Source organism: Tauraco erythrolophus, chromosome 20, assembly GCF_009769465.1.
Source record: "Tauraco erythrolophus isolate bTauEry1 chromosome 20, bTauEry1.pri, whole genome shotgun sequence".
Classification (NCBI taxonomy): domain Eukaryota; kingdom Metazoa; phylum Chordata; class Aves; order Musophagiformes; family Musophagidae; genus Tauraco; species Tauraco erythrolophus.
This window is the reverse complement of record NC_141484.1, coordinates 8472881-8531033: the sequence shown is the minus strand read 5'-3', so window position 1 is coordinate 8531033 and position 58153 is coordinate 8472881. Positions and strand designations below refer to the sequence as shown.

Sequence of the window (58153 nt, the reverse complement as noted above, 5' to 3'; positions counted from 1 at the left end):
TTATCTGGTCACTGTTTCCCACTACAGTATATCCTATAACACCGTACTAATTGACTTTTAAGAATCATTTTCTCTTCTAATTGTTTTCACTTAGGTGAAAGCATATTTATCAAGCTGCTTTTACTACCAGCCATGACTTAATCTAAATTTGATGTCTGAAAATTACCTCTTCTTATTCAACATGAAGGAATTAAGTAGGAAAAGGAGTCTCATTATGTGAAACATCCTGCTAGCTTGCTGTGTCCCTAGGCCGCAATTTCCTTTGCCAAGCTGTGCGAAATGTAGGAAATTTCTATATGGGACTTCTCCCTAGTTCAAAACTGAAAGCAGGATCTTCTCCAAAGCTCTTATTGAAAGCAAGCAAAGGAGAGTTAAGGTTTAGCTGATTCTTAGTCTTTATCTTGTAGACTTTACAGTTTATTTCCAAAATATTTTTATGTTTCTTCTTTTACATTTGGGCCTTATCCAAATAGGAACATTTCTGGGAAAAAAAATAAAAATAAAAATTCCTCAAACTCCTCAGCTTCACATCATGCCAGAAATGATACGGCTGAATAAGGCCGAGCAGCCAGCGTTAAACCTGTCCTGCCCACACCAACGCTGAACAGGGTCACCAAAACGTTAAGATGCTGTTGATGACAGAACAGCGGTAGATCTGTCATTTGCCAGCCCCAAATTTCAGAAAGAAGTGAAGCTAAGGAAAAAAGCCTCTGCCCAAGACATGAAATAAAGGGATGTCTAGACATAAAACCTGTGGGCTTTAAATGGTTTTCCCTGTGTGCGGAGCAAGGCTGTAATAAAGAGGAGCCACTGGACGTGTCTGCGAGTCCGTGGGCAGCAGTGGGAGGTGGTGTCCGGGAGCCGCCTTCAAGGCCGCGGGCTGCTGCTGGGACCTGCAGCAGTGGGGTGCGTCCCCACTTCACCGGCCAGCTTCTAATGTCCTTTTCCCACTGAGATCATTGATACTCATATGCTCCAGCGGGATCTTCCCTTCTGGGTGTTGTCCTTTAGCTAGCCCTGGCTGCTCTCCCTCAGCCCGGCGCGGGACACAAAGCGGCCGCACGTACGCCCCGGGGTGCAGGGCAGGGGGGCACACTGAGGGCCACCGGGGAAACCCTTCTGCGCTTTGACAGGCTCTGGGGCTGCGAGCACGGGCGGGAAGATCCCGAATCACGCTGAGGGGCTTCTCATGGCCCTTCACAACATGGAGGCCCCGTCAGCTGTGCGCCCCGCTCTCCCCGCCTGCCCGCGGCTGGTGCGGACGCTTCGGGAAGGCGACCAGGGGAAGAGCGGCCCGCGAACCCGGGGGCGGCGGGTCGCTGCGGCGGCGAGGGCCGGGGCCACGGCGGAGCCTGGGCCGGGCGAGGGGCCCGTTGCTATGGCAACCAGGCCGCCTCGGGCCGCTCGCGATTGGAAGCACGTGTCCCCAAGGGGCGGGGCAGAGCGGGACGCCGCCGAAACCGCCGTTACCACGCAGTGCGCGCGCGCATTGCGTGGGCGTCGTGACGTAGCGCCGCCGCCCGCCCGAGGCGGTGTCAGGCCGCGCAGTAAGATGGCGGCGGGCCAGTGCGTGTGTCAGCGCTGCCGGAGCGGGCCTGGCCGAGCGTCTGGGCTCCGTCTCAGCGGCCGGCGGGCTTTTCGTGAGCGGCTGGCGGGAGGCCGCGTGGCAGCGTTCCCGGCTGCTCGGAAGGGCCGTTCGGCGGCCGCCGGTGCCGGTGCGGCGGGGTTAGGCCTTGCCTGCCGCTCCTCGCCGGTTGGGGGGGCACTCGCGTTAACCCGCCCGTGCGCTGGTAGTTTCACCGGGTGTTTGGCCTGGCCTAGAGTCCGTTGAAGGCGTCAGGATGTTCATTCCGGTGGGTTCGGGGTGGGAGCGCAGTGAAGTAAGTTGAGGTGACCGTGGTTTAAGGTGTTCTTTAGCAAATCCACGGCCAGGGATGGTCCTGGGATCTGCCTGTGCTGGCACCTAGGGAAGTGACTCTCCCGTCCCTCTGGAAGTGCCCACAGCGATGTGAAGTGTGTGCTGCTGCCCCCAGTGACATGCGGTTCATCCTGCGTCTTTGCCAAGATGTTTCCTAGCCACCTTTTTTGCTGATGCTCTTACGTGTGTTCCTGGCATCCCACTAAGTGTGCTTTAGTGTGATCCAGTACGGCTCTTGATCTTGCAGATAAGGAATAGATTGTGTTGTCTTGGTCTAATCTTGGGTAGGTCAGAGGATGAGTGAGTTTTCTTCATGCCATCAGTGTTCTTGGACATGTATCGTCTCTTATTCAAGCTCGGGCAGTATTGCAGCACAAAACGGGCTTAAAAAAAAAGTCTGGAATGATTTAGTTAAGGAGCTGTAGTAGGTGGGAGAGGTGAGGAAAGAGAAAGTAGAATTCCCTTCCTCTGGCTCTGGAGGTAGCCAAATAGGGATTTCAGGTTTGGAAACTTTCTCTACAGAGCTTTTAAATGAGCTTTTTTGCATAGGTTGCCTCTGGGATTGGTAAACCTTATGCTGTGTGATGTAGTACCATCTGCTTTGCACTCTAGAGCTGGTATAAGTTTTGTAAATTGGGTTTAGCCTAGTGCATTGGCGGTGCAGGCGAAGCGGATGGCAGTGCCAACAGTATGAGGAGTTGTGCCAGTGAACTTGTCAAGTGTGTCTGATAGTGAAGAAGTGGGTTTCCACTGTCCTTAATGGGAATAGTTCTAGATGGGAAACAGTGTGGCCCCATACCCAGCATGAACTCTCTGTGTTTTGCACCTGTGAGGTTATTTTCCATCTGCGCTGTTAAGGGGAGTTATGGGATTTTTGTAAACTATGTCAAATATTTTGAATAAATTCCTCTGGGGCATTTATCAGAATGAATCAAAAGCAAAAGACCTCATTAATACCCACCAGAGGAGAACAAGTAGGAGTTTCCAGACCAGCTTTGGAGTTATCATAACACTGAAAAAACCACAATAGTATTTTGTTTTGTTGTTTGACTTTTTTCCCCCGGTTCCTCATGTCTCTTAATCAGTGTATCCAGGCTACATGCATTTAACAGGGAATTAAATCCACAGGCTCTGGGTTTACAATAGACTGTGTTTATTCCCATAAGAATGATGGGAACAAAGTTTAAAAATCATATTGTAGATAACAGTCCATTTTGGAGAATATAATTTCCTCTGGGGAGTGAAATAACCAGTTCTGAAACTTGCAGTAACTGGTGCCTATGGCGAATTTGTCTAGTAATCAAGCGGTGTGGCATAAGCATCTCATTTTAAGAAGACAGCTTCAACTGTATTACCACCCACAGTTTTGTTGGTGAATTGCATTTTGATGTAACATAAGGACTGTATGAAAAGGGGCCAAAGAGACAAATCTCAATGGAACACTTGATGCTGTAGCCTTTTCTACCTGCATTTCTCTGGAAGTTGTCTCACCAACATAACCTCAGAGGTGGTGGGAAATGTATGGCGATGTCGGCTGCCTTCTTTTTGTGACAAGTGAATGGTATTTTAGTTTATTCTCCTTTCTCCATAGTATGACTAAAGCTTTGCTCACAAAGGTGATTTTTTTTTTATAGGGATTTTGACATGTTCCAAGAATATGATCTTTTCTGTGAGTCCTCTCTAAATGTCAAGTGAAGCAGCAGAGATTCTGATCTAGGAGTACGTGTTCAGACTGAGTTATGGAAGCAGCACTGGATGGTAAGAATTCCTAAAGAGAAGCTCAGGAGGTGAGGATGGAGTGCTAGGAATTTGACTTTCTGCTAGGATGGGAACAGAGCGAAACATGGAAGTCCTTTTGATTATTTTTTTTTAAAAAACTTTGAATATATCTATTCTGCATCAATCACATCGATCGCTGGATCCCAGCCGAGAACTCTCGAATACCTGTGGGATGCTTCGTTTTCTAAAGGGGAAAATACCTTGTCTGAAATGCTTTCTTAATTCCCAAAGTAGGTCAGGAATGCAGCCCTTGAGACATGTGTGTAGTGAGTGAGTCATGGTGTGATCAGCTGTTGGGAATGCAGTGTGCTGCTTGCCTTTGTTAACACTGAATTGTATTGGGAAAAATAAACTAACAAAGAGGAGGTTTTACATAGTTTGTTTCATCTTCATTTGTCTCAAAGAACAGGGATAATTGATCATGTTTCCCATGAGAGGGTAGTGCCATAGCTACTCTGGGGAATGTGACTGTTTTCGTGCATTAAACCAAAATGTTAGTGATACCACTATGCAAAGAGATGGAACAGCCAGTCGGTGTCGTTCTGGGGAGTCGTAAGGAGTCTCAACACATCTCCAAAATTGGCAGTGCAGACTGGGCCAGAGACGGCCGGGGAGGTTGCGTGCCTTCTCCCGGTGGTCACGTGTGGATTTGCTGCAGCACGTGTGGCTGCGAGGTTGTGTCCAGTGGTAAAACCCAAGGGTGAGGTATGATCAGTCCTCACCTCCATTGGCATCAGTTTTTCCACCTCTGCAGTGCTTATAACCCTGGGGCGAGGAAAGGTAACGCTTGGCAAGAGGTGGTGCTGCTGACAAGCTGCCGGGCAGTAGAAAGTATGATTTTTTTGGAGCTGTTTTTTACCACTCTCCTGAAATGTCGTGCCTTTTCTAACTCAAGGCTAAGGTAAAGGAAACCCTAAAGCGCTCAGAATGGGAAGAAAGTTTATATATTCATTTTCTGAAGATAAATGTAAGTAAATGTGAGATGGTGGGAGAGGAAAAGCGAGTGCTGTTAATCCACTGGATGGTGCTGTTGTTTTGTACAAACAGCAGAGAGGTCCTGCGCAGCTCCGACTGGAGACTTCAAGTGCTGTTTTGCTTCGGAGAGAATCAAGGATGTGCACAGCCCCTTTCCCCTTAGCAAATTTCTTAACGACTGCTGCTTGTTGTGATCTCCCAGTTATCCAGCATTTTGAGACTGGCTAAACTTAGCTAATGACTGCAGATGGGAAAACTTCATATTTTTTAGCAATTCCTCCTGCTCAGGACCAGGATTTTCCTAAAAAAAAAAAAAAAAAATCTCATTTAAAACTCCCCTCAATCCCCCCAGCCCCCAAGAGTTGAGCTTTGTTCCACCTGCGGGATGAATGTTGGCTCAGTTACGAGCAGTAAGTTAGCTAGGAGTTGCTGGAGGAAAAGCTGATTTTCAGAGTCTGTGGTTACGCTTCTGCACGAGGGAGGAGAAGACACATTCCTCTGATGAAACCACCTTTCCAGATGCCAGGACTTGAGCTTGAATTTTCTTTGCCTGCCATCGCATCAGCTCACGTAGCATCAGATGAGATCTGAAATAGGTGTTTGTGACTTACGTGACATTCTTCTAGTATCTTTGTAACTTTTTATTGTTTTGTCTTATAACTCTCAAAGATACAACTGCGATCCCTATGAAGGGGAAGACTTTGCGTATCATTGCCTCTGTAATTTGTCTTCCTTGTCAACACTGTTCCAGCCTTTTATTGGAAAGGAAACAATAGTAGCCTTGTGGTGTAAGAAATTGTTTTGCAAGCTCTGCTTCTGACTCAGTTGTTGAAATTCTGCTACTGATAACCGGTGGAAGTAGAAATTAACTCAAGACACTGGTTTTAAGAAAATGAGAGGGTGGGAAAGGAAGCAGTGAAAGTGCTTAGTTTGTAGTAAGTGAACATGGTTTCATTGGTTTCAGTAACTCTCATTCTGAAAGAGGATACTTTGAATTTTTAGTGCCTTCCAGCACTGTAGGACTGGCTATCACCTTCTTTCAGTTTCCAGATACCCTGAATTTTGTTAGCAGAGGAGAACTTTGCAGAGAAAACTGCAGCCTGCTGGCAGTAGATGTTTCTGACGACTGTTGCTAGTCTGTGGAGCGCAGGTAGAAAACCCCAGTGTGATGGCACTGGTGCAGCCCAGAGCATTGTGTTGTGTGTCACTGGTGGGGCTTTCATCGATACCCGTGTTCCTGCAGCAGCCATGTCCGAGCTAATTGAGAGCTGATCTGGTGGGCTGCATGCATGGGTGTGACTAGCCAGGGTTAACTGGTTAGTTAGACTAACTGCAATTAGTTTGCAACAGTTAGACTGCTGCAAACTAATTAATTTGCTGCAGAAAATTAATTTGCAGCAGTTAGACTGCTGCAAATGTAGGGAGAAAGCAGAAGTCAGAAGAAACAGTGTCTTACTTTGAGGATGCTGGTGGTTCATACGTGAAGCAAGTCCTGACTTCAGATGAATAACAGCATCAGATTCGTGCCTTAATTTCTCATCTTACTGTAAGCTGTTTGGACTCAGGGTAGTGGTTCCCTGTTGAAGCACAGGATCTTTCTAATCCCTCCTGTCACCCAGAATTCCCTTTAGCTGCCACTCCATTTGTGTGGAGTGTGTCCTTTCATGTCAGCAAGGACCACTTCAAAATCTAGATGTTTCATTTTGGAGGAGAGACGTTATAGCCCAGCAGCTAATAGAGATGACCGTGACCTTTTGAGGTAAGAGGGACTTACTGAAAATGTGACTGGATGGATAAACCGGGACTGCCTGGGGAAGCAGATTTGCAGGGAGGTGGAGGGACTGTCTGCCTAGGGTTGTCCCAGCATCTGACATTTGTCCTAAAAGTCAGAGCTATGTCTTTTGCAAAATGGAGGAGTTACAGTTTCTGAATACTTCTAAGATGTGGTCCATGTGTGGTCAGAGTGGCTGGGAGAGAGCTTCACACCTGTTAATCTCTGAACTTTCTGTGTGTTTTGGCTTTTTGTTAAAAGATCTGCTCTGTGTGTGTTTATGCACTTCAGTTTTGATCAGCCTGGGTAGATGTTGTCTGTTCCTCTTCCATGGTCTTTGTTTTGTTTGTTTTTCCACTGTGATGTGAAGCTATTGGATGAGTTACACAGGGTGTTAGCTGCATATTTGCAATGGAAAGACCAATGGAAACTGGATGGAGAAAATAGAAACTTCACCTTTTCTCTGTACAGACTATGCTGAAATTTTCACACCCACACACTTAAATCAACTTCCTAGTGGTGAAGTTTGATTTTTGGCATGAGGAAGAAGACTTTATTTCAGGCAGCGCTGCATGAAAATTGTAGGTTGGATATTGCCAGTTCTTTCTCCTGTACGGGCTGTGTTTTTGTCCTGCAATAAAGGGTTTCCACGTCTCATCCGCCGTCCTTGTACAACGCTGTATGATGATAGTGGAGAAGGGGAGTACCACTGATTGTGAACGCAATGACCCTGAAATAGGAGCAGAGGCATTCTGAAAACTTGTTTTTAGGGGGGAATTTTATCTTCAAGCTGCCTGTGAACACCCAAGAGCATTGGGCCTAAGTCCTGTACTCTCATTTTGTGTGTAGACCGTGACAGTTTCAACAATTGCACTGTTAACTCAGCAGTGCTGTGAGTAGGTTGATGAGATGGTTCCCTAAAACATCCTGAGGAAATTGCATGCTCTCCTACACACCTCTTTGTTTTTAAACTCCTGTCAGCACCATTGAGGTGAGAGACTTTCTGTTTGGCTGTTGGATTTAACACACCATCCAGGCAACTGGAAGATCCAACAGTCCTGTGTGCTGCCCCTGAGATCTGCAAGGGACTCTGGTCCTAAGCTTTCCCTTCTTCCCTATATCTGTTCACACATCCACATCAGAGAGGAAAACTAGGAGAGAAAATCTGATGTTAATGTAACTTACTGCAGCAGAGAGGACTTTCTGTGTGATACAAAGTCATAAAAAGAAAACCCTACACCAGCGGTTCTTGGACCTTGAGGAAATGCCTCCTGGGAAGCTTTCACCACTGAAATGTTCTGCCTGGGACACAGTGCAGTCACAGCTGGGAAGATCCTGCCAACTGTGGTGTTGCCAAGTGGTTTCCTGTTCTGAGGGCTGAGAACTTGCACAGACAAAATTTGGGATGGTCCCTCTCCTCTTGCACTTTGCTGTTTCACCTGCAGCTTAGCGGTCATCTTGGCAGAGATGCTGCAGGTTTATGAGAAGCCCCTTAATCCATCCTAGGCTGCTAGTGGAGCTGCTCCACTGCTGGTACTGGTGCGGAGTGTTATCACTGCAAAACTTTCGGTGCACAGGCAGAGAAGATGATGGACCTATATCCAGTACCTTTATACTGTTTTCCAGCAGAAGTGCTGTACTGGGAGGCTGCTCCATTCCCAGGGTTCTTCATGACAAAGGTCTGTCTTTGCAGCCAAGCGATGGTGCCTGCCTTGGTGGGATCCCATGGAGCTGTGGGAGGGTCACCCACTCTTTCTGGCTCCCACCATCCTTTTTGCCAGCTCCTCCTATAGCCTTTTGTGGCAAATGGTTTCATAGTAAAGGGTGGGTTATCCTTGTTCATTATTCCTGTACCCAGGAGTGATCTCCATTCTGCATGACAGTTTGCTAATACCTATACTGACAAGCCCGTGATGATGGTGTTGATGATCCTGCTGACCTTTCTGCAACAACAGGTGAGGCAGGCACTCTCTTGCTGATTGTATCAAAATATGGTGGGCTTCATCCTGCCCTCCGCAGTCATAGCGATTGACTCAGCTGAGAAAAAGTGACTGTTTCAGTGTCTGTGGAGGTACACTCATGCAGAGACTTGGGAGGCCAAGGCTGATCCACCACATTGTCCTAAGGTGGTGATAGTAATGGCAGAGTTCTGTCCCCTCAACCTAGGGGGTCATCAGCATGTGGTGAGATAGGAGAGCTGTGATCCAGGACCCCCTCGTATGAACCTTCTTTCTCTCCCTGAACAAAGCTACCAGAGGACAGGACACTGCATTACCTGCCTGTCTCATGTTCTTCGTTCTTTTTTGCTCTTTGTGAGCACGAAATAGCCATGTGTACAGCTAGTTTTGGAGAAAGAGGTGGTGGAGTGCTGAGAGTGTGCTCGTCGGGTCACTTAGCTGATGGTATTGACAGGTATGTTATTTAAAGTCCTGTTTCGTTGCACGTAGGAAGGGATTCATAGATTCATAGATTCATAGATTTCTAGGTTGGAAAAGACCTTAGAGATCATCGAGTCCAACCATCCCTAATCCCCATTAAACCATATCCTCAAGTAGCTCATCCACCCTATTCTTAAACACATCCAGGGATGGGGACTCAACCACTTCCCTGGGCAGCCTATTCCAGTGGCTGACAACCCTTTCAGAGAAGAAATACTTCCTAACATCCAACCTGAATCTCCCCTGACTAAGCTTATGCCCATTTCCTCTTGTTCTATCTCCCATCACTAATGTAAAGAGCCCTTCCCCTAACTCCCCACCATATTTTCTCAAGTATTTATAGGCCGTAATCAGGTCTCCCCTCAGCCTCCTCTTCTCCAGGCTAAACAGCCCCAACTCCCTCAGCCGCTCCTCATAAGTTTTATTTTCCAGCCCCTTGACCAGTTTAGTTGCCCTTCTTTGGACTCGCTCCAGGAGCTCAATATCTCTCTTAAAGCGAGGGGCCCAAAACTGGACACAATATTCCAGGTGCGGCCTCACCAGTGCCGAGTACAGGGGCAGGATCACCTCCCTGCTCCTGCTGGTCACACTATTCTTGATACATGCCAGTATCCCATTGGCCTTTTTGGCCACCTGGGCACACTGCTGGCTCATATCAAGCCGGTAGTCAACCAACACCCCCAGGTCCTTTTCCGCCAGGCAGCTCTCCAGCCACTCCTCCCCAAGCCTATAGCGATGCTTGGGGTTTTTATACCCCAAGTGAAGGACTCTGCACTTGGCCTTATTAAAGCTCATGCCATTGGCCTCAGCCCAACGATCCAGTCTGTTCAAATCCCTCTGAAGGGCCTCCCTACCCTCAAGCAGATCGACACAGCCTCCCAGCTTGGTGTCGTCCGCAAATTTACTGAGGGTACATTCAATCCCCTCATCCAGGTCATTGATAAAGATGTTAAACAGAACTGGACCCAGCACTGAGCCCTGGGGAACCCCACTGGTGACCGGCCTCCAGCCGGATTTAGCCCCATTTACCACCACTCTTTGGGCCCGGCCATCCAGCCAGTTTTTAACCCAAAGGAGGGTGTGCCTATCCAGGCCAGCAGTTACCAGTTTCTCCACCAGAACACTATGAGAAACTGTATCAAAGGCTTTACTGAGGTCCAGGAAAACTACATCCACAGCCCTTCCCTCGTCAACCAGGCGGGTCACCCTGTCATAGAAGGTGATCAGGTTTGATTGGCAAGACCTGCCTTTCATAAACCCATGTTGACTGGGCCTGATCACCCGGTTAACCTGTATGTGCTCATTAATAGCACTCAAGATAACCTGTTCCATGACTTTGCCCGTCACCGAGGTCAGACTGACAGGCCTGTAGTTCCCCGGATCCTCCTTCCGCCCTTTTTTGTAAATGGGGGTAACATCCGCCAGCCTCCAGTCCAGCGGAACTTCCCCAGTGAGCCAAGACTGCCCAAAGATAATGGACAGGGGTTTGGCAATGACATCCGCCAGCTCTCTCAGGACTCTCGGGTGGATACCATCAGGCCCCATAGACTTGTGGGCATCCAGCCGAAGGAGCAGATCCTTGACCCGTTCCTCTTGGATCACAGGAGCTTCGATCTGCTCTCCCTCCCTGCACTCAGACACCGAAGGCCAGCTCACCTGGGAACTGCTGACCTTATTATTAAAGACTGAGGCAAAGAAGGCATTAAGGATGGTGTCAGGACAGTCTGTGTTTGCCAGTTCTGCTCATCTCTTCTCTGTGCATCAATTCCACTTGCCAATTGCAGTGTTGAAACAAGATTTACCACCTGGATTCTGCTCTGAGTCAAACCAGGTTAACAAAACAAGTGGCCAAAGGTCTGCAGGCATGAGTGAGACTCGATTTGGCCTGCAGGAAAACCCTCCTACTGTTGGTGACCACCAAGCCTGTCTTGATTTTGGCATTCGGGTGCAGTTAGCAGAGCGGGCGGGTAGACCAGGTATCTGTGACTGAGCGTACCTCACCCAGAGTCCCTGGCACAAGATCAGGCAGTTACCATTTTTGTTGACTTCCCGGACTGGTGGTGCACTTCAAAGTTCGTAGCAGATAAACTCGACCTGAGGTATGTGCAGTGAACGGCGTTTTCAGTGACGCATGCACTGTTTATTTTTGGATGAATGGAGCTGCAGTCTTCTGGTTTACTTGGGGTTGTAAGGCCAGACCTTGTCAAATGCTGATACTAAGAGAAGCGGGAAGCTGGCGGAATACAGTGTTCTACAGGGAACAGTAAACAACTGAAGGAACCAGCCTTCTAGAAGAACTGTATTGCGGTTCAGCCACAATCTCCAGGCAATAAATTGTTCTATGGGATAACAGAGTATTCAAAGACTAACCACATGACAAGATGGGAATTTTTTTTTCCTAGGTAGATCAGATAGCAAACCATGTGAAATTCCACAAGTAAAATGCCACCTTTTTATCTTGAAAGAGAAAGAGACAATGTGTGTTTTGTAAATATGAGTTAAAAAGATGTTTTGTAGATGTGAGATAAAGCTAATTCTCAAATCAAATCGTATTTTAGGGAGGACCTGAACTTCCATCCATGAAACAGAGTAGTTATTTTAATGTGTTTGTGGGGCACTTGACTTATCCAAATGTTTTTAATAGATTGACCTCCTGAACAGCAGTGAAATACTTTGGCAGTGGCAAAACAAATAGCCCTCCTTAGACTTGTGAGCTGCCAGAGCATTGTGGCTTGAGCTGTTAGGGTTCTGAGGACATTGTGGTGGAGCCACCAGTGCCTAGATGGAACTGAAAACAAAGATTTCCATGTAAGCCTGGGCAAAAGCAAGACTGTTGGCACCATCCTGGTCAAATTTCTCATGTGATTAACTACCTTTTACTGCTCTGTCTCTGTTCAGTTTATTTCAGAGACCTTCTGTCTGGAGAAATGTGTGGTGCTGTAGCATGGCTCATCATGTTACTCTCAGCAGTGACTGCCTTTCACTATCAGCTAAAGGAAACACAGTAAGGTAATTTGCAATTGTTTAGGGTAAATTGTATAAGTTTTATAAACCCAAGGGCTTGTTATTTGCTCTTAGATTCTCAGAGTACTTTACCATATGGTTTCATAGAATAGCACCTGTTGTTAAACAACCGGAAAAGTCATTTTCCACAGTCCTTATTTTCTGCAGAGCAGTGTCCTCTCATTCTTGATTGCTTCCTGCAATTACTTTTAAGATACTAATTATTTTAGTTAACTGGGCTTATGTTTACTTATGGTTACAAGATCAAAGGGTAAATATGAACTCAAACATTGATCAAGCTGAAAGGTGGGGTGGAGCAAAGATGACAGTCAGTGGAGTATGACGCAGTGGTATAGATTGCTTAGGGAGCGGGAGAGAAACCTCAAGTTCTGAAAGGTAGACGAGCCCTAACTGACGTCTGCTGGGAGACACAGTGTTGGTTTGGACATCACTGAAGCTTGGAGCTGCATGAGATGACCTTTCAAGATGGCTCTTCCAGCCTTTGTGGCTGTGGCTCTGCAGTGTAACTCATTCTAGGTGAATGGGTAGTGTCTCAGTGGGTGCAAAATGCCCACTACAGAGGAGAGAGCTCTAAGGGCAGGCTCACGGAGAGTAGCACAAGGGCTGGACACCACCTGAATTTGACTTCATCCTGTTAACAACACAGCTTAGACTGTTCCTGTTGTACCTGATCATCCTCGGTTGATGTCTTAAAATGGGGACGCAAGGCTTGAGGTGCAAACGACAGAGCTGGGAACGACCACACTCAGCGTGTGTCCTGTCTGACCTCTCGTGCCCCGCTGTTCACTAGAATGGCACCCATCGTTAGGAAGTGCAGCTCACGGGAGGAGAGGAATAATGTTGTTTCCCAGCATTACTAGAAACAGACTGGCTGATCCTCTGGGCCCCAGCTGAGACTGTGTGACAGGAGTGTCTTTCCCGGAGATCTAAGGCCTGTGAGACAAACCCCAATTGAACAAATGCTAAGCAACTCCCAGGGAACAGGGAGAGAATGGCATGCCCTTCCCGAGCACAAGGATCTCACATTTCCACTACAATAGCACAGTGTGCTGCTCTCCTGCCCAGCAATTACTTTGCCTGCGGTTTTCTCAGGATGAGGTTGATAGGTGTTGCGCAACTGGGGTGGCAAAGAATTACCTTCTGTCCGTGGCTGGCAAAAGCCTCTGTCAAGTTAATAGGAGGAGGATGGAGATAAGTAGCACAGGACCCTCTAGGTATCTAAATAAAGCAGAACAACTGTTAAATAGAAGGCAACAGAAAAAAGAGAGAGAAGGGAAGACAAACGTGATTTCCGGCAGTAAATCCATCTTACTTCTCACAGGACCCTGTGACTGTGCTACTCTTGCACCTAAAAATGTGAGTGCCCTTCTCTGATGCATCTGTTGGTGAGAGGAAGGCACTGTGAGGCCACATTTTTCAAAGTGTAAGTCAGGGACACAATGATTTATACCACTTAAGAAACAAGGCTTACATCCTGCATTCCTGTAGCACTTTTCACCCCAAAGGATGCCAAATGGCACATTTGTCCTGCCAGATGCCAATAGGGATGGTTTCTGATGTTAAGTCAGTGGGAAGAGTATGGGAAGGACTTTTAGCAACATGTGTTTCATTTCTGGCTCTAAAATTAGTAGACCCTCACACAGATGTGATTCTGTAATTCACATCTGTGTAGGGCCCGATTTTTGCAGCCAGACGTGAAGTGCTGAGATAATATGCCTGCATTTTTTGCCAGGGGTATGGAGAGAGATTTGGGCTTTGTGATTCTTATGTTTCTCTCTCTTGAGCAGTGAAGGGTTCTGGAGCACTCCTGCTCCTGGCAGCTGTCAGGGACAAGGGCTGGAGAGGCTGCTTTTCTGATGGGGGGCCAGCTAGCCATGAGTTTAATAAATTACCTCCTCACCTGTCTGCAGTACTGCCCTCCTTCTTGGGAGAACAGGTCTATGAGCGATTCCTAGTCAAGGAACAGAATGTTGTCTTCCTTTCCATCAAATATTTTTAAAGGGAAAAAAACCCACAACCCAGATCAGCCATGAAGTGTTGTCAGTTTTGTTTCTGTCTCTCAGCTCTCGGATGATACGCTGGGCTTCCTGCTGGGATGGCACAGACAAAAGGCTGTTGAGGGAGGCATTTGGATAAAGGAGCCCTGGTTCTTTCCAGCCTGTATAACTCCAGCTGACGTTTCCAGCCATTGTTGCTGGGAGTGTATTTTTCTGTGGTGTTTTTTTTTTTTTTTAATTCTCTCAAATAAAGTGGCTCATCAGTCTTCTCAGCTTTGTGTATCTGAGAAAGGAATGCCAGGATCAATGTTGCAGCTTAGGCGGGATGGTGTGACCAATGAAGAGCTCAGGAAGCAGAAGAGCAGTGTGATGGAAGACTTGGTCTGCTTCACTCAGTACAGAGAAGTTAAGAGCTATAGCTGTGGCCATAGGGAATGTGCTCGATAGCCGAGTAGTCATTGTGCTTGCAGAAAGAAGTAAAACAAGTTCCAGTGACCAGAGCCTGTAATATGGCCAAAGTCAGAGCATTTATACCTCATCTCCCAGTGATTGCTTCAGGCAAGGACTTCTCCCTGATGTGTGGGAGCTGGCTAGAGGAGCCTGCCTATGTTCCCATTACCATGTGAGAGATGGGGAAATATTCCCGCTTGGGCCCGTATCATCTGCTATTACAACATAGATTCAAGGCAGTTTCTTTACTGGGGCATTAGCTGGGTAACACTGGATACCAAGCAGACAAAACAGTACTAATAAAAACCCAACAACTTCTCCATTCTCTGTGACTCTGCCTGTGTGGACACTGAGCAGGCGCTTGCTAGCGTTCCACCATGAAAGCCACTGTCTCTCTCCTGGGGCATTTCAGCCCGTGGAGAACACAGACCATTTGGCTCACTAAGCCGTTCCCCACTTCCTGACGCAGTTCTCTGAGGCTTTGCTCAGGGACAAAACTCTGGATGTTCTTCCAAGTACAGCAGTAGAAAAGGTGAGGGCTTTGCCTTGATAAATGCTGTTATCTCTGGGTGTGTGTTCAGTGTATTTGAGAGAAGTTTTGACGCAGAAGAGAAGGGACTCACTGGAAGATGGCCAGTGAGTGTGGAATTAAGGCAATCTTGGGAGTTGGACTATTGGTTTTGTTTGGTGAAAGCAAGACATATAGCTGTGCAGAGTTTGCTCATGTAGTTTCTTTCCCCCTTGGATTCCCAGCCTGAAAGCAAGTGCTTCTGAAGATGACTGCTGAACTGGGAGAGGAAAACAAGAACCTAATGTTTCCAAGCCAAACCTTTGCTACCTTAGTCTTTGCTAACCCAGAGGCATTACCACTGAGCAGTTGCATGCTGCAGGCAATGTTATTCTTTTTCTCTCCCAGTTATAACTCACTCAGTTCTTATATCATCAAGTAATACTGTGAACAGGTCCAAACATCCCCAGCATCATTAGCAAGTTGTTGTTCCACAGGCTTCCAGTCAAGTATGGGTTTTGATATGTTGTCGACATCACTGAAAGACAGGTTTATCCTACAGTGAAGTTTAGCCAATTCGTGAAACAGCTCTGTCCTTAAAACGCGTCTTGTGATGCCCTGTTCCCTAGCCCAGGGCCATGGGAAAGTGGAAAACACACAGAGCACAGGCAGGTAACCAAGATTTGATACACAGCCCTCTGGAAAACGTGCACACAGATAAATTGTTAGCATAGTTCAGACTCTAGCTGACGCACATAATGCACACAGCTGAAGATGTAATGGAGATAAAGTTTGTTTACGAAAAGATAAATTCAAATCTGCCTTTTATCTGTCCAGGATGTAGCTAAGGATGTAGTTAAATGGATGTGGAATTAAATGAACTGTTAGAGATGGAAAAGGGCTAACAGATCTTCACTTGATAATCCCAGGTGGAGTTTGCGTTAAAAAAAAATAATCTTGTTTTCACAGCACTAAAGAATAGAAGAACTTCTGTTGTGGGCATTGATGTTGGTAGCTGAACACACTGAACACAGAGCAGCAGTTCTGGGCTTGGAGTCTCTGCACCATGAGAGGAGAAGCATCTCCTGAGATTGCAGGTAGGACTGCCAGAGAAACATGCAAAACCTCTCGTTTGGGAAAAGAGACTGGCATCTGGCCTGTGGCCCTTGAGAGGTTGTCAACTGCTGTGTTAGGTTCAGTCTTCACTTATCTCCCTGTCTGTGGGCCAGGAGCCCTGTGTATCCCAGGAATCATACTTCTTACAGAGCTTTACTAGGGAGCAGCTTTGTTCTCGGCCTCAGTTTTCACCAGATGATCCCTGAGGAGTTACAATACATCCCCATTTCCCACTCTGACTTGCTATTTGAGCTAACCAGCCTGGCTGGCTGAGCTCTGACAGACTGATTTCAGCAGTGGAAGTGGAGGATGATGAAATAGTGCTCAACGGAAGTGAAAGGCAGTACTCCGATAGTGGTGGTTTTTTTAGGTTTTCTTTTCTTACACCAAGAAGGTGAAAAGCTGTGTGTTTTGCATAGCAAGCCTGCTTTTGGCTAATGTGCTTGCCAGAGATTTGGATGTTCCCCCAAGCACAGTCTTTCCTGAACATAGAGTACTACAGACGTGTTCTCCACCATTGCCAGTACAGTTCCTTAAAAGCAAAGAAAGCTGTCTTTTTCTTGTAGGAATCTTGCTATCCCTTGTGGCTCTTGGTTTTGCAGTAATGTTGCATGGAAGAGGTTGAAGGAAAATGTTTGCTGCCTCCCTTTGGGACCCTGTTAACAAAAAAAGGACTAGTAGTCGCACACAAGCAGCTTCTTCCAAGCAGTATGCCTGAAGGTGCATAGAGCTTGCAAGAGGAAGGCTGAAGTGAAGCCATTGCTGTGTCTGCTGCAGGTCAGTGCTTCAGGCCTGATACTTGGTCTTGTGAGAACGTCCTGTTGGAGATATTGTAGTCACAGAGTTACTACTTGCAGGCTGCATACCCAGACCTCTAGCCTACCTCTCTAGAATTGCCTGGAGCTTATGAGGACTGCCCAGAAATATGGCAACACCTTGACTGATCCCTTTCTCAGTGCCTGTAATTGTTCAGCGGATCTCCTTCGATGCTAGGCTCAGTTTGAGCTGTAGTGAAATGTTTTGCTGTAGATGGAGGCAGGGTTGTACCGTGGACTAACAACCTCTCGTGTTTCTTCAAGGGCTTTTCAAATCTGCATTATTGTTTCATTTTTCTCTCCTAGGTCCCCTGATAACCGATGTCTTGCACTTAAATGCAGAGAGTAACTTGTCAGGAAGTATGGAAAATAAAGAAATGCAGCTTTGTACAGTGTACAATGCTGAGCCTCATCCAGGGAATCTGTGTGGTTTTTGCTGTGATGCATGGAGGGGTACAAGGTAGGTATGAAACCTGTTGACTGGCTTTCCTGTAACTTAGAGCAAACATCTTTGGTTCTCTGTGTATTCAGTAACAGCAGGAGTGCTAGCTTCTGAGATTTATGATATTGTCAACAAAAGCTTTTTTATGACTGAGCTCAATTTTTGATAAGAGCTGTGCAAAAGCAGCGTAGGTTGTATGTAGCAGTATGGCCATCTCCTTTTGAACTGTTAGGGTTAATATTTAACAGGTCTCCATGAGTTAAAATAGTCCTTTGCCGTAGTTTGTAAAACTACATCTCTAGTACAAGTAAGCATTTCCCTGGCTGTGGTTTTCATCTCTGCTATCTTTCCCTCTGCTGGTGGGGAGATGTATTCTGGACTGCCGAAGATCGATCTCTCCACAGACCACTAATTTTCATGGAGAGGATGGGATACGTATTGTGGAACTTGGGATGGGAAGAGAGATTGTCGGATTCTACCCATCAGTGAGATCAGGTCTGAATATGCTCATGGCTCAAATCAAGTGGCTCTAGGGTTGCAGAAGGGATTCGTTACCCTTGGAGCATTTCATGTGCACGTGGCACTAGTGAAGCTTTGTTTTAACTGACACTGTTGATAGGCAAAGTGTGGTTGTACTGTACAAAGCCCAAATGACCAAGGTCCCACTAAGGGCAGTCTGTCCATGATGGCATCATTCACAGATATGAGAAACTTGAAATGTATTTTGGTGTTATGTGGAATACAAATTCAGATATATTAGATGCTCCCTTGAAACCAACTGAAATTCAAGGTGCTGTATTGTGGAGGTCACCAGGGTGATCTAATTCTTTTAAATTATACAACTAGCCACAGACTCAAGCCCATCTGTGTTCTGTTTTAGTGGTGAACTGACATACCTATCATTTCCTGGCCGCTCAGTGATCCCTGTGAAGTCATGGGGCAAGAGTTCAAAAGCCAAAAGTAAAAGACCGGTCCGAGAGTTGGTGCTGGAGGATGTTTGACTAAGAGCTTGCAAAGAAGAGCAGCTGAAGAGTGTGTATTGCTGCTGTCTGTACAAGCAGCTCAGAGCTGAGGGAGCACACTCTTGAGCCAGCTCGGGAACCTGACCTGCAGGCAGGCCTTTGTAACAAGTTTGTCAGCAATAGCAGGGTTAGATTGTGATGGAGTCATAGAATCATAGAATGGTTTGGGTTGGAAGGGACCTCAAAGATCATCTAGTTCCAACCCCCCTGCCATGGGAAGGGAAACCCTCCACTACACCAGGTTGCCCAAAGCCTCATCCAACCTGGCCTTGAACACTTCCAGGGATGGGGCATCCACAACTTCTCTGGACAACCTGTTCCAGTGCCTCACCACCCTCTGAATGAAAAATTTCTTCCTTATATCTAATCTAAATCTGCCCTCTTTCAGTTTAAAGCCATTGCCCCTTGTACTATTATTACACGCCCTTGTAAAAAGCCCCTCTCCAGCTTTCCTGTAGCCCCTTTAGGTACTGGAAAGCTGCTATAAGATCACCCTGGAGCCTTCTCTTCTCCAGGCTGAACAGCCCCAACTCTCTCAGCCTGTCTTCATAGCAGAGGTGTTCCAGCCCTTGGATCATCTTCGTGGCCCTCCTCTGGACCCGCTCCAGCAGCTCCATGTCCTTCTTGTGCTGGGGACTCCAGAGCTGAATGCAGTATTCCAGGTGGGGTCTCACAAGAGCAGAGTAGAGGGGCAGAATTACCTTCCTCGACCTGCTGGCCACTCTTCTTTTGATGCAGCCCAGAATACGGTTGGCTTTCTGGGCTGCCAGTCAACACCTTTCAGACAAGTGAAGTGCTGGATTGAAGTTTTTCCAGTGGCCCTAAAGGCCACTGGAAAAGTCAGCTTTATTAGAGAGGCAGGGGACTGTGACTCTAAGCCCTGTCCTCTAATGCTTGACCCAAGCACTACTCTGCCTTAAACACAGACTCCTCTGTTCTATGGTGGATTTGCAAGGAATCTGACTTCTTTCAGAGCAATCACGAAGTATAATGGATGTGTATCGAACTATCAGTTTTCAGGGGCAGGGCTTGCCTCTGGATTGGAGCTACAATCCAGTACTGCATGAAGAAGAAAATAAAGATCTGTTTATGGTTATGCCTAGAATCTTGCCTGAGCCCTTGGGCAGGTGGTGGTCTGACAGCTGGTTTCTTTGACTGTAACTATGGCTACTTCCATAATTCATGCAAATGTTCCCAGTGATGCTTCCACCGGATTAGAGGTAAAGGGTTTCCTTCTTATACTGGACTCTTACACTGGACTAACCTCATTAAGGAAAGTATAGGAAACTTCCGCTGCTTGCAGTAAAAGGTGTTCCTTTCCCCATTGTGTTGCAGTAAGCTTAGGGTGATAGATGGGAACAGTGCAAAGCTGCTGCCTTGCCTGAGAAATTGCATCTGTGTGCAGAGTGTCTGGGCATGTTGGGAGAGAGGGTGTGTGTGTTCTTGTAGGGAAATCCAGAGAGAAGACCAGCCCACTCATTCAACACACCCTCGGAAATCACTGCCTAGCAAGCACCTCTGGGCATCAGCAACAGAGCCTCTGTCAGTCCCAGGCATCTCACCATGCGTTTTTTCAGAAGACTTCCTAAAATTCCCAGAGCCCTCATCTGGCTCATTGTTTTAGCACACTTTTACATCTTCATTGCTAATTTTAGCTCCTTGTTTGGCTTGTTGAAGATAAGGAATTTCAGGTAAGAGACCTGCTTGTGATATGTACTATCTGGACAGAGTGCTTGTGCTCACTTTCTTTCTCTTTCTCTCTCTGTCTCTGTGTCTTTTTACCCTGAAACGTACACTTCCGATCTGAGTTAGATGACCACTTTGCTTTAGCAAACCACGTTGTGTACAATCAGAGCATTGTGTTGGAAAATCCACGGTCAAAAACTTATGTCTAGTTCTAACTTCACTAGATTCCAGTGTTTCCTTGTGTAGCTGTTTAAGAAAGCAGCTTCTGCTTTACTAATGCTGCCTCTTTTCATACTTTGGCACTACACAGTATTTGCTTTTCCTGGTAACTCCCAGAAGGACCTCATTCAGCCCTAGTCCAGATTGCATTGCTGGACGTTGAATTTGGTGGGATAACTTTGAATTTATAGCAAGTTCAGCATCTGATTCATAATACACATATGCTGCATACTGGGAGACCAATGTCATGCAGATATCATCTATCTATATATATGTATATATAATCTTGTAATATAAATGGTGAAGTAAATCCTACCAGAATGGGTGTGGAGGGAATTACAGTGTAGACTGCAGTAAAATGTCTCCAGCATCGTTGGTGGGAAGCACTATTCCTTGCATGAGTGCCGCAGATATCTGAGCCTTTCCTACTACAAGCATGGCTCACTTACATGTTGGTGCCCTGTGCTGTGTATAGGAAGCACCGCTCCCCAGCCTCCCTGCCAGCCCTCATATGGTCCCAGCTTTCCTGATGAGCTCATTTGGCTTGTCTTGGTGGGGTTCGTTTTCAGCTGGACCTCACAGGGCTGATGCTGTGGGGTTAGGCAGGAGGGGTGAGTCTGGGAACACTTACAAGTCTTCTGGAGGCGGCATGAGTTTAGCTCAGCTCCAGTGACTTGAGACCACACCTTGAGGACAACTGTCGATTTGGAGAGGGTGGAATCTGCACAAGGGAGTGGGAGGGAAGGAGAGAAGGAGGATATGTAGAAAAGTGAGTTGTCCTTGATCGCAGAGCCCATCAGTGGCAGAGCTGGGACAAGAAGTGGCTCTCCATGCCCAGCTGCTTGAAGCCATTTTACTCTGCTGTAGTCTCAGATAATGGAAACGTCCATATTTTTGCAACTGAAGTAAAACACAACTAGGCATGAGTTGTACATGTCTAGAATCTGTATGTGTGAAATATCCGTGTGTCTGTTCTATTTCTGAACCTTTATGTGCCACGTGCAATTCACAAAGCAGCGTTTTCATGGCTTTATCCTCTATTTGTCCTAGAGCTTTGTAAATGGAGAGGAAAATGACAATAAATGTCATTGAGCTTCTGCAGTTGTTTGCCAGCTGGACTCTAGAGCCTGAAATTTGATGAGCTCATTTGACCAGTTATCTGGATTTAAAATGCTGGTCAGGAGATGAGGGTCCTGTGCAGTCACAAGTGCCTGGCCATGTGAGTCTGGCTGCAGGGAGCAAGATTTTTAATGTGAAGGGCCCTTGGTTTTACGTTTTGGTCTCTGTATGTTTGGCACAATATTTGAAATTAAAGTGTAATAGAGCTGGAGTGGCATCTGTGCCCTGAGAGACTGCACGTACGGAAAGTCCGAGGGGGAAGGTGGTTTGTCATATTGTCCTGTTCCATTTGTTCTCTGCCCTTTAATTTCAAAATTTTAAATATTGTCTTAAAAATACAACAGAAAATCATCCAGGGATTTAAGATCTGCCTGAGCTACCTTACCAAATTTTTCTTTACTTAGAGCGTATATATAAAATCTTTCCTCTTATGAGGTGGTAAACAGTAACAAGTTTATATGTGAAGCACTGCGATAGAAAGCAACTGCTGCGTACTTGGTTGAAACTGGCTAATGATTATGAAGGGAGGTAGAGGTCAAGCTGATAGACCATTTACCACAACCTCTTTTTCTTAGCAATAGTGTTGGAAAGGTTCAAGTATTTATCTGATATAAAATGATTTTTAAAAGCCTCCTTAGTTGATAATTTCCTAATCACTTTAATGAACGCCGTACCACTCTGAAGCTTCAGCAGCAATTGAACTGTTATCACAGCCTGCTATCTGCAGAAGTGGTTTTTTTCCCTTGTTTATCACCTCAGAAGCAATCCACAGCTCTCTGCAACAAATCCATCATGCAGAGGATGAACGTGAGTGTGAAATCAGAATACCACAACTATGCTGATTTATCTTGAAAAGCTTTGTTGTACATAAAAGCTCAGTTTCAGGTATTTTTCACCTTCCTTGTTCCTGTTCCACCCTCCAGCCATGTGCAGATAAGAATGAATGTTTGGGACAAAACCCCACCACTTCTGCCTTGATTTTTTTTTTTGCTGAGTTTCAGCCCAGTCTTGTTGCAGGTGGCTCTTCTGCTGTTGGCTGCTATATCCTCCTATGATATCCTGGTATCTGCCTGTACCTCTGAATCAGGCAGCAGGGCAGCTGCAATATTACAGGTGATTGCTGAAATGCAGAGACTTTACATTTTTAAGCTTCAGAGTGTATTTTAGTAGCTTCAAAGTGCCTGTCTTAAGGCATGTGCCTGGTGAGTCCTGTGGGATGCCATTGCATTAGCTGGCTAAGGCAGAAGAGGAGAGGAAAAAGATCCTTGTGGCCCCAAATGCCCAAGTGATGTGCAGTAAAGGAGCATTTCACTTCTTACTAGATTTCCCTTACTGAATTCTGAAAGATCTTTGTGCTTCGTTGCTGAAGCTCTTGGCTCTGCTGGCAAAGGAGGTAGAGAGCCAGATGGCTGCCTTCATGGTGTGTGCCATGTCCTGAACTCAGGATCTCCAAAACAGTCCTGCAGTTCTCTAGGGATGTTGCCAGGGGTCCTGCCCAGTGCAGGGCAAAGCTGTTGTGTGCTGATTTGCAGATACTGCCAGAGTGGATGTTTTAAGAGCCAAGTGCTGAAGAGGAGTGTGTAGCCTCTGGGATTTGCTTGGTGGGGAGGTAAGCAGTATTCAGGCCAGAATGGTGTGGGAAGTTGAATAACACTTTGGTGGTGAAGTTGAAAATGAAATTGAATTCATACAGCATCCTGTAGAAACTCAGTGGCTGTTGCCAAGGCAAGTCCTCTGAGTGTGGTGATCGAATGCAGCAGTTGCTCTGAAGCACGGAGAGGGGTTCAGAGTCAAGAGCACTAGAAATGGGCTGGAAGGTGTTCAGCGTTAAGTGAAAAGTGTGTGTGATGTGTCTGCTTTTCCTTTGATTGCATTCAGGCAATTGAGCATTTTCCAGCGTGGCCCAGATATGCTACAAGTGGACACCCAAGAGCAACAGGGTTTAAACTATTCTGATAATGGGAACTCAACAAGCTTTTTAAATGTGACTTTGGGGAGAGACATCACAAGGCTCAAACAAGGTATGGCTGAGAGGATACCAGGATGGGAAGGAAAGAAGGAGCAGAAGAAAACAACGAAACCAGTTGCCAAGGTGGAGGAAGCCAAGGAGAACATGACTGTGAAACCACCCCCGAGGTTAGAGGGAATCAAGAAGACAACAGTGAAAACAGTCCCTAGGGTACAGGGAAATGAGGATAAAACAACAGTGAGACCAGCACCAGGAGTGGAAGAAGCCAAGGAAAAGACAACAGTGAAACCACTTCCTAGGGTGGAGGAAGCCAAGGAGAAGGCAACAGTGAAACTATCCTCTAGGGTGAAGGGAGCTCATGAAAACAACATATCTAAAGACCAAACAAAGCCAAAGGAGCCTCCTGCATCAGTGAAAACTCTAAGGCCTGTTCCTCAGACTCCCGGAGTGACAGAAAAGAAGAGACTGAGGGCTGCTGACTTCACCTCGGAGCCACGGTGGGATTTCGAGGACAAGTACCTGCTGGACAACTCAACTCCACCATCGGTAGGTGTGATGACCATGTGTGTTCACCAAGAGTGATGCTTCCCTGTTGACCTCCTTGTCTGCTGTCCCCTGGACATGTGTGCCTTTGGCAGTCAAGGATGATCTCCAAGCTGGTAGAACAACTTCCTGGTATATGCAGATGCTGCTGGGACCTAGAGAGGGAGAGCCATAGGTATGACTCAGTTAGCCTGACCAGTCCTCCACCATGCTCCAGTATGGGAACTTACTGCAATTGCACACATTTCCATGGGTTCCTTTCAAAGTCAGCCTGAGCAGCCCTTTCTGGAGCTCAGGTGCATCAGAAGCTGGGGAAAATGCCTCTCCTTATGGATGTGCTGCAAGGCAGTCCTACTCTTAGGTGCCTTCATATATTGCATAGGGGACTTAGACACACAGTGCAGTATATATGTTCGCTGTGACATGGCACCCTAAGGTAAGTTGGGTCACACCTAGTCTTGTGTTGCCTACGGGCAGGCGTTGGGTGTCTGGCACTAAATGACGGTCTTCGTACAGACATCACATCTGTCACCTGGTCTCTTGGAAAATTGAACATCTACTTTCCTCTGAAGACTCAGGTTTGCAATCCCTGGATTTGCCTTGATCTTTGTTTTATGCAGCCCAGCTAAAGAAAACAAGTGAGGCCTCATGGTGAGGGAACAGGGATAGGAATACCTCCGTGTGCTTGTTGACCCAAGGCACATATGTACCAAAGCAAGTCAACAGCTTTGGCAGCAGTGGCGCAGCAGAGACGCTTGTGCTCTGCTAGGCTGTGAAGAATGACACTGGCAGTGATGGTGAGGAGGGTCTCAGTGCACAGGAATGGAGGCTTTGCTATTTGCTTGTATTAAAGTCAAAATAAGGTCAAAGAAAAAGGGTTAGATGAGGACTGATAAGCATGTACCTGCCTGCTTTGGAGACAGTAGGGTGGGGACTGTTCCGATCTTTAAGGTTTTCTGTCAATATTGGTGAAAATTCAACTATGTGTGTCCTATTGGAGAAATTATGGTTAAAAAGTAACTTTCTTTACTGTTCTCATGGTTTATTATCAACAAGGAGAGTCCTTCCCAGATGTTGCCAGTTCACCTTTTCCACCCTATAGGTAGTCACCCATAGTGAGCAGGCAGATTCTTTACCCTTTGAGCTCCATGACTCAGGCGGACCCAGCGTGTCGGGTTGCTATCTACAATTATTTTGCTATGCATTGAGCCATCGTCACAGCAGAGCAAATAATTCATAACAGATCTGGCATTCAACAAGTCTCGCTTTGTTCCTCTTTGTTAAATAGGAACAACTGTGGGCTGGTCGGCACAAGACAAGTATCTTGGTAGAGGTGAAGATGGGCCTCTCAAATGATACAGTTTTACCTGTCAGGGCAGTAGCACTTGCACAGCTACAGCTTCAAAGTTTTCTTACAGATCCTGTTTTTTGGGAGTGTTGTTCTGTAGGTTTGTTCTCGTGATCACCTCTGCCTGTGTGGGTCGTATTACTGATGTGATCTTCCGAAACGGTAAATCTGGTGCCCGTTGTTAGGTTGTTTTAACAGCCACAGAATTGAAAGCCTGTCTTTTCTGTTTTGCACTGAACTCTTGTTCTGACCATGTTTTTGACCTTTCTTTTTTAGCTCTGAGGGTTTGGAACTAATTTAAAATGAAACTTGAGCATCTCATAATTACTTGGGTCCAAGAACAGGGCGTTTAGGAAAGTTGTAAACTATAGCGAAGTTCTCAGCAAGCGGATAAGGCAGATTGTGGTGCACAATACTGTCTCTGTCCCCCATGCTATACTAGTAACTCTTTGTAAAGCTTACCCAGAGCAGTTTTCCCCAGCACCCCTGTTGCTGGGAGGCTTGGACAGGTTGGGTAACCCTCTCTGAGGGTGAGAAAGGTCTTTAGACATGCGTGTAATTGACCCTTACACACTGCTTGTATGCTCACGGAGGAAGGAGGGTGTAGGCAGGTGAGCAGAGGACAAGAGTACCTGTTGTAGCTCGGTGATCTTAGATGAACCATTTGCCTATTTAAAGTCTCTTATGTTGTGATCTTCCACCACAGCCCTGTGTGGTTTTGGTGGTATTAGGGAGAATGTAGATGTTGCTCCAGGGGACTGTCAGGCCTGCAGGCACCATGTTGTTCTGCTCGGACCTCTCCCAGTGGAGCAGGGGTTACTATTGAAAAAAATCCCATTCCCCAACCCCAAGGTGCCCAGGATGCCCTGGGAGACATGCAGGGAGCAGAGGTAGATGAACTGGGCCGATAAAAGATCCTGGGATGAGTCCTGTTCTGATGTTTTATTTTTGAGTTCTCTCTCCCTTGCGGTGTTTTCATGTTGTTCCCCGTTATCCCTTTTGTCAGTGCAAGCCGTTCTTTGGCTGATGGGGTGTGCTCTTCGGTGTGGCATTGAGCTGTTTGAGATGAGCAGTTGGCCCCAAAGATATGTCTGTTATCCAAAGATCTGTCTATTAAATGTGGAACTTGGCTGTTGAACGCTTGAGCTCATGCACTGACCCAGCCTTACTGAGTCACAGGAGATGGGCCTAGCAGGTGATCCAGTCTGTGGTGCAGGATGTGCAATCTTCTTCCTGGGCTCCTCATGGACTCAAGGCACCCAGAATACAAATAGGAGTGGGTGAATTACATGGCTAAGAGTGCATATGCTGTATGGGACAGTACCTCACCCTTCCTGCCCAGTGTTACCGCCTGTAGACACAGCGGGGTTAAGTCACCACGATCTTGCTTGTTGGCTGCCATATACACCCATCTTGTCATCTGATGAGCTGCAGAGCAGGAGCTGGCAGAGAAATGTGAGATAATGATTCACAGTAGGAAGCTGAGAACATCCTCCACTGTAACTGGGGCTGTAGAACATCTGGGTGTGCAGAACAGCTGAGACAGGGGGGAAAACACCCTTCCTCAGTAGTGAAGAGAGGAGAAAATGCATGCAGAAGGGTCTTTAGTGAAGATGTAGATCCAGACATCACATGTTGGGTCTCACTCCCAAACCTGATCTCAAATTCTGCAGAAGGAGTGACTGGAAGCACTCCCACCTCCTTAATTTCCTACATGATCAGACTTTTCCCTAGTTCCTCTGGTATTGATCCAGTCTAGCCATGGAGGCACAAGAAGTACCAACCCTTCGACAGTACAAAGTACGGCTTGAACAGGAAGGGAATGTCCTTGTCTCCGGACATGCAATGTGCTGCAAGTGAAATGATGCCAACATAGAATCATATGATTCAGCCAACATGAAACCCTTCACAGTGTTCTCCTCGTTGCACTCCTCTTGTAACAGGCAGAATGAGGGCTGTCTCCTCAGGCTGTGACTGGGTTGTCATCCTCACGCGTAGCAGAGAGCCCAGTTCAGCTGTGGAGCACACAGCAAGGCTCTGGCAATGCAGTCTGGTCACTGTTGGGGATTTGAGCTGGGCATTGCAGGTCCACGCAGGTCCACTTGGTCTCCTGTTTTGTCTTTCAGTAGGTATTGCAGCAGGTATTTGGGAAAGATGTCTAAGGAAGTAAGAGCCCAAATTGACTCAGTGGAAAACCCAGCGCAGTGGAGCCTAACCCTTGCCAGTTGCAATGAGACCCCTCTTGTTAGAGAGGATCATCTGACCTGGATTCTCTTCTCAGCCACATGCTTCTCTGTGATTCATTTATGATGTTGAACAAGTTGTTTGCACACTTTTTCTTATCTTTAAAGGGAGTGATAACAGTGATCTGATCTCACATGTTCCTCAATGTGTTTGTTCACGTGTGGTCTGAGGCCAGGACCTTGTGAGGTGTGTCGCCAACAGGGACTGCTGGTCCCATATATTGGTATGTTTAGGTTAGACCGATTACAGATACTCATTTGCATCAGTCAATGAGGCCCAAAGCCAGTAGAACGTGTGAGCATCACAGGCCTCTTGTTCTGAAGAGGAAAGTCTCAGAGACTTGGAGTCACTCTGGCTTCCTTGATGGTGACTTTCCACCAGTTAGTTATTGATGTAGTGTTGAAATCAAGCCTCATGCTCATAGTGATGGGGGCACTGAGGGGAATGGATGATGTACCACTGGAGTTTCTGTGCTTCTTTCCGATCCTCTCACACACAGGCACGCAAGCACTGGCACTCAGGTTTATCAGCTCCCTGCTAATCAGCCCTTATTGTTTTCTTTTTGTTTTTCAAGACCTGCTCTGAATCAGTGAAGGCCAAAGCTGCCAAGTCTGACTGGCTGCGAGATCTTTTCCTGCCCAACATCGTGCTCTTCACAGACAAGAGATACTTCAGTGACAGTGAGTGGAACCGCCTGGAGCACTTTGCACCTCCGTATGGCTTCATGGAGCTGAATCATTCATGTGAGTCCCTCAGGGTATGTCAGGATGGAACCATCAATCCCGACAGGAACCTTATGCCAAGTAGCTGGAGGTTTGCAGCATCTCCCTGTCAAAGATGTCAGGCTAGGTGCATCTTATGGTGGAAACTGTGGTGCTTTCCCTGTGTCTATCCTGAAGGCCCTTGATGCTAATTCTCCACCTTGTTTGCTTCACAGTGGTGGAGGAGGTCATGTCTCTGCTGCCTCCGAATCCCTACCAGCAGCTGCTCCTGGCCAGCAGCAACAGCAGCATGCCGACATGTATCAGCTGTGCTGTTGTGGGGAATGGAGGAATACTGAATAACTCTGGGATGGGCCAGGAGATTGACTCCCATGACTACGTCTTCCGGTAAGGCAAGCTTCCTTCTTTAAAGAAAGATACACAGCTAGCCTATTCTGGCTAGCAGATAATTGTGGCTGGATATCTTCACCTTTTCTGGTTTTCCACTGACTCCCAAGAGCCAGAATGACTGATGGCAGGAGGAGGTGGAAAACCAAAAAGGAATTGAAAGGTTCTTAAACACACAGGAAGAGCCTGGGTTTGCAGATGAGCCATCTCCAAAGCAGGGGCTGTCCTGCAGATCAAGAGGTGTAGCTTAAAATGGGCCTAATCTTCCCATCCCCCAGACTAGCGCTGTCTTTTCCTGTTATAAATGTGGATGCGAGGATTTTCAATGGTCACCTGCTAACTCTGCTCCTCTGTTTGATTTCCTTGGCCAGGGTGAGTGGGGCTGTAATCAAAGGTTACGAAAAAGATGTGGGAACAAAAACCTCCTTTTATGGATTCACAGCCTACTCCCTGGTGTCCTCTCTCCAGATCTTGGGACACAGAGGGTTCAGCAACATTCCACAGGGAAAAGTAAGTCAGGTCCATGCTGTATGCATGCGCAGCTTTGACAGGATGCTGTTAGTCTGTGGCCTTCAGTTCTGGTCTTGCCGTGCATGGGGAGCAAAGAGGCTGAGCTAATATTTTAGCATTACCCAAGCACTGGCTTGGTTTGGGGTGAGTATTTGCAGTGACAAGCTGTGTCAGAGCTACCCCAGCCCTTTGGGGTAGAAGTAGCTGCACATCAGGTGTCGTCTCCGTTCTGCTTCTATTGGATAGTTAAAAGCTGCAGACCAAAGATGTGTGTCTGAGAAACTCAGTGAGCCTAGGTGCCTGCTTGCTTTTTAGTTTTGAAGGATGTGTCTGGCTTGTGCTGTTCATTAATGCTCACTTGTTTTCTTAGCATGTCAGGTACATTCACTTCCTGGAGGGACATAGAGACTATGAGTGGCTGAAGGCTCTTCTGCTGAACAAGAACATCAGCAAAGGATTCTTGAACCACTACGGGTAAAACAAACCATCCCCAGCTCTACACCCTTTGGCTTGGAACTCTCTGCTGTGCCCTCTTCCTCTCCACAGTGCTCATCCCTGCTGAACTGCAGGTCAGGGTAAAGCCAGAATAAAATCTCCCTCCCCTTGAAGATTTATCTGGAGAAATATCTTGTTTCTTCCCCAGCTCTAAGCACTGCTGAAACCAATACACCTCCTTCCCAGAAGGAGCTGATTTCAGTGATGTGTGGCCAGAGCCTGGAGAAAGCTTTGTGGTCCTCTGGGATAAACATGTGCTGTTGTCTGGTCTGGTCCTGTACCTGGTGGCCTACTTATGGATGAAGGCCTGGTTTCACCAATCCTTGTCTATACACACACATGCTTTTGATAATCCTTTCTCCTCTTGTTGCCTCTCCTCCCTGATCTCTTCCTCTGCAAGGCACACAGGTTATGGAGGTGCTGTCATAATCTAGGAAATGTTGCAGAATAACTTAACAGTGTTTGTGGTTCTTCTCTTATCACTGAGTGCATCAGGGCTGATGCTTTCCAGCTGTGATGAAATATAGGAGCTTGTCCTGAGTTTCCCCATTCCTGTCCTTAGGCAGAGGCCCCGGGAGAGATTCAATGAAGATTTCACGATGGACAAATACCTGGTGGTTCACCCTGATTTCCTCAGATACATGAAAAACAGGTGAGTTGGGAGTTAGGTGCTCTAGGTGTATTTTTTTCTGGCCAGCACCATCTCTGTCTGTGGGCTTTCTCCTCCCAGCTCACTCCATTGTAACTGCGGTTTAGCCACACCAGCAGACTGGGGCTAAGCTTCATCAGTGTGCAGTCAGTTAAAATTCTCTGTGGTGCTGCAGTGGGATGTTAGTGGTGGGTAGACGTCCAGCATCTGTGAGCTGATTCAACAGTTTGGCTTTCTGCATCCAAAAGAAGTCCGGGGCAAGTGGCAACTTTACATGTGGCAGGAGTGAAGCTAAGGTGCCAGAAGAGTTGTTCTAGTCCAGGACCAACCTTTCATGTTCCCTATTGCTTTGCACCTTGGAGGAAGACTCTATAACAGCCCTTCTCTCCTTTCTTGACTCGGGAAGCTGTGTGTGCCCTCAAACATGAGAAGAAACACTTCTTCAGTATCCCATTTCCCTGGCCTGGCTGCTGCTCTTTGCCTCTCTAATCCTTTTCACAAGTCTGCTGGACACTGTCACAGTGAAATCTGCCAATCGTGGGCCACACGTGGCCAAGAGATGTAGGAAGAAGAGCTCCTGTCGTGCCCTGCTTTGGCTGTGCTTACTCTTTGGTGTCCTTGAGAGCTGAGTTACGCCTTCTCTGAGAGAAGGCAAATGCAGTGCCAGATGGCTCACACCTCCCAGCTCATTCTGCCATCTCCCCTCTGACTTTGGGTCCTTTCCAAGGCCAAGAGGGCTCATATGCTACTTTTTCCTGGTGTGGACTCCTACGTTCCTAACAACTGCTGGTATAAAACACTGCAGTTCCTAGTGGGTTTTGTGACCCAACTCTGCACCTTTCCTATGTCTCGTTTCACTCCTAAGTGTGGATGGGCAGCAGGATATACTGGGGAGCTTCAAAGCCACTTTTGCACTGCAAGACAAAGGACAGATTTAGAGTGGGCTTTAACATACAAAATCCTTTAATCCACCCCCTCTTTATCCCCATTGCCTCAAGACCTACCACTTCCATAAAGCTGGGGCGGAGCTGGGCTTAGGTCGCAGTGCAGGTGATGGAGCATTCTGGGCTGGCCTTGTGCTTTACTGAGCACGCAGCGGTACCCACACATCTGGACGTACTGGTGGCTTGTCTGAAGTGCCTCATATGGTCACAAACTGCTGCAAGGAGGGAAGATGCCACGCAGGCTGCAGAGGCACAAGGCATGCCTAGCTTGAACCACCACACCCAGCAACTGCTCTGTACTTTCTTCTCTCCTGCTGCAGGTTTTTAAAATCTAAAAGTCTGGAAAAGCGCTACTGGCGGATATACAGACCCACAACAGGGGCCTTCCTGCTGCTGACTGCACTCCATCTCTGTGATCGGGTAAGGGCACAATGATTCTTGCACACAGCACTGTCTGGAAGAGGGGCTAGGGGTGGCTCCAACCCTGCCTACCATCTGCCTTGAGGGTATATGGGTTCTTGTCAGCTGTGGAGGAGCAGAGTGAAGACAAGAGAAACAACTCCAAAGTAGCTCACATAGAGGTTGTGAAGCCTGCGGTGGCCTGAGAGCCAACCTGCCTCCCAGGGAGGCAGTGAGAGGACAGCAAGCTCTCTGGAGCCAGTGTTCATAGTATGGTCCTTCTGGACCCCTGTGCAGGGTCACCCAAAGGGACCCTGACTGGCATCCTTGTCCTGTGCTCCCTCCCTGTTTGGGAACTGTGTCCTGTATTTCATTTAGCTCCCTGCCCCCAGTGAGCCCTCCGTCTTTCGCAGGTGAGTGCCTATGGCTACATCACAGAGGGTCATGAGAAGTATTCAGATCACTACTATGACAAGGACTGGAAACGTCTGATTTTCTACATTAACCATGACTTCAACCTGGAGAAGCAGGTGTGGAAAAAGCTTCATGATGAGAATATCATGAAGCTTTACCAGAGATCCTGATTGTGTGGAAAGGGCCATTGCCTGGGAAATCTCAACACCACCTCACAGGGAATGGAAGAGGACCACCAGAGCCAAGGTTAGCTCTAGACTTCCAGGCACGTTTCATGCCCACAAAGATGTTTCTCTCCTTCAGCACCTCTGTTCTCTCACAACTTTTCTACAAATGTGCAAATGCCAGAGACCAGGAGAAGAATAGCAAGAAAATGCAACATGCCAACAAAGAAGTTTCATCTGGCTGTGCTGCAAGACTGTTACTGATGGTAGTAGGCACTAGTACTGGGAGAGAAGAATCCAGGATGGATGTGGGTAGCATGTGGGCTAGTGTCCTGCATCTTCATCCAGGTTTTCTCTCTTTGCAAGGAGATGCTCCTTAGACTGGGGCTGCTTCTCTTCTGCATGGATCCTCTCCATTAGTGGTGCCCATCTAGCATTGAGTGTGTTGTCTAAGCAAGCACCCTTGGCAGCCAGTGGATGGAGGTGGACACACAGATCCTGTCTCAGGTTGACTTAATTCCTGGAGGTGCTGGTCTCAGGTGCTGTTCCCTGCAGATTAAAAAGATGGACTGGACACTTCCAGGTAACTAATTTGAGAGAGGATGAATCTCTTTTCTGTGTCCCAGAGTGGCCTTGTCATGATACCTCCAAAGGAGCACCACCATCAGCTCAAGGGCAGGTAAATGCTCTCCATGGTGCAGCAGGCATGCCGGAATTGGTCCCTCTTGCTCTGGGGCTCCTCTGGCTGCAGGACATGAATGGTGTGTCATGGTCCTGGTGTGCCAAGTCCTTGCTTAGCTGGGCTTTGGCACACTTGGCTCCCAGCTGTGCCAGGAGTGCTGTGTTTGCCCTCTTGCCAGGGGAGGTAGGAGCTCTCCAAGTCCAGGGATGGATGCTGTCCGTGCTTGCTGCTGGCTGGAGTGCCTGTTCCCCATCATGCTAGGAGAAGCCTGGTTGCAGCCAGCAAGCCTGCAGAGTGTTGGCCTTTGGAAAGGGGTTTTGCAAGCGAAATAAATGGCACTACTTTGGCCAAGCTGATTTTTCATTGCAGCCCTGTGGGTTGTGGTTATTTAGCATGCGTCCAAAGCAGTTGCTTAAAGGCCGAAGTGGTGGATGATGAAGCCAGGAAAGGGCAGAATTGAGCGTTAGTGAGAATACCTCCATCTGCAGGTGCTCTGCAGCTTGTGTGAACATACCTGGGCATCCCCCACTTGTTCACCTTGCTGTCACAGGACGGGGATCAGAGCTGGCCAAACACCTCCCTGAGAAAGTGGGTAAACACTGGGCAAATTTGTCCTTGTCCCAACAGCTGCTCTCCAAGTATATCAGATGCTGGAAACAAGTGCATGAAGGGCTGGGTGTTTCCCCTGTGACACCACACAGGTGAAAAGCCACTTCCAGTATCCAGGCAGGTCTGGTGCATCTCCTTGGGCTTGTCAGGCTCTGGTTTGGGGCCCAGCTGCACACTGGCAGGTCCCAGGGGACCTGCTCTGACTGCCAGTGGTTTTCCTTTTGTGCAGCATTTCTGCTGGGGGCAGCAGTGTCTCTAGGGACCCCCTGGGATCATCAGCAGGGTTTGTCAGGCCTAATTTCCTTTGTCTGTTTTTACTTTGTGCTGCAGAGAGGCCAAGCAGTTTCTTGTGTCTCACTAAGCTTGTTTGCAAAGGACAAACCCTCACGTTGATAATCTAAATGAAGAATTCAGCTTATCTGGGGGAGGCTGTAGCCTGCGTTGGCTGCTCTGCCCGTACAAGCCCCGCTGTGTCCGTGGGAGCGGGGAGTTATCCGAAATGCACTGTGCCTCTGTTGGGAATGATGTATGTAGCCCTGCCTGAACACCAGACCTATGGGGAGCCACGGGCTTTGGAGCAGACCAGAAACCCTTTCTGAGCAGCAAACGGCCTGCCCATGAAGGGGGAGCCCGATGGAGGCCAGTCACCCTCCGGAGCTGACTGAGAACAAACTCCTGCAGCACCCAGGAGCTCTGGACCCTGCTGGGTGTCTCAGCCCCTCGCAGTGGCCGTGCACAGCTGGTGTCCCCTGTCCCCAGGCTCTGCAGGCTCTCCCTGCCCGGCACTCGCCCAGCTCGGCTCTCGGTGGGCAGCGAGGCAGCTTTGTTCCTTGCCCATGTGTTGGGCTGTGCTGAATTGCTGCAGGTTGCTTAGTGACCAACTCCACACGGGTATTCTTCCTGCCTGAATAGGGCTTTTCTCTTCCCAAGAAGTTGGAAGAAGTTTCCCTTAGACCCTTCCCTTCCCCCTCCTCCTCTTTTGTTTCCTGCTCCTCTGGGAAGTGGGATGAGGCTGAGTCCCGCAGAGCGAGGGCACCATGGTGGGTAAGGAGGCTTTGGGGATGGGCTGGCAGCCCCCAGCCCGTGCTTTTCCCCAGCACCCAGCTCATCTGTGCAGCTAAGGCTTCCCAGAGTCAAGGGAAGGAAACTCCCTGAGAGGCTTTCCGCACCAGCAGAGCCTGTTCCCTCCAGGCTTTCCTCTCAGCACAGCTGGCATAGTTGATGTTAGCAGGGATAACTTTGGCTGGAGAAGGGCCTTTGCTGTGGTCTGGAGTTTCCCAGCAAGCTCAAAACCACATCCTCTCTGGCCCCAGAAAAGCAACTCTGACCCGATGGTCCCCTTCGCTTCCTCACTTTGCTTTTGGCCCTCCTGCACCAAGATGTCCTGTCCCATCGTGGGCTAGCCAAGGTGCAGCGCACACAGGGATATATCCCTTGGAGCACAAGTCCTGATGTGTCTCACCAGAGCCACCTCACCTGGCCTTGATGCATCAGGTCTGGAACAGCCATGGGAAGTCGAGGAGGTTTGGAGGTTCCATTTCCCAACCAACTTCTAGCCTGGCACAATCTAGTGTAGCAAAACCTGTGGAGGGCAGCTACAGCCCAAGCACCCTTGGCAAGAGCCAGGATTCAGGGCTTGGGTGAGTCCCTCAGGGTGAAACTGGCAATGCCAGGCTGTGCTGGAGTAGCCCCAGCCTCCCCAGCATGGCTGAACAGTTGGTGCCATGATGCAGGGCCACCCCAAACGTCCCCAACCAGGTCCTAGAGGCTGGCACGCCAGCAGCATTGTCCCAGTGCCACCAGGTGGCAGCTATTGTTCAGGGACCTGTCGTCATCGTGCCGTCTGGCACATCCAGGTTTGGCACTGGCCATGTCCAAGTGCCATGCACAGCCCTGCCCTGCCCACGTTGCACCAGACTGTTGTTCCCCAGTGTCCCTCACTTTAATGCCCGCCTGTCCGTAGGGTTTGTGGCCCTGGAGCTCCTTGGGGTACGTGGGGACGTGCATAGAAGAGGTTCAGGACGTGCAAGTGCCACCCTCGCAGGTGCAGAATGTGTGCAGAGGTGCAGCCTTGGTTGTGAAACATGGCACAGCGCTGGAGGCAGCACAAGCGGAGGGACCGACAGTGGAATCGGGTCTGGCATCCCGAGGGATGCCTCAGACACAGCGACTCTTCGTGTGCGGACACGACACCTGGTGCCAGCGACCAGCAGCATCTTTCCCCACTGCCAGCCTAGAGCTCCAGGGTCTGCTGGATTCAAACAGAGGTGTCAGATTTGAGGATGAAATAACAACTGTGCTTTAGCACCTCCAGAAGCTGCTGTAGCATCAGCCCTGCTTTTTTGGGAAGCTCTTGGTGAGTACCATGAACTGTTATTACAGCTGTGCCCAACTCCTCCCTGGATTCCTCAGCCTCAAAATACTCCCTGCCAGGTTGCAGGAGAGAAATCCCCTTGTCACTCGGAGCTCTCATGTTGTCACCTTTCTGGCAGGACTTTGAATCTTTTGTTTGGTTTCTATCTCTTTCCCTTTTGTGGTGTGGCTGCTTGTCTGGCAGAAGCAGGGACCGTGTCCTGCTGCATGTTCGTGGGCACGTAGCTCCTTGACTGAGCCCAAAGCAGGAGGAAGCAGATGGGCCATTGTGTCCTCGCTTCTGGTCAGCCTTCCAGGCTCCGGAGAGCATGGTTGGGCTGACCAGGAGCAGGGACACAATGGGTTCTGCACCATGCCCTGGGTCCTGGCGCTGGCAACCAAGACCAAACCCAACCAGGTGCCAAAGGGAGCCACTGCGTGTGACACACACGGCTCCTAGCCAGCCTTCTGCAATGGTGGCACATCCAGATGGTCACTCCTGTCTCTTTTCTTCCCAGGCAAGGAACTGAAGCACAGAGCAGCCAGAGGTGGATACCAGCGCCGGGCTTCCCAGCATGGAGCAGGTGCTCTCTCCGAGTGCGTCGCTCTCAAGCAGCTGTGGCTGACTGGGTGCCATGGGAGTGTAACAGAGGTGTGTGCCAGCTCCAGGTCAGCGCAAAAAACCTCTATGCTGGTGGCTTATCAGGTGCTATTGATGTCTCTCAAGCAGAGGGAAGTTTGGGGCAGGCCCTCAGTGCATAGGGTGGAGGGTTCACCCTCTTACACCTCCGCTGTGTGGACCTAAGCTCCCTTCTCCCTGTGCTGGGGATGTGGCAGCAGGGAAATCCAGTCAGACCAGAAAAACTATTGATAATAGGGGAGGGAGAACAAGATAAAGGAACTGGCCGTGGCTTTGTTGTGCAAAAAGCACCAGATGACCTCAGAACGCCTCCCCTGCAGTGAGCCCTCATCTGCAGGTGCTGGGGCAGGGCCCTGCAGGCAAACAGCTCCCGGGGGTGCAGCAGCCCCTGCTTCCCAGAGGAGCCTGGCTCCTCTGCCAGCCTGAGCAGCAGGACTCTGGGTGCTGCAGGGCTTTCCCAGCTTGGCCTGACTTGAGCCTCGGCGTGGTAAATCCTGGAAAGATACTTGCTGAGTCCTGAGGACATGCCAAGGCTCCCTTTATCCCTCCCATGGCAGCCATGCAGCGTTGGGACCGCACAGGCAGACGAGGGGCTGGTGCCCACCTGCACGGGAGATGGTGTCCCTTCTTCCCAGCTGTGTGCTTGGGGACAGAGTCTGGCCTGACCCCTGGGCCACATGGTGTTGAGGCTCCTGTGGTTTAGCAGACCTCAGGACTGTCTCTGCTGCTAAGAACAAGGCAGGATCAGTCCACATCTGCTCTGCCTGGTCCAGTGCTGGCAAGAAAGGGGAAGGCAGTGGTTTGTGCTGGCACCCTAATTTCTCAAAGGTGTTTGCCAGCTCTGCATGGCCCCAGGGCATAACCCAGAGCCTCACAGGTTGCCTCATGCCCAGTGGAGAGGGGATGGCCTTCACACTGTGTGTTCGGCTTATCTCAGCCCCGGTCAACGGTCCAGGGCTGACCAACGGCTCTGCCATGCACAGACGTTTTTGTGATAAGAGCCGGGCTGGGCCCCAGCCGTGCCACGGGGAGCGAGCCAAGGTAAGCCACACACTGCCATTGCAAGTGAGGTTCTGACCTGCCACCCTGGCCCATGGCTCGTCCCCTGCAACCTTCCTGCTTTTGGGAAGAGCAGGAGGGGTCTAAAGGGTGTGTTTCCCTGATGGGCCGCATCCTGCCAGACTGGCACAAAGGTGGGGTACATCAGCTCCGTTTCACTGCACGGCTGCATCCCCGAGCCCCTGTCCCTACCTGCTGCGTGGGGTTGTGCGCCAGGCAGGAGGGCAGAGCCCAGCGCTCGGAGCTGCAGTTGCCGTGGGGAGATGCTGAGCACAGCCCTGAGCATCTTTGGTCATCCGCAGCTGACCACCACACGTGCCCTGGCGTCCCCATGTCCAAACACCCTCCGTGTGATCACTTCCCTGCTCACCTCCTGACTTTGGTTGTGGAAACACCTAAAAATCCAAGCAAAGACCATCGGGAGCATCCACAGCACCGCCCGGGCAGGGTTCGTGCAGGCGGGCGCTTGGCCTGACCCCGTTTCTGGGGGAACCTGGCGAGAGGAGGTTTGGCCGCGGTGTGCCCTCGCTGCTCTCCCCACCCCGTGGGGAAGGGGCTGTGCGTCAGCCTCCCGAGAGATCTGCTGACCAATTTTTCATTATACCATGGCCTTGCCTCCGCAGGCAGCCATATGGCCCCGCGTTCTCCAGCGGGGCTGACACAGCGACGCGTTCCTAGGTCCAGACTTTGAATTTCAGGGACATTTTCTATGAGCAGATTTTTGGCACTTTCTTAAATGCACTTCTGACCTGTGCTGAACAAAACGGGATATAGAAATCCTCCAGGACATTTTTGGAGATCTCTTTTTCTGAGCTGGCAAGTTCATTGTGGCAAAGACCACAAGACTTTCCTGCACCAACCTGTGGCCAGCAGCCAGATGGTTGCAAAATGTGCTTTTTTATCTCTCTCCCTCTCTAGCCATGTGCATGGCTTGGGTTTTGTTTCCAAGAAGTAATCACTGGAATAAAAAGTCCAGGCTAAAAATGATACTTGCTGGTTTTCACTGTAATGTCTTTTGTATTCTTTTCCTCATCTTTATTTGGCAACAATCCTCCTAAAAGGTTTTCACACTTGTTTAACTTCTAAATTAAGCACCACTTAATTTTGGGGCATGGGCCAAAATGCATTGTAGCACAAAACGAGTAGAGCAGATGAAGAACTGTGCATCTCATTTTCATGCTTTTGAATAAAAAACCCACAAAAAAAACCAAAACAGTAGAAAACCATATATCATGGAAACAGAGAGATGAGAATGACGTGAAGAAACCGGCTCCTCCATCCCTCTGGGCAAATGCACGAAAGCTGCTGCTCCACCAGGGTTTGCATAATTGCACCATAAATGCCTCAAAAAGGCAAATTCCTGACTTTTCCCAGGTCATTTGCTCCGGACCATCAGTTGTCCACCTCCAGGGCCAAGCCTTGCTGTGTCCCTTGTGGCTTACTAGAACGGTTGGTAATAATTAGCCATGATTAACGAAGGACCAGAGTCAAGAACATATGAACCAAGGTGGTGGGTCACAGGGAGCGAATCCATCAGGTCAGAGGGAACAAGGGCAATCCCTGACTCACACTGGGTGGGGACAGGCTCCAGGCTGGGGGACCTTTGAGCAGGACCCCAGACTCTTGTCCCCTCTTTGCTGGCCCTGAGCCTTTACCCCCAGGGATGGGGAGCAGGCTTTACTCATAGAGGCAAAAAGTGTCAAATTATTTCATCGCTGCACCATTTCTCTGAGCTGCCCTTTACTACCAGGGTACACATTAACTCCCTGCCTGCCCTTTTGCAGTTTTAGCTCCAGCTGAGCTTTAGACCCGATTTCATCCCTGCGTGTCCAAGCGGTGATGGTCTGTCCTGTCCTTCCTGCGTCTTGCCTGCTCCCTCCTTCCCCGAGACGCCCCGTGCCCAGCCAAGCCTGCCTGTCACAGCCCCTGCGCAACAGCAGGGCTTGTGCCCTGTAAATTTTCTTTAAAATCATCCCAACCACCATCCACTCGTAGTGGCCCAAATCCAATGTCCGCTCTCCCAGTGGGATGAGGCCAGCAGTGCCACTGCTGCCAGCTTCGGGTCACAGACCTGCTCCTGTGTTCACACCAGGACATCACCACCGATGCAACCTGGGCACTTCCTGGGTGCCAGCCGGTGCCCTCCCTGCACAGCCAAAATTCCCAGAGGACCAGAGCTGGCAACTGGGAGACTTAGAGTAACACAAGCCAGAGGAGACTGAAGCAAATTCTCATGAAATTATTTTTGCCTTTATCTTCCTTTGAACGAGCAGCATCACTGGAAATGCGTCTGGGCAGGCAGGAATGGAGCTGGGGGGTGGTCGGATCGGGGGGATAAGAAGCGTTGGGGAAAATGCAGCTGTGAATACACCAGCCTGGGGGTGCACGGGTGGGACTCGGGAGCAGGGATGGGGTTTGGCCGCGGGTTCCTGGGTCTGAATAACGACAGTGGGTATTTGGGGAGAGGCTGGAGGTGGGTGGCACCCTGGGGTGACATGTGGGTGCTCGGGGAGTCGCGGGTACAGCACTGAGGGTTTGGATGGAGCAGGACTCACCACGCTGCTGCTCCCTGAGTCTGGTGGCTTCCTAAAAACCCAACCCCCCCAAATCACTGCAGATCAACTGAAAAAACGCTCCTTTTCCTTTCTGAGTCCCTTCCCCCACTGCAACAAACATTTTGGTATGCATATTCTCCCTTTTTCAAGGCTGTTTTCTTTGTTTAGATGAGTTTAACTCAAGTAATGTTGAAATACTCTTTCAAGAAAGAAACTGAAGCCCTTCCCTTTCAAAAATATTAAAATGCTTCATCCAGATGTCCCCCAAACCCCTTTTTCCTTTCCCCCAGCCCAAACTATTTGTCAAACTGAGCACAAAGCCCTGAACGGTTTTGTTTGCTGCGAAACCACGTTGGGAGGGAGCGATCCGTTTGGGCAGAAAGCGGGCAGTGCCAGGGGGCAGCACCCCGACTGCATCCCCCGCGTCTCCCCTTTCGCACCAGATCTGCTCCCGCAGCGGCGGGTTTGCCGGCGAGCGGCTTGGCGTGGGTGTGTGCCACCCTGCTGCTATCCGGTACTCCAGGGCTGGAGCCCGGCTTCGCATCGGAGCCTGGATTTTCTGATAGATTTGTAATAAACTGCTGCTGGCTCCAGCCCCGTGGGGTCACGGGGCGTTGGCGGGGGCCACGTGTGCCACCGGTGGGGAAGCAGCCGGTGATGAAAGCGCGTGTTTGAGCCCAACAAGGAAGTTACGGAAAGGGGGAACCTCCGTGCTTTGGGAGCTGTGGGTGGGTGGCATGAAAAGGAGGCAAAAAAAAAAAAAAAAAAAGCGCATTTCCCTGCTGGTCTGAGTAAATGTTTAATTGCCGGCTGGGAGAAAAAGCAGCTCAAAAGTGCTTTTTTTCTCAGCAAGTCTGAACCAGTCAGCCTGGTGCCTCCTCCCTCCGGCTCACACCCTCCCTCCCACCGCTCCGGAGGAATATCCCAGCCTGCTCCAAGGTGCAGTTGGGCACCAAGGGCAGGACAGAGCGGTGTCTGCACCCACTGAACCGGGACAAGAGAGGGGCCGGGAAGTTTGCAGGGCCCCTCGCAAGCAGCGACGGGCCAGCGGTGTGCCCGGTGCAGGCAGCGCTGGCTCCCACACTCCCGCTCGACTGCGCTGCTCCGGCAGTTGGATTGCCTGGGATGGGGTCGCCACACTGGAAACGCCTCTGCTTTTTGCTCCTGGCAGGTTTAACATCCTCCCTGCTCCTCTACGGTCACTACTACGCTACGGTGGAGTCGCCCACCAGCCAGAGGATCCTAGCCGGTAAGGGGGGACGGGGAGTGGGGTGGGAGGCAAGGAGGTGCAAATCCAGCGTGAGGAATCACGCACTGGGATGGAGAGGGAGAATTGGGGTGCTGGTGTGGACCCCTTAGTGCAGGTTATCCATGCTGTGCCCCCATTCTTAGCTGATCTGAGAAACATGCTTGCAGCAGGCTCTGTTCCCCGCGAGGTGTCCTGGGTCCTGCTCCCAGTCCAGTCTAGCCCAGGGGTGCCCAGAGCAGGACCCCGGGGGCGTGGGGGGCTGCAGGGGTCCCTGCCTGGGTTCAGCCCATCCCAGTGCAAAGAAACCATTGCCAGGGACGGCTGAGGGTGCTCAGCCTCCGGCAGGATCAAACCCCCTTCAGCAGCCAGACCCTCTCGAACCCCACGTGTCTCCGCTGGGCTGATTTAGGATCAGAGCCCCCTGGTTGCCCAGGGGGAGAAAGATGTTCAGTCCCCATGGAGCTGCACTGATCCCCCCACACCCTTCAGGGGCTGGGCACGGCTGCCCACAGCCCCCTCGGATCCCCGGGCTGCCCCCCCACCGCTTGCAAACTCCCAGGGGCTGCAGCATTTCCTGAACTCCAGCAATTTGCATTTCCCCCTTTGCGGTTGCATCTGCCTCCCCTGCATCCTCCACCTCCCCAAGCCCCTTCCCGAGTCTCCCTGATGCCAGGGGGGTGAGGGTGCTGGGGTGCCCCGGGGAGCCCTGGGGAGCGTGGCTGAGGTGCAGAGTGTTCTGCACAGCGCTTGGTCTGCAGAACCAGGCGCCCTCCTCTCCTGGAGCATCAGGTCATGCAGCAGGAGAGTGCTACGGGTGTCCCTCGCCTCCGCACTGGGTGCTCTCGGGTGCTGTCGGTGCAGCAGAGTGCAGCTGCCTGGGTGCTACCTGGGAGAGGGGGATGCTCTGGGGACCGGAGCGGGTCCTGCACGGGGTGAGCTGAGTGTAGGCAGGTTTGTGCTGGGAGTCACTGGGGATGCAGCTGGCCGGGCTGCCCTGGGGTCCAGATGCTCCCTGTTCCCCAGCAGGGAGCTGGGGGCTGTGCTGCCCAGGGCAGAGACTCCCTCTCCTGCCAGGCTGTGGGGCAGAAGTTGGCTGTTTCCAGCCTCGGCGGTACTGGGTGAGCGGCGGTACTGGGTGAGCGGCGGTACTGGGTGAACGGCGGTGCTGGGTGAGCAGCGGTGCTGGTGACAGTGGCAGGCGGTGCTGCACGGTGCTCTGGGCAGGTCGCGGCTGAGCTGTGAAGCAGCTCCTGGCAAAGAGCTCGATGGCCATGAGAGGGGAAACTGAGGCCCACAAAACAGCAGGATGTGCCCAAGGATCACACTGGATCTGGGAATGGAAACCAGCCGTGCCCTGACACAAGGTCTGTGGCCCATCCGGGCAGCAGGGTGTGGAGGAGACCCATGGGATGGAGCCGGGAGGGGGTTGGGGGTTGGGGGTTCACCCCACCACACATCAGGCTGCAGGTGACTCGGGCACTGCCTGACCCTGCCTGGAGCTGTGCCAGCCCCGCGTGCCCCCGCTGCAGAGCCCACCTGGGCTCCTGTCCCCTGACCGATGGGACTGAGAGTCAGCTCGTCCAGCCCCAGAGAGGAGCCCAGGGCGAAGTAATGAGGAGCTGACCTGTGCTCCAGACCTCTCCTGGAGTTTTCCTCTGGGCTTTAACCCAACTGCTAAAGCTAGGGCCAAACCGGAGCGAGTCCCGTTTACTCCGATTCCCTGTGTTTACAAACATGTCACCCTGTGATCGCTGCTCATCCAGCCTGAACCGCGCACCCCAGGGAATGGGCACTGTCCTGCCGACAGATGCAGGACCGAGTCCGGAGGTGGAGCGGGGACGGCCGGGGTTTTGCGCGGCTGATGTGCCATTGCAGAGCACGTGTCCCGCTCTGCCGGCCGTCGGGGCGGAACGGCAGGGCTGGGGGTGCTCACGCTGCCCGGCCGTCTCTCGGAAACCCCGCCGGCGAGCTGCTGGCACCGCTTGTGCCTTTATTATTGGGGCAGATGGGATGAGCACGGAGCTGTGCCCAGCCTCGCCGTCCGCTCTGGCTCTGCGCCGGGGGAAGAGGCTTTCTGGAGCTCGGCCCTTCATGGTGGGATGGAGCAAACGCTTTCTGAGAGCGTGTTCGCGTCGCTGCTTCGGCTCCCTCAAATGGCTCTGCCGGGCCCTGGCAGTGTTTGCTGAAGATAAGGCTGGAGGTGTGCTCACAACACTCGTACATGGTGTTATCTTCCGGAAAGGGGGACTGGCCGCGGACCAGAGACGTCATATTTGTGAATGCCACGACAGCGCGGGAGCGTACCCAGGCTTGGCTGGCGCTGCTGCCACAGCCAGTGCCCGGGTGGCCACGGGCCACTCCTTCCCTGGAGCCCCATTGTGCATCGGCCGGTCCCAGGGAGGGTTGCCATCTTCTGAGTCAACCAAGCATCACGAGGTGCTTCGCCAAATCCTGGCGGGTGACGTCAAAGCGTTTGGCTCCCCAATGCGCCCCTGAGCTGCTGTCTGACAGGGGGGGCTCAGCCACCCCACGCCCTCCCCAGCAGGGTCTGGGCAGCGGCCATGGCCAGGATGGCTGCCACGATGCAGGGAGATGGCTCCGGCCCCCACAGCCAGGGTATGAGCACAGGGAGGTGCTGACACAGGGGCTGGGTTTGTCAGGTCAGCACCCACCTGATTCTGCCCCTCTGCTCTGCTCCAGTGAGACCCCCCTGCAGTGCCACGCTCAGCTCTCGGGCCCCCAACAGAAGGACATGGAGCTGTTGGAGCGGGTCTGGAGGAGGCAACAAAAGTGATGCTAGGGCTGGAGCACCTCTGCTATGGAGACAGGCTGAGAAAGTTGGGGCTGTTCAGCCTGGAGAAGAGAAGGCTCCAGGGAGATCTTCTAGCACCTTCCAGTACCTAAAGGGACTACAGGAAAGCTGGAGAGGGGCTTTTTGCAAGGGTGCGTAGTGACAGGACAAGGGGCAATGGCTTTAAACTTAAAGAGGGGAGATTTAGATTGGATCTAAGGAAGAAACTTTTTACATTGAGGATGGTGAGGCACTGGAACAGGTTGCCCAAAGAAGCTGTGGCTGCCCCATCCCTGGAAGTGTTCAAGGCCAGGGTGGATGAGGCTTTGGGCAACCTGGTGTAGTGGAAGATGTCCCTGCCCATGGCAGGGGGATTGGAACTGGATGATCTTTGAGGTCCCTTCCAACCCAAACCATTCTATGATTCTAAGACCTGGAAGAAGTGATCAGCGGGTGCCACACGCTGTGTCTGGCCATGGGTGGAGTTGGGTCCCAGCTCCTGTCAAATGACAGCAGGATCCAGCCTGCCAGGCTGCCCGCACCCAGCCCCCTCCAGCCAGCCTGGGCACAGCTGGCCCCGAGCCCCCCCCCAGCACCCCTGGCACTTCAGAAAGAAGCACAGCACCCTCCTGCTGCCAGTGCCCGAGGCTTTGCCTTGTCCTGCAGGCACTGGGATGAGCCAGGGAAGGGCAAAGGGAAGAGTCTGTCCCAAGAAACAAGAGTGGGAGAGCTTGGAAGGCTGGGGAGGGGCTGGGAGTGTGCAGCTGGGGCTTGTGAATCTGATGGGAAGGGCTGGGAGGGGCAGCAGGGCCGGGAGAGGCTGGTTGCGTGGGGCTCCTGGGCAGCAAGAGCCTGGGCATGGGGTGTGAGGGCAATAGCTTCTGGGGTCCGGTGGTGGGTTGTGTGGCTGCGGCCAGAAAAAGGGTGGGTGGCCAAACCAGGGGGCTTTGCGGGCAGGGGGGTGTGTGGCTCCAGGGAGCTCGGTGCTTTGACTGGTTCTGGCTCTGGGTTTGGAGCAGGGAGGTTCCTTCAGTCTCTGGTCCGTTGTTCAGGTGCTGGTGATGTTGATAAGCTCCTGCTGGTGAGGGGTGTGGGTTGGGGATCTCCTGCGTTGTGAGACAGAGGAAGCAAGTAGGGCTGGAGCAACTTGTGAGGGTGGGCTCCCTGGGGGTCCCACGGCAGGCTGCTGCAGCTGTGCTGACTCAGCACACAGAGCTCTCCTTGTAGCTGCTGGGAGACCCTCACCTGGGCGAGCTCTGCTCTGGCTGGTGTGTGCTGTTTGTACCTGGCAGAGCTGGGCTGAAAGAGCAGCCTCCAGCGTAACCACCAGGTCTGGTGCAGCTGGTAAGTTTGATCGAACTGAGTTTGTTCAGATGCTGGCAGCGATAACAGAAAGGCTCTGCGGGAAGCTGCAGCTCCGGCATCTCCCTGGGACGGCTCAGTCCTACCTTGGTGGTTCTCCCTCCTCTCTGCCAGCTTGGGTGCTCCCAGGGTAAGCCCAGGGATGAGCTGGTGGCTGCAAGGGGAGGTGGGTGCTGTGCCCGACCCCTCTCCCAGCTCTGGCATCAGCACTCCTGTATGGCACGCAGCAGGATGGCTCTTGGCACGTGTTTAGGGGGCAAGATGTGGCCGTGGGGCAGGGCTGACCCAAGGACCTTGGCCCTGGACTGCTGTGTCTGTGTTTTGAATAGCAGGGGCTCCCTGGCTCTTGCAGGGGAGTTGCCTTTTCATGGGATGTCGAGCCAAGATGTGCTTGATTTCAGAAGCTGCTCGGCTCTGCTGGCGGTGCCCAGCCCCTGGGTAGGGGGGATGCCATCGCCCTCAGCATCACCTGCCCAGAGCTGGTGGTGCTGGGATGGGGCAAGGAGGGAGCTGAGATGAAAGCCCCCTTGGCCCCAGTGCCCCGTCCATGGCTGGGGAGATGCTCCAGTGCCTAGTGCCAGCACCCAGCCAGGGCGCTGGGCTGTTCCCCTGCGTCGTGCTGTACCCCCGGGGTGGCACAGAGCGTGGTTTGGATGGCAAACAGGTCTGGATCCGCTCGCAGGCAGGGCTGCTGGCGCTTCTGGTGTCAACAGGGGCCATAGTGGGGACGGAAACCCAATGCCTGCTGCGCAGGGCAGAGATCGCGCCGGCGGGGGCCGGGGGGAGGCAGAACTCCGCTGCCCACCTGCCTCTACCTGTGCCCGGGCTCCCGAGCAGAGATTCCGTAACAAGGGGGCCCTTGTCTCCTCCACAATACGCCCCTTCTGCCCCGAGCACCTGCCGCTGGGCTGGAGGCGGTGCCAGGGGGGCTCTGAAGGGCCCTTCTGTGCGGGGATGAATGGGAGCCTGTTCCCCTCCGGTGGGCTCCCACCTCCTGCTCGTCGGGCCGCGACCCTGCCGGCCCCCAGCCCCACATCCCCCCCACCCCGGGAGGCTGGGTCTGCTCTGCCTGGCCCCCCCTGGGGGCTTGGGGCCCCCTGAGATGTTTGAGGTGGGAAGCTGTCTGCCTCGGTCCCCCAGCGCTAAATGAAGGCTCAGGGCAGAGGCGGGGGTCCTGTACACCCCGAGACCCTCCAGATCCCAGTTGCCACTTGCTTCTCCCGGTGTAGCGACTAACTGGGTCCCGCTAGCCTGCCCAGCTTGTCCTAACCCCGTCCCCTCGGGAAGGGTGGGATGGTGGGAAGAGCCAGGGAAGCCTCAGCAGGGTCCCCCCAAGGCTGGGCTGGGTGTGGGTTTTGGTACGTGGGAGTCCTGGTGGTGAGACCCCCCCCAGGAGACGGCAGCTGCATTCTGCATAAATGCGACTCTCTGCTCACAGAGACACGTGGGCGAGGGGTGGGTGGGCGCAGGTGGCAGTGGAGGGGACGTGATGAGGTCCCTTGCCATAGCTCTTGCAGGTGGGGGGGTGTAGGAGTACAGCAGTGTCACCTTCCTGGCTGATCCCTCCCCGGCTTCTTTCCCCAGGCTGCTGCAGCCGGAGCCACTGGTCCTGGCTCCGCCGGGGACATCGCAACGAGCCAGCAGCCACAGAGGGGCCCTTGAAGGTGGCTTAGAGAGGTAAGGGGGGAAGGTGTGCACAGGGGTCCTGGCACAAGCTGAGAGACCCTGCCCACTGTGGGGTTCCCCAGTGCCCAAGAGATGGATTTTTAACTCTGCTGTATGTTCCCCATTTTCCAGAGGGAAGTCCTTCAAGCCTTCCGCCAAGCTGGAGGAGCCCAAGCCCAGCGGAAAGCAGGTGATCATCAGCACAGAGTGGGTGGTGCCCGCAGTGCCCCCTCCTTGCTAGGTTTTGTTGGTTGAAGGTCTATGTGGGGAAGGTGAGGAGGAGCAGCATCGTCTGGAAGGGGTTCTGGGGGGTGTGTGCAGAGGAACAACCTCCTCTGTCCATGCACGTGAGTCTCCCCGGGCCTCTTGCAGCACCTCCCCAAGCGATTCCCCAATATGGAGATTGGATCCAGCGTCACCCGCTCCCCTCCAACCCTGAGACACCTGGGCCACCAGCCTGGGTGGAGACTTGTGAGGATGGACCCAGGCTCTGGGAGGGACCAGTGCTGGGCACTGGGGCTGTTCTCATACAGCAAAAGCCTTTAGCTGAGTGCCCACACTAGAAGGTGCTGAATCTTCCACAGAGCTCATGCTCCCCAGTGGCTCTGTGAGCCCTGGTCCTCCCAGCCCCGATGACCTGGGTACCAAAGGGGGTTTTGCAGCAGGAAACTGAGGCATGAGGTAGTGCCCTGCCTGGGTGACCCAGCAGAACATGTGATGGACAAGGAGTGTTTCTGTCCCTGGATTTGCCCTCTCCTCGGTGCCTGCTGAGGGGTGGAGATGTTGGAGGGAAGGTAGATATGGGCTGGAGACTGAACCCAGGTCCTCCTCCCTCCCAGCCGAGCACGTGCCTCCGCTCGGTGATGGCCAGAGCAAAGGCAGACCCCAAGTTTGGGGAGATCTTCCGCTTCGACATCCCCGTGCTGATGTGGGACCAGCACTTCACCCCGGAGACCTGGGACAGGCTGAAAACACGACACGTCCCCTACGGCTGGCAAGGCTTGTCCCATGCAAGTACGGACTCACCTGGGATGGGGGTGGCAGCAGATGGGGCAAGGGGGGCGATGGAAGGGTGTGGGGCAGCTCGGGGTGTCTGGGGAGCCCAGCAGAAGGGACTGAAGACACGGGGCAGGCAGAGAAGCCCTGCGATGTAGCCAGGGACAAGAAAGGGGGCTTACAGGAAAGCTGGAGAGGGGCTTTTTGCAAGGGTGTGTAGTGACAGGACAAGGGGCAACGGCTTTGAACCTAGAGAGGGGAGATTTAGATTAGATCTAAGAAAGAAACTTTTTACAATGAAGGTGGTGAGGCACTGGAACAGGTTGCCCAGAGAAGTTGTGGCTGCCCCATCCCTGGAAGTGTTCAAGGCCAGGTTGGATGAGGCTTTGAGCAACCTGGTGTAGTGGAAGGTGTCCCTGCCCATGGCAGAGGAGTTGGAACTAGATGGTCTTTGAGGTCCCTTCCAAACCATTCTGTGATTCTATGATTCTGTCTCTTCCCACTCTGCCTTCCAGGGTGTGGGTGGAGGGGACGGCTTTGCAAACGCCACTTGCTGCATCTTGTGACATTTTCCCCAAATAAAAGCTCCAGTGTGTGCATGATTATTAACTGGGGCCGGAGGAGCTTGGACAACCCGCTCCATTGTTGTGGATGGAGATTATTTCCATTCCTACCCCAAACCCACTCTCTGCTCTCCCGGGCAGCCACCGGCTTCAATCCCTGGGCTGGGAAGTGCTGGGGACGGTGCCGGGGGAGTGAACTGGTGACAGCTGCAAGGAGACATTGTCAGGAGGGGGGCATGGCAGCAGCATCCACGGGGCTGGAGATGTTCAGATGCGTCCCTGTGCCTTGCACAGCCTCGGGTGGTTGGAGCAGCCTTAGGATCATGGGGGGCTGTGAGGGGGTGACACCAAGCCTGGGAGAGGAGGGACTGGCTGGTGTCTCCCCATCCCACCTGTAAACCCCTCTCCTGCATGAGGATGGCTGGAGCGTTCTTGTGTGCTGCTCCTGGATGTGCTCTTGCACGAGGCTGTCCGTGTGTGCTGTCGCACACCTAACCACACGCGTGCTCACGTGAGCTGATGCGCACCTTCTCCCTGCTGACCGGCCCCATCCTGCTCTGTTCCAGCGGTGGGCAGCACCGTCCGGCTCCTCAACGCCTCCGCCAACCGGCGCCTCTTCAACAGGGACAGCCTCCCCGGGGGCTGCGTCCGCTGCGCCGTGGTGGGCAACGGCGGCATCCTCAACGGCTCACGGCAGGGCAAGGCCATCGATGCGCACGACCTGGTCTTCAGGTGCGGACGGGTCCTGGGCAGAATGGGGCTGTGGGTGCTGGGGACAGGCCAGCCCTGGACACGCATCACGCGTTTTTCCCACAGGCTCAATGGTGCCGTGATCAAAGGCTTCGAGGATGATGTTGGGACCAAAATCTCCTTCTATGGCTTCACGGTGAACACTATGAAGAACTCCCTCATTGCCTACGAGGAGTATGGCTTCACCCAGATACCCCAGGCCAAGGTGAGACCCCCAGGGCTTGTTGGGGAGGTGACACCAAATTGTCCCTGAGGCTGGGCTTGCCCCCTAAACCTTCTCCCCATCTCAGGAGCCCTCAGTCCTCGCCCCGCTGGTGTGGGCAGTGCCCCCAAACCCCCCCCAAGTGCCATATCTATGTCCCTGCTGCAGGACCTGAGGTACATCTTTGTCCCCTCGGATGTCCGTGACTACGTCATGCTGAAGTCGGCCATCCAGGGCAGCCCTGTCCCCGAGGGCTCGGACAAGGGTGATGAGTGAGTAGCTCCCCAGAAACCCCACCAGCACCTTTGGTGCTACACCTCAGGGAGCGTGACTTGCCTGCCCTCACCCCACATCTGTCCCTGGTGGGACAAACCCCAAGTAGCTCCAGGACTCCCATGATGTGACTTCTGCCCTTTTCCTTGCCCCGCCGCAGGCCACAGAAGTATTTTGGACCAGAGTTGTCTGCAGAGAAGTTCAAACTGCTGCATCCTGACTTCTTGCAGTACCTGACGACGAGGTGAGGATGACAAGAACCGTGGCTGCTGCCCGGCTTTGCTGCGAGTTGGGCTCAGACCACCTGCCTCCCACCACTGCCCTTTCCAGTGCAGACCGGTGACTGCCCAGCATCAAAGCACAGTCCCAGTCCTGCCCAGGCACTGGAACCACCTCTGTCCTGCTCTCTGCAGATAAAGCACAGAGGTTTGTCCCCTGCCGTTCCCATTCCCTGCAGCACAGCTCACATCCCCTCCTGGCAGGGAGACTCCCCTAGCCTCACCGTACTTACCTCACCTCCCACTTCCCAAAATAAATTAAATTTTGACCTAGTCTAAGAGGAGCAGAGGTAGGGCCCAAAGGGATTGTCATCTCCTACCTTTAGGGAAAGCAGGCGCCTGGGCTGAGGCATTTCAAACAGCTGGGAGGTGCCTTTCAGCAACCTGCAGCAAAGGAGCTGAACCTCAGTAGTAGCCATCAGAGAATCCACGAGCTCTGTGTTTCACTTGGTGCTCCAGCCTTACTGGGCACTGGTGCCACTGAGTGCGTGGTGGGGGCTGGATGGTGCTGGGTGGTGCTGGGGGCTGTGGAGCTGTGCCAGCGTGAGCCCCCCCGACCTGCTGTGCTCACCTGCAGGTTCCTGCGGTCGGAGCTCCTGAACTCGCAGTATGGCTCGCTCTACATGCCCAGCACCGGCGCCCTCATGCTCCTCACTGCGCTCCACACCTGCGACCAGGTAAGAGGCCACGGGGCCACCTTCCCCCTGGGGAGAAGGGGGTCGGTCCCTCTCTGGCTGCTGGGGGCTTGTGAAGGACTACCATAAGGGCTGGGGACCAGTGTGTCCTCGTGGCTGTCCTACATGTGCCACCCCCTGTGCCTGGAGGGGAGGGTGATGGTACATGGACCACCCAAGGTGAAGCCTTGACCCGATCCTCTGTCTGTCCCACCTCCCTCCCTGCAGGTCAGTGCCTATGGGTTCATCACTGCCAACTATGAGCAGTTCTCAGACCACTACTACGAGCTGGAGAAGAAACCGCTGGTGTTCTATGCCAACCACGACATGATGCTGGAGGCAGCACTGTGGAGGAGCCTGCACCGAGCGGGGATTATGACCCTCTACCAGCGGTGAGCCCGGGTGGTCACCCACAGGGGCAAGTCCAAGGACTCCTGTGGCTCTTCTCTTTCCCGAAGGCCACCTCCTCCCTCCTGAGGGCTCTCCTCAGTTGGCCAGCCAGCCCAAGGAGCAGGCCCACCGCACTGCAGCCAGTGGTGGTGTGATGGTAAGGGGCAAGCTGAAGCCGGTAGAGAAATGTTGAGTTTTCTTGGGGACCTCCGGCAGTGTTTCATGGCTCAGTGTGATTGAATGTACGTGGCCTTTGGGGCACCAAGAAGCACCACGGTATGTGGCTGTGATCTCCCAGCCCCATGAACATGGCTGTGGGGCAGCAGTGGCCCCTGCGAAGCACAGACGGGGCAGGGTGATGCTGGAGGAGGATGCTGGAGATGTGTACAGGTGGCAGCCTCTGGCTGGAAAACATCCTTCACCTTGCCATCATACTCCAGATCATCACCATGGTGGGATCACAACAGGCACGATGAATTCTTGGACCGGAGACTGGATGATCCAACTAACGGGAAGGTGGTGTGTTTGGAGAACACCTCCCTCCCAGACTGCAGAGAGCCTGAACTCTAGCCAACTCGGGGTTGACGTGTGCCACTTTCCAGAAGGATCTGTGTACCTCCATGATCAGCAGGACAGACAGTGGCTTAGCTGTCCTCTCCCATGACAGACAGAGTGTGCCCTGTCATTTTCCCCTTCTCTGGGTCATGATGTTTTCGAACAAGGAAGATCCTTAAAAGCCATCAGCTAAGAGTAGGGTTACTGCAGCCCAGCTGGGACATCAGAAACACAGCTGGCCTTTGAGGATCCTGGAGATGAAAGCTGGCCTACAGCCCACGCACATGTGGCAGTGGGTTTGTTGGGTTTTTCTTGCATGGGGACCATGTGGTACCCTCTAAGTGCTTGGAGAAGGCAGCCCCATGCCAGCTGGGTTAGGGAACCTGCTGGCTCGTTGTGTAAGTCTAAGTGATTGTCGCTATTTTTTTTCCTCCCCCCCAAAAAAAAACCAGGGAGGTGAAGGTTGTAAACGTTTCAACCATCCCAGATAAGCCCGTGCTGCTAAGGCAGACCCACTGGGGAGGCTACTCCAGCGGGTGGTGGCCAGAGGGTTGATACGGCCCAGCAGAGCGCGGTGTAACCGGAGACACTTTCCCACTTTGTGTAATTACATAAATGTTGAATGATTGTTTTCTTTTATGCCTGTTTCTGTTGTTTTGATGAACTGAGCAGGGGTCAGACAGCTGAGGAGCTGTTGCACATAGCAGAGCAAGTCTTGGACTGGGGAACAGCCCCAGAGGCAGAGATGGGGACGGGAGCGGGGTTAAACTGGGGAAACCTGGGCTGGCAGCAATGGTGCCCCACGCAGATGCCACGCTGGATCTTCAGGAGCAGGTCTGAGGAGGAACGAATTACTGTGGAGATGGCAAGAGCCAGCCTGGCCATGAGCCAGGGAACCTCAAAACCCCCTCAAGCTCACAGCAGGCTGCTTTGGGCCAGTCCAGATGGGCACCACAGGTTAGTCCGTCAGCCTGTTTCTGATGTAATCTCTAGCTTGGAGCCCATCTTGTGTTCCCAGGTCTCAAATTAACCTTTGTTCGCATCAGAGCCACCCTACAATGGTACCAAGCAGCCTGTTAGGCCTGTTTTTTATTCACAAGCGCTCAGCTAAACCTCTTTTGTGACAAGAACGAGCCTGATCCTCAGATCACCTGACCAAGATAGCACCAAAACCTCCTCAAACCAGCTCTGGCCAAGCCTGAGCACAGCCCATGCCATGATTTTGAACGTGGCAAGCAGCAGTGCCTTGATGCACAGGGCAAAAAGAACAGGTTTTAAAAACAAGCGCTGTCACAGTGCAGCGTCCTGCCAGGAATCCCATCTGGCTGACGGGCAGAGCCCTCTGTGCACATCAGGAACTACCCACACCCTGCTTTCCCATTGCAAAAACAAAGGAAGGTTTTTCTAGCCAAGGCTGGAGCCCTGGAGTTAAACACACTCCATTTTAAGGGCTTACCAGACAATGAACCTGATGGCTGTACTACTGCCTTTCCCTTTTCCTCCCTTATCTTTGAGTTTCCAAGCAGACCCCAAGAACCATTTCTGTCATGAGTCCCAGCTTAGCCATAAGTACTTTTGTCACGCTGTTACCAAGAGTTGCTTTCCTTCAACTTTCAGCGTCTGCAGCCACGCAAGTCTTTACGTATCAGGGAGGAGTAGGTTTTGCTATGAAGGGTAAGCTCACAGCTGCTTGAATTTCAGAAAGCGTGTGAACCCAAAATCCTCAAAACCATTTCTGTTCAAGTAGATAACCTTTACAAAAAGAAACCCCAACAACCTCCAAAAAACAAAAACACAAAGAAAAACCAACTTCAGCTCCCAAGATTTTCCATAACTTATTTTATTCTGGAACAGAACACAGCAGGGAACTACTTCTTCCTCCAGCCAGCTGTAGATCAGGTCCTAGTGGAAAAAGACAGTGTCAGAGCAAAGCAACTGTGAGCTGAAAAGTTTCTGATTTGTGCTCTTTATTTGAGAGTACAGGTCTCAGAAAGGAGCAAGTTTTTGTCTCCAAAGCCAAGGGCACTAGTATCCAAAATCTTCTTGGTTTTAATGGGAACTTACCCAAGATGCAGTTGCAGCAACCCCTGAGCAGCAAGGACGAGCCTGCAGTTACATTCAGCTGGCCCTTTTACACTGTTTGCAGTGATGTAACCGTGACCATTTGTGAGACCCACTCCAGAAGAACCTTCCTCTGTTGCTTCTAGAGCTGGGAGACACCACAAAGCAACGCTGTAACTGCTTTGCTAAAAAAGTGTGTTCTGCAACAGTTCCTGCCCCTCTCCATTCTCAAAGCACTGAGCAGCTTTTACTTTTCCTGTTTATCACCAGGCTGCCTCTTCACTTTTTCCCCCCCTTTAATCCTTTGAAGCCAAAAGCCCCACATCCTTTTCCCAGTGCCTGGTGCTACTTGGAACACAGCTGTATTGACAGAGCAACCAACCCGACCACTGGTTTGTACCATCATTCCCTCCCCTTCTGCATACCAACCTTGGTTTCTTAAGAAGTCCACTGTCGTGAGGTTTGCTTGTCCAGCCTGTCAGTGAATGTCATTGTTCTTCTGCAAACAAACACAAACCTGTTAAATAAAGCGTGAAATTATTTAGCAGAATGCAGCTGTCAGCTACCTGGAGACAAAGTGCTGTTACAGGGTGTGTATTCAGTGACTGTACGTCAGGTGAGATAAAAATGCTTTTCTTATCTGCCCTTCATCCTACCGCTGTGCCTGTTTGGATAAGTGACTTACAAGCTCTTCACAGGTGTAAACTGTGCTATGACAACAGCAGCCAGGGCTCACACTCCCTGTGGTGATCCAGGCTCCAGAGCTGGCTGCTGAACCGCCTGTGTGGATGGGACAGTGCTTGTGCTGCAGTCGCACACCGCAAGGGCAGGAGGAAAGGGGAGAGATGCTGCGTTTGCTCTACTGGTGCCACTCACGTCATCTGAGTCTTTGCGAGGGGCAGGAGACCCGCTAGGGGCAAACACATAAGCCTCAGTGGACAGTTGTTTCTCCCTCACAGCTGAGTTGTCAGACAGGGATAACAGCACATCACGGGCTCAGTTCATCTCCTGCCCGTGACTATATAAGCTCCTCAAGGTCTACAAAATTACACACAGCAAAGACACCCAGATGTCAACACGCTGATGACCAGTGTTCTTCCTGATGACTCGTATTTTTCCTGGTAAGCGTTCAAAGATTAGATATTCTACTCAGCAGGTAAGTCATGCTGCCTACCGATCTGACGTATAATTAATCAATTAAAAACGAGCCGCATGCAATACTGAAACATTCTCTTACCAACTTAGCAGATGCCCTCTTGCTGTCTTTGGGCAGCAGTACAATCCCAGGATTCTGCAGGACAATTTCCTCCTAAACACAAGTTGCATTGAACACTGTTAGCAACAGCACTTCGAATAAAGTTTGTCCTCCACGCATTTCTTCTCCACCCCTTCTGAAAAAACACAGCACTGGGTCACAGAGCAAGAATTAAAGACAGGAAGTTTTCAGAAGCAGGCAATTTTTGTCTCACAAACTTAGCACAGCAGAAACCTGTCCCTCAGAGACAAAGGAGGATGTTTGCCAGTCAGTTGTCCTACTCAGAGACAAGAAACTTTGGGAGGTGGATGCTATTTAAATCCTTCCTTAGAAAAAAAAACCCAAACACATCAGCTCTGAGACTTTGGTGATTTAGACCCTTTTTTAGCTGTTTCAAGCAGACATCCTCATCATACAGAAACATCTTAATCCACCTCCCTCCTTGCACAGAAGAATAATCCATTCATCCAGGACGTAAATTGCCTATGGGTTTGAGAAATGCATTCAAGCAGATGTAAGACAGACATATTCCTTCTGGAGAAGGATTCTTCAGGGTGTGTCCTCTGGTATATGTGAACTGCACCTCCCCACCCCCAGCAACCTGATGCAAGTTTGAAACAGTCCCAGTGGACCTCCTGGTAAGCATACAGACCAATTATTCTTTCACTAGGTCTATTTCTGTGACAAATAACAGTTATGAGATGAGCTGTGTCAAGTGTCTCCATAATGGGCTGTCATCTAATCCCTCCTACTTCTAATCCCTTCTACTCTTGCTCACCTTTGACCACGCTGACAAGCAGGTGCTCTACTGGGCACCAACAACCGTAAAATTCCCATTCATTCTGCACTGCCTTTCAACTTGTGCTCCATGGCAGCGAAGGGCTGCACACTCGGGTGGCAGCTGCAACAAAGCTACAGCCTTGATTGGCTTAATTATATTAATCAAGCCATTGGGCTTTTATATCTCCTCCCAGTAGCCCCAGGGACACAGCAGGATATCACCTAACACAGCAGAACGAGTCTTGCTTCCACAGCCCAGCAAGAGGTGAAAATTACACTATGACCCGGCAGATGCCGTTTCTTACCATCGTGCAGCTGGTGCAGGTTTACTGGAAGGAATCGGCTTCCCAGGGAGGTGAGCGTTTTTACCCTTGCGTGACACCCCGCCATGCTCTGAAACAGAGGAAGGAGACAGAGTCAGTTCATGCAACAGACCGTTCCTGTACCTCTGTGTCTTTAACGCTGAGCCTCAGAGTTATGCTTCCGCAGAGGAAAGATCCGTTTCAGACAGGGATAACTTTATATCATCACTAGCTCAGCTTCCAAGCCCGGACCACGCAGGTCCATCCCAAAAACTCAAGCCTGTTCCCGACCTTGTGGTTAGCGTGCTCCGCGGGCACCGCGTGGGCACCGCGTAGGCACCGCTCGCTCCCGTGCCCTCCCTGTGCGCGGGCACTCGGTCCAGCGCGATGGGTGACGCTGGCTCAGCCCGCTAAACCTCCCGTGCCAGGAACCGGAGCCCCGTCCGGGTGGCGAGCGGGAGCCGCGGGGCCCAGCGCAGCATGGCGGCGGGGGCGGGCGGGGGCACCATTCCGTCCCCTCAGGCAGACATCGAGGCCTCGCCGCACCCCTACAGACAGCCGCAGCGGCGCGCAAGGGTGCCCCGCTCCCCCTCCCGCTGTTCCCGCGCCCCTCGGGGCCGCCGTGCCCGCGGATGGCAGCCGATGGCGCTCCGCGTTACTCACCGCCCGCCGCCATACCGATCGCTGGAAGGGAGGGGCCGCGCTGCGCGCGCCCGCCGGGCCCGGGCAGCCTCGCGCGGGGGCTCATGGGAAGTGTAGTCCCGTCCCGCAGCGGCGGCCATGGCCCGTCGCCGCCCGGTCGGCCGCGGGCACCGCCCGGGGGTGGATGGGGTGGGCCGCGGGGGTGCGGGCCTGGGGGGCCGGAGCTGCTGCACCGTCAGGCCGCGCGTTAATCGCCCCGATTCGTTCTTCGTGCGCCCGGTTTGTCAGGGAGACGCGTGTTATTGCGCTTAGCGTGCTGAGTGCTTCAAACGGCTGAGCGAGCACCAGCTCGTGTAGGAAGGGGCACGCTTCAAAGAGATTAATTAGCTGGAGATTAGGGATTAGTTAGTAAACGTGTGTGCCGCGCTTTGAATATGGAATGCTTCCAGCGTGTGCTGGGATTGTCCTTTGCTGTTAAAAACTGCCATGAAATCTACAGGATCCCGTTTCGCTTGTAAATAATAACAAAGTGTAAGGGGAACCAAGGGCAGCAAAAATAAGCACAGCTGATACCCGCTTTCTTGCTCCAAAGCTTTATTCACGAAGGGTGAAAAGCTCCAGTGACCGGAAATGGAAAACAAACCAACCTGAGCCTGAAAGCAGAGAAGTCAGAGTGCAGGTGGAAGCCTGTATTTAACCAGTGCCACCCCGAATGGCGGAGGAGTGGGGGATTCACAGTCCCGTGGGGCATTTGAATCGAAGACGTGCTTGTGGAAAGTCGCGTGGTTCTCCACAGCCAGAGCAAGCTTCCAACGTTGGTGTCGTACGGCATGGCCGCCGGGGCTGCTGAGCCCGTGAAAACACCGCCTGGTGTTATCCTGACGAGCCGAGTCCCATGAGCTGGAGGGAAGCGCTGCCAAGGGGCTTGGTGTCTCTCTGCTCCTGAATTCCCTCCAGCACAGGGATGGCTCTGCTCTGCTGCCCGCACTGGCTGGCCCTGTGCTCCGGGAGGCCCCTCTCTGGGCAAGGCAGTCGAATTCCCAGGGAAAGGCAGCGTGACTTCATGTTTATTTTTAGTGCCTGGATCCTCCTGGCCTTGTTCCTATTTTAGAACCTGATTTATTTTTTTTCCAGAGCATAGATTTAACCTGACTTGTGAGTCCTTTGCTCTCCAGAATGGCCCATGTTGTTTCCTATAAGTCTCTCTTAAAAAGAAGTACTTTTTTTTTTAACAGTGGTGCAAGAAGGCTGTAAAGAGATGCTGATGTGCTGTTAAAAATAAGCCGCTTCCAACATACATGGCTGACTACAAGGTCTTCCCCAGCCCTCTGTGCCCTCCACTAGCTGCAGAATGCCCTGGCAGGTTGGGCAGGAGCCTGGAGGAAGCAGCCTGCAGCGAGT

General features: G+C 51.5%; 2 protein-coding genes, 1 long non-coding RNA gene and 1 other non-coding gene across 4 annotated transcripts; 2 read left to right on the top strand and 2 right to left on the bottom strand.

Annotated features, from left to right (window-relative positions):
* The first annotated feature begins 19818 nt into the window (after positions 1-19818).
* Positions 19819-32269, top strand: ST6GALNAC1 (ST6 N-acetylgalactosaminide alpha-2,6-sialyltransferase 1). The gene is made up of 9 exons (XM_009981724.2): positions 19819-19946; positions 23158-23794; positions 27958-28126; positions 28321-28492; positions 28864-29002; positions 29373-29476; positions 30060-30149; positions 31411-31510; positions 31903-32269. Exons 1-9 carry the CDS (start codon positions 19819-19821, stop codon positions 32071-32073), a joined length of 1710 nt encoding a protein of 569 aa, XP_009980026.2. The 3' UTR covers positions 32074-32269.
* Positions 32270-41089: 8820 nt separating this feature from the next.
* Positions 41090-52292, top strand: ST6GALNAC2 (ST6 N-acetylgalactosaminide alpha-2,6-sialyltransferase 2). The gene is made up of 10 exons (XM_086624114.1): positions 41090-41235; positions 46951-47043; positions 47164-47221; positions 47871-48045; positions 49157-49322; positions 49407-49545; positions 49711-49814; positions 49976-50059; positions 50671-50770; positions 50996-52292. The coding sequence occupies exons 1-10, from the start codon at positions 41090-41092 to the stop codon at positions 51161-51163; spliced, it is 1233 nt and encodes a 410-aa protein (XP_086480240.1). The 3' UTR covers positions 51164-52292.
* A 1251-nt stretch (positions 52293-53543) lies between these two features.
* Positions 53544-56074, bottom strand: LOC147527359 (uncharacterized). The gene is made up of 4 exons (XR_015222743.1): positions 55011-56074; positions 54203-54290; positions 53777-53921; positions 53544-53614 (listed from the first exon to the last, which is right to left on the bottom strand). It is a non-coding gene; the product is annotated as an uncharacterized LOC147527359 (long non-coding RNA).
* A 196-nt stretch (positions 56075-56270) lies between these two features.
* Positions 56271-56347, bottom strand: LOC147527358 (small nucleolar RNA R38). Its single transcript, XR_015222752.1, has one exon. It is a non-coding gene; the product is annotated as a small nucleolar RNA R38 (small nucleolar RNA).
* Positions 56348-58153: the final 1806 nt, after the last annotated feature.

Excerpts from the sequence above, each read along its gene's own strand:
- ST6GALNAC1 (XM_009981724.2), top strand. The coding sequence starts at position 19,819 with ATGCGTTTTTTCAGAAGACTTCCTAAAATTCCCAGAGCCCTCATCTGG. Across the intron at positions 23,795-27,957 it reads ACAACTCAACTCCACCATCG|ACCTGCTCTGAATCAGTGAA; the intron begins GTAGGTGTGATG and ends TTGTTTTTCAAG. Across the intron at positions 31,511-31,902 it reads CACTCCATCTCTGTGATCGG|GTGAGTGCCTATGGCTACAT; the intron begins GTAAGGGCACAA and ends CGTCTTTCGCAG.
- ST6GALNAC2 (XM_086624114.1), top strand. The coding sequence starts at position 41,090 with ATGGGGTCGCCACACTGGAAACGCCTCTGCTTTTTGCTCCTGGCAGGT. Across the intron at positions 47,044-47,163 it reads CTTGAAGGTGGCTTAGAGAG|AGGGAAGTCCTTCAAGCCTT; the intron begins GTAAGGGGGGAA and ends CCCATTTTCCAG. Across the intron at positions 47,222-47,870 it reads CCAAGCCCAGCGGAAAGCAG|CCGAGCACGTGCCTCCGCTC; the intron begins GTGATCATCAGC and ends CCTCCCTCCCAG.